The sequence below is a fragment of the Gossypium arboreum genome, chromosome 5 (genome assembly GCF_025698485.1).
Source record: "Gossypium arboreum isolate Shixiya-1 chromosome 5, ASM2569848v2, whole genome shotgun sequence".
Taxonomy (NCBI): Eukaryota; Viridiplantae; Streptophyta; class Magnoliopsida; order Malvales; family Malvaceae; genus Gossypium; species Gossypium arboreum.
Genome location: NC_069074.1, coordinates 81,405,658 through 81,477,746, shown reverse-complemented (window position 1 = coordinate 81,477,746; position 72,089 = coordinate 81,405,658).

Below are 72,089 nucleotides of genomic sequence, written 5' to 3'. Positions count from 1 at the left end.
TATGGATAAAAGATATATGAGTCTATTTTCAGGGAAAATTAACGACACTTGATTTGGAGTTTCGTAGCTCCATTTATAAATGATTTAGTGACTGTTGCTCAGGAAGACAGCTTGCAGTGAAATTATGATTATGTGGTAAACATTGACAAAAATTTGTTAATGAGTTGCTTATTAATTTCTTATAAGCTTACTATGATCTGTAGGTGTGGTTGGCTGAATATTGTAAGGGGTTAATACGTAGTTTGTATTTGAATAGTTAGATTAACGTGTTAGTAATCCAATTGTAGGCGGTTCGTGTGTGGATCTCGTCAGCATATCGTCGCAAAAGTGTGTAACTAACACCCTTTTTCTTAGTCTAGATCGGCAAAAGCCAAAAGCGAAATGCCGAAAACCGGTATTTTGTAGATTTATGAAAAGCGAATGCTCGTGAGGTAAATCGATTAATGTTTTGGTAAGCTGCAATGTTTGGACGCAAAGTGCATGATTTTTGTGCCCTCGATATTTTTAGGCTTAATGGGCCAAAATTGGAATGATGGGCCAATGGGCCCAATTCGTAAGAACCCTCGATGACGTGATTCGTTAGTACGTGAAAAGTAGGAATATGCATGAAAAACCCTAAAATAGATACATTCTGAAATACCTTTAAAAGTAGAAAATTTACGCTTTACCCCTAGGAGATAAATTACCGAAATACCCTAGGTTAAATTGACCTAAATGCATGTTTGATCGTTGTTATTTACTACATGCCATGTTGTTATTATCGATGCATGGGATGGGATATTGACGAAGGAAGTCTGAAAGTGGCTTGTCCACGTCTTGGAGGCTTTGCCTCAATTTATTGATAATCGAGCAAAGAAAGTCGCAATGTGGAGTGTTAAATTTGGGTGGGTTGAGCTATTCCCCACATGGAGTGTATGGCTGGTACGGGTGGAGTGTAGTGGTTGGTGGGTTGAGTAGTCTCCCCAAATGGGCTTGCATATGTTTATTGATGTTGCATGTATTTTGAAATGGGCCTATGGGCCATACTGTTATCTGAATAAGGGGCTAAGGCCCAGTTTATTGTAATCAAAAGGGCTCCGGTCCATTACCATGTTACTCGAATGGGCTTAGGCCCAATAGGCTTGAGTGACTTAGGCTTTGAATGGGTTTTCCTTACACACTGAGTTTCCCCAAACTCACCCCTTTTATTTTCATCCACGCAGGAAATCCCCAACCATAGTGGGCTTGGAGCTGTGAGGGAATTCGGAGTGGCCACCCGTTCTGAAAGTTTGATTTTCTTCTGGTGAACTGGATATCATTATATTTACGTTTGAGGTTTTGGGCTTTTAAATGTAATAAGGCCGCTTAATTATTTTTGATGGTTTTTATATGTTTTATTAAGATAGGTAACATTTAAATTTAACTGTTGAAATTGGATAGCTTTAGGGCGTGTTTTCAAAAACAGTAACTGATTTCAAATCAACACAAAAATCAACAAAGCTTCCGCAATGAAAGTAGTTTCCAAAATTAATCACTTTTCCTAAAATGACTTAATCAAATCGGTTTCTAGAAATATCCATGACGTTAAGGTGTGGCAATGGCGGTATGCATGTCAGGATTGGATCCAAAGGAGCTTGGTACTTAAGCAAATCCGATGGACTCACCACCTCTTTTTTAGGTTTCCTACCGGTGCATGACTTCCATTCACCTTAACCCTTAATGAATTAATCTTTTGAACATCAAGTACGATTTTCTGGACTTAGAATGGAAAATTTTTTTTAACGTTTTTAATGTGACATGCCGGATCCGGCCATAACTTTTGGGTCGGGTTTGGGGTGCTACATTTAGTGGTATCAAAGCCCAGTTACAATAACTAGGCTGTGGAATGGGTTTACAAATTTTAGATCTTCGAAAAAAAAATTTTATAAAGATTGCGAAAAACGCGGTTTTCAAAATTTAGATCTTTAGAAGGTGGCATTCCGAATCTCCGACTCAATTCTGTAAGTATTACTCTAAACTTTTCTGAATATTTTTCTGAATTATCTGTCTGTATTGAAACCCTACTAGGATACTCTAGATAGGATGATTTTGAAACCATAGGAAAATCTGATAAGAGACTGAAACTGTAGCTAGACTTCGATTCTACGAAAACAAACTTTGAATTACTGTCTGATTCATAAAACATCTGTAATAAACACTGGAATATTGAATTGATGCATAAAAATTCGTAATCAAGATAAATCGATATGAGTACGAGAGCTACTCAAGGAAGAGGCCGTGGTCGAGGCCGAGGTAGTACTCAAGCTAGATCTTCGTCTTCTGAACACATACCCACTGGAGTAGCACGACCACCACTGACGGATGAGAATGGGCCGTATGATAGGGCCGTCGAGGATGATGCCCTGTCACAGGCAATGCTTCGTGTTCTGGAAAGGGTTGTCGGGACAAGTTTGGGCAACGGAATTCGAGGACCGATTTCTAAACGACTCTGGCCAACGGAGCGGAGATCTTTAAGGGCGTGTCTGGTATATCCCCGAATGTGGCGGAATATTGGTTGGAGGCCACAGAACGGATTATGGACGACTTGGACTGCTCTGAGGAGATTGTGAGTGGGGTATCTGTACTAAGTCCCTTGGGTCACTCGGTTAGGGTAGACAAACTGTATAGGAATGTACCCTTAGAAACTCAAGGTAAGATTTTCCCTGGAGATCTGATGGAGTTACCATTCGGAGAGTTTGATCTCATTTTGGGAATGGACTGGCTTGTTAAGTATAAAGCGACTCTGGATTGTGCTGCTAAACGAATGGTGTTAAGGACCACAAAGGATGAGGAGGTTATGGTGATAGGTGAGCGAAGAGATTATTTGTCCAATGTGGTGTCGGCATTAAGAGCCGAAAAGTGGATTCAGAAAGGTTGTGAGGTCTATTTGCCATTTGTAAGTCAGTCGGAAGAGGAGGGACTGACAGTGGATAAGGTTAGGACCGTAAAGGAGTTCCAAGATGTTTTTCTGTAGGAGCTTCCAGGATTGCCTCCGAACCGAGAAGTTGAGTTTGGAATAGATTTGTTGCCTGGAATGGCGCCTGTGTCTATCGTGACAAGATAGGATGGCACCAAGGAGTTAGTAGAGTTAAATGCTCAAATTCAAGAGTTGTTGGATAGGGGCTTTATTAGGCCAAGCGTGTCTCCATGGGGAGCACCGGTGCTATTCGTGAAAAGAAGGATGGTACGATGCGGATGTGCATTGATTATCGCCATTGAACAAACCGACGATTAAGAATAAGTATCCACCGCCAAGGATTGACGATCTATTCGACCAGCTTAGAGGAGCTTCTGTATTTTCCAAGATCGACCTTCGATCTGGATATCATCAGTTAAGGGTCAAGGAGGCAGATATCCAAAAGACGACATTCAGGACTCGGTATAGTCATTACGACTTTCTGGTTATGCCATTTGGACTAACGAACGCTCCTGCAGCGTTTATGGATCTGATAAATCGTGTGTTCCAACCATTTTTGGATCAATTCGTAGTCATCTTTATTGACAATATCCTGGTATATTCTGAAACTGAAGCGAAACATGATAAGCATCTCCGTATAGTGCTGCGAGTGTTAAGGGAGAAGGAACTCTTTGCGAAGTTCAGCAAGTGTGAATTTTGGTTGAGGGAGGTAACCTTTTTAGGACATGTGGTCTTTGCCGAAGGGATTAAGGTGGACCCTCGAAAGATTGAAGCAATTTTGGAGTGGAAGCCACCTAGGACGGTGTCAGAAATTCGAAGTTTCCTAGGGTTGGCAGGATACTACAGAAGGTCTGTGGAAGGTTTTTCTGTGATGGCAGCACCTCTGACAAAACTCATAAGGAAAGAAGTACCGTTTGTATGGAATGAGAAGCAGCAGGAAGCTTTTGAGAAGTTGAAGAAAGTTCTGACTGAAGCACCTATGTCGATTCAGCCGGAGTTTGAGAAGGATTTTAGTGTGTACAGTGACGCATCACACGTGGGTTTGGGCTGTGTGTTAATGCAAGAGGGTAAGGTGGTTGCATATGTATCACGATAGCTTAAGCCTCATGAGGGGAACTATCAGACTCATGATTTAGAGTTGGCAGCAGTGATATTTGCACTTAAGAATTTAGAGGCATTACTTGTACGGAGAAAGGTATATTATATACACTGACCATAAGAGTCTTAAGTATTTGTTAACTCAGAAGGAGTTAAACCTTAGGCAACGAAGATGGGTAGAGTTGCTTAAGGATTACGACTGTTCGATTGAGTACCACCCAAGCAAGGCTAATGTGGTAGCCGATGCTCAAAGTCATAGAGCTGTATCTGATCTGAGAGCAATGTTTGCTCGTCTGAGTCTCAGATGATGATGGAAGTCTCATATCGAGTTGTAAGTGAGGCCAACCTGGTGGATCGATTAAGGAAAACAGTTGAACGATGAGTCTTTGGTCGCTCGTTTTCAACAAGTTAAGGAAGGGGAAACTTCTGAGTTTGGGAGCCAGAAGAAACAATGCAACAGCAGTACCCTCATCTGTTTGGATTAGGTAAATTTCGAGGACGAAATTTCTTTAAGAAGGGTAGAGTTGTAACGCCCCAATTTTCGCGAATTCTGTGAATGTTGGCATAGGTTTAATTATGTTAGTGGGCCTCTAGAAGGCCCAAGCTTAAGATAGAACCCACTAATTTTAGTTAATTTTTGTTCCATAAGAAAAAGGGAGTGAAATTATGAAATAAGACCTATGTGAAAATGTTTGAAAATGCTATAGGCTAATTTGTAGTGGCCAAATAAATAGTAGTGCAAAATAGGAGGATTTGCATGCCAAATTCCCCACTTTTAATGTAGTGGCTGGCCAAGGTGATGGATAGTTGATAATGTATGCATTTTACCATTTTAATAGTTAATGGATGATGGGCATTAGCATTTTAATAGTTAATGAATGATGGGCATTAGCATTTTAATAGTTAATGGATGATGGGCATGATAAGCATTATGGGCATATTTTTATTGGAATTATGGCATGAGTATGGCACAAATATTAGTATATCATTTATGTGTCATAAAATGTTGAGTGATAAGAATAACAAAAGGAAGTAAAGGAAGGTTGTTGTTCATTCTTTGTTCTTCATAGCTGAATTTGAGAGAGAGCAAATAGGGGAGGAAATCCTTGAATATTCGGTCACTAGGAGGAGGAAAAATTGAAGGTAAGTTCTTGGTACTTTGCTTCTATCTTGATGTTCATGAGTTCTTCTTGGTTCTACCCTAACTCATGAAGCATATTTTAGTTTTTGGTTGTTGTTTCATGTTCTTTTGATGAAAAATAGAAGATAGGTGAAGTTGAGCCAAACAAATGATCATGCATGTGCCTTAGATGCTAAAGGGAAAAATCGGCTAACATGTTGTGCTTTAAAATGATGAAATGGAGATTATACTTAAGTAAAAATCATAGATATGTGATGATTGATTGGTGATATACATGTTGAAATAACATGCATGCAAGATAGGTGTATGAAAGAGTGATTTGGTAATAACCGCTTGGGACAGAAGCGAGAACGTGACTTTGGAAAATCACCATAAATTGTGGGAGATGAATTAGAAGCTGAATAAATTATGTAATTAAAGCTTAATGAGTCTAGTTTCAAATGGAATAAACAAGAACATATTTTGAATTCTGTACAATGAGAAATTTGATTCGTAATGAAGAGTGGTCAGATTAGTCAAACAGTGAAACATGGGAAACTTTAAGAAAAAACTGGTATTGATTGGCCATACCAAAAATTCTGAAAATTTTATGGATAAAAGATATGTGAGCTATTTTCAGGGAAAATTAACGGCACTTGATTTGGAGTTTCGTAGCTCCATTTATAATTGATTTAGTGACTGTTGCTCAGGAAGACAGCTTGCAGTGAAATTATGATTATGTGGTAAACATTGACAAAAATTTGTTAATGAGTTGCTTATTAATTTCTTATAAGCTTACTATGATCTGTAGGTGTGGTTGGCTGAATATTGTAAGGGGTTAATACGTAGTTTGTATTTGAATAGTTAGATTAACGTGTTAGTAATCCAATTGTAGGCGGTTCGTGTGTGGATCTCATCAAGATATCGTAAGCAAATGTGTGTAACTAACACCCTTTTCTTAGTCTAGATCGGCAAAAGCGAAATGCCAAATGCCAAAAACCGGTATTTTGTAGATTTGCGAAAAGCGAATGCTCGTGAGGTAAATCGATTAATGTTTTTGGTAAGCTGCAATGTTTGGACTGCAAAGTGCATGATTTTTGTGCCCTCGATATTTTTAGGCTTAATGGGCCAAAATTGGAATGATGGGCCAATGGGCCCAATTCGGTAAGAACCCTCGGTACGTGATTCTGTTAGTACGTGAAAAGTAGGAATATGCATGAAAAACTCTAAAATAGATAAATTACTGAAATACCTTTAAAAGTAGAAAATTTACAATTTTACCCCTAGGAGATAAATTACCGAAATACCCCTAGGGTTAAATTGACCTAAATGCATGTTTGACTGTTGTTATTTACCACATGCCATGTTGTTATTATCTGATGCATGGGATGGGATATTGACGGAGGAAGTATTGAAAGTGGCTTGTCCACGCATCTTGGAGGCTTTGCCTCAATTTATTGATAATCGGCAAAGAAGTCAAGAATCGTGGAGTGTTAAATTTGGGTGGGTTGAGCTATTCCCACATGGAGTGTATGGTTGGTACGGGTGGAGTGTAGTGGTTGGTGGGTTGAGTAGTCTCCCAAATGGTCTTGCATATGTTTATTGATGTTGCATGTATTTTGAAATGGGCCTATGGGCCATATTGTTATCTGAATAACTGCTAAGGCCCGTTTATTGTAATCTGAAAAGGGCTCGATCCATTACCTGTTACTGAATGGGCTTAGGCCCAATAGGCTTGAGTGACTTGGGCTTTGAATGGGTTTTCCTTACACATCGAGTTTCCCCAAACTCACCCTTTTATTTTCATCCACGCAGAAATCCCCAACCATAGTGGGCTTGGAGCTGTGAGGGAATTCGGAGTATTTTGTAATTGTTCCATTATAGGTCGAGTATTTTCTAAGCTTGGCCTAGGAATATTATCATTAACCCTCTTCCTAAACCATCCATCATACTCAGGCATCACCATGGAACAGACAGCTAACCTCTTCATCCAGTGAGTTTGTTCCCAAGCATATGATAGCTCCTGAACTTTCTTCTTATAGTAGGCACCTTTAAAGGAGAATTCACACTCAGCAAGTCCGTAGGTCGTGGGTACAAACTGCCTCGATTTATATTACCTTAACGCAAGCAATGAAGTATATCCAGTAGTTCCCTAAATTCCTAATAATGGCACCCAATCAAAGTTCCCACATTGATACATGATCTCATTGGAAACCATCCAATAAGCTCTCCACTCTATATCCCCTTCCTTGAAGTTTTAGAGGATTTTCATCCATTTCTCCTTTGAGATATCCTCTATCCTTTGTATGGCCGCCTCCTCTTTTAACGGGGAATAATCTTCAGAAAAGACCCGATAAGAAACCCTTGTCTACCTTCCAAAAGTGCCCATGAAACCACACCATCAACAGTTGTGCACATCCAATAAACCGTCCCTCGCCTGTCTTCCGACACGTGCTCAAGGATCTGAACGTCTCATCCAATATTACCGGCACAGGTGTGATTCCCTTCTCAAGACGATCGAATAAGTCAATGACTACCTCGTCCACGTGCCTTACAGCTTTAGGAAAAATTACCAATCCATAGATGCTTAAGGCGAAGATATCAACCCTTTTTCTTTCATCTGGATGCGTTAAAACCAAATCTCGCAAATTCTCCCAAGGGATACATTTACTATCTCCTTTTTGTTGAATCCGAGCAATGAACCAAGGCTCGCTCATCCCTGAAATGTTCATCAATTTCTTCGCGAAAGTTTGACCATTAAAAACCTTGGCATAAGCTTTTCTAACTTGCACTTTTGGACACCTGAGCAAGGTGGTATATTCCTCCAGGGTAGGCACTAAATCTATTTCCCCAAAAGTGAAACTCTTGTAAGCAGAATTCCAAAATTGGACCATAATTTGGAACATGTGCTTGTTCACCTTAATATCCAGCAAGTAAGATATACCACCATAGCTTTGATAGAACAACTGTTTGGTTCCTTCATCCCAACGAGCCCAGATATCTCTCAATTCTTGCAACTCATTCTGTGCTACATTGACGCGAGTAAATTCCTGCAACTCGGATGTATGTCCTTCTGTCAAGCTATCCCCTTTTTTCGATTGTAACTTCTCTGACCATGCATAGACGGCCGCATTATCCTCAACTTTATTAAGAAATTCATTCTTCATGTCAAACTTTCTAACTTAGTAATCGAATACGAATCAACACCCCTTTTTGTATGCAATGTCATGCAAAACACAACCAAAACAAAACACAAGTTAGTATCAAAGATAAGTGATAAATCACAAGCACGACAAGGATAATCAAAACATATATATGGGCAACTACTAAAGTTTAACCTGGCTCCACCTAAAGGAGGCTCTTAGGGTTCACTATATGTGTTTTGGTTCTAGAGCAAGGGTACCTGAACCAGCAGATTCCTCGATCCTCACCCATTATAGGTTAATATGAATCGAGTTTGGTTCAGGGGAATACATTTCCCTATGACCATGCGGAGATGAAGATCTCACGAAATCATAGGTACGGATGTATTCCGAAAGCAATCCTCTAGCCCATGCGGAGGTGAAATCCTCACGAAAGCATAGTTTCTTACTCTCACTTAGAAGGTGTGACCGCATCGGTCATGCAATGCAATGCGATATTATTCTACAAGATCCGAACCATTACAATCAAACAATCGAAAGCAATAAAAAAAATCATGATTTTTCAAAACAAATTTCCAATTCTTTGACAAAAGGACAACAAATAATCAATTTTATGGCTTGACTCTCTTGACAGTCCCTAGTGGAGTCGCCAAGCTGTCGAAACCATTTTTTAAAAAAAAAACGAGGATCGACTTTGGTTTTGAAAAGAAAACAAAAATTGAAAATTGGGAGTCGCCACCAATATCTTTGTTTAGGTGTGATCGGATCACCTAGAAATTTAGTCATTTTAATAAAACATTTTGATTTACTAAAACAATGATTTTGGTCTATGAAATTTGAGAAAACGGGTTCGGGAGCCGGTTACGTACAAGGAAGGGTTAGCACCCTCATTACGCCCAAAATTGGTACCGAATTGATTAAATACTGCCCTTATGTCTAAGATTTAAAAATATTTAGAATCGGTTCTTTTTTTTTAAAACATTTGGTTCAAGTTAGTCGTCAAAATTCTTTCATTTCAAAGGCATATAGCATCATATCCAGCACGATAGGACACGATTCTTTATACCTTTAAAAGCACGATTGATTTTTGACTTCCAAAAGCTTATACATTGAAAATTACAACAGGATGCTCGATTATTTGGCACAACGAAAAACCAAAACCCAGCACGGTAGGGCACGATTCCTCGAACTTCCAAATATTGAACATGGCCTTATTTTAGAATTTAAAAAAAGAGTGAAATTCTAAAGGAAGGTCCGATTATTTTGAATAAACGGGAAATCGAAACCCAGCACGGTAGGGCACGATTCCCGAATTTCTAAACATCAAACGTTACCTTCGTTTTAAGGAATTTTTAAACGAGTAATTATAAAACCAGCTTGAAATATATTAATTCGACTTGAAATAGATATGGAATAATTAGTTTTAAAGAGTTGGGAAACATAAAATGATATTTGTAAACCCAAAAGGAAAAATAAAAACATGGGATAACATGCATGTATGAAATAATATGACGGATGAATGAAGATAATTCATTTAATCAACTAACAAAATAAACAATTAAATTCAACCGATCTAAGAAAAATGTTATTAATTTTCTACACATGAATAAAGAATGATCCATACAATAGAAATGCAAAACGGAAATAATACGCAACGATAACATACATAGCCTAATACAACGCAATTAAATGCCAAATATGCAAAACCAAATGAAAAAAAAAAGTATGAGACAAATTTAAAAGGATGAGCACATAAAATATTATAAATGAATTGTTGAATTTGAAACTATTTATAAAAGCAAACAAAAGATATATATGCATTCATTAAATCATGTATCATAGAATGACAACTTTTAAATCAAATAACATATGCATGTAAAAATGTTTATTAAAATACACTCAATAACGAAAAATTTAATAATATGTAGAATGTGAAAGTATAGCAAGAATACATAATAAGATATAACTTTAAGAAATATACATAATAGATTCACAAAACATGTAATTATATAAATAGATTTGGGAATTATTAGTCGTAAAATATTTGCATGAAATTAATAATGTATATAAGACTAAATTAATTTTTCCATTAGTCATATATGTAACACAAAAAACATAATGATATATGTAATAAGAAAACTATATGTATAAACAAGTGAATTTAATGTTGTATAAATCAAATACAAATACCAATATATATATATACAGACACGTATAATAATAATGTAAAAGAAACATAAGACATGTGAGATTTTTCTTTAAATAATATCAATACATACTATATAAATAAATTAAAAGGAATTGCATATACAAAATAAAATAAGATTAATAATATACATAGAATATAAAAGGAGAGTAAAAATATACAATAAGATATGAGATTAGGAAACACTTTTATATATATATATATATATATATATAATAGATTTAAAGTCACACATATACATAAATAAATTTAGAAAGAAATATATGCAAGAATAACATGGGATTAAATATGTATATAAGATTGAACTAATTTTACTATAAATTATACATGTACGAACATAAAAACTTTTGAATGAAATGTTACATAAAATGTTAATATAATATTAGAAAAACCTACAATGACGATTTTATAAAAAACGAAGTAAAGTTATCAAAATAGATCAACACATGTATGAAGATATTAAGAACTTTAAAATAATAAGTATTTTGAATGAAAAATTCAATTAAAATAGCATACATGTACAAATATATACAAGGTGTTTGAATGAGACACTATATAATATATTAAGATAATACAATATAAAGAATTTCAAAAAAAAAACAATAATTTTATAAGCACAAAGTTGGATTTTAAAACAACAATTTAGCCATTAACATGATATATGTACAAATATACACAAAATATTTAGATGAGACATTATACAAAATATTAAATAATATAATAAAAGGAACTTCACAATAATTATACAAATAAAATAAAGCAAAATTATCAAAATAAATTCACACATATAAAAATATCAAAAGGATTTTAAAATGGTAAATTACATCAAATAGAAAACTAAATTAAAATCGAATTAGAATAAAAGTTATAATTTACAAATAAAATAAACTACTGAAATTTTAAAAGGAGGACCAATGCGCAACGCATGCGAATTCACAGGGATCTAAGCTGGAAATTTTTCGGGTCCGAAAACGCTGCGTTAAAGCACGGACCCATTTACAAACATGCGCGAACTACAGAACCAAATTAAAAAAAAAAGAAACAAAACAGGCGGGACGCAATTGAACGGTCATACGAAAAAGGGGGACCCATCGTGAAATTATCCCCTCACCGTAGAAACACGCGGATCCTAGGGGCAAAGAACCGGATCGGGTCGGGTCACTGGGTTCCAAACGGCGTCGTTTTTATACCATGGGAGTTGGCTTATGCGGTGCCGTTTTTTGCTTCCACATAAAGGCCAAATCCGGCCTTTATTCAACCAAACAGACACCAAAGAACCCTAGCCTCTCCCTTTTATCCTTTCAGCCGAAACCCAACATCCCCCTAGGAGCCGATCGGCCACTATGAACGCGACCAAACCGTCCGAGCCTCAGATCCCTTTTTTTTTGCCTTAGACCCCTTCCATACTCCGATTTCAGCGAAGAAGAAGAAGTCTTGTGGCGTATTTACGAAGGTAAAGTTTCGTTTCCCTTCTTCTTTTCTATTTTTTTAATGCGAAGAATGAAAAGACCAAAAAAAATTGAAAAGAAAATCAAAAGCATGCAGGATTTTGAATCGGAGATCACTTCTTTCAATTAGTGCTCTGTAAAAAGGTTTCTTTTTTGTATTAATCCTCTGTAGAAGAGAGAAAAAATCCGTTCTTTTTATCAGCCTTTATAGCCGTCAATACAATCTATTTTATTTTCATTTAAGCCTCTGTTTTCCACTGTTTGTCTTCGCGTGTTGCCTTTTGCTGTGTTCTTGCTCGTTTCTGGATTGTTTTGCAGGGCTAAGGAAGGTCAACGGGCAAAAGCTCCCATGTTGGTGCAAGGCGACAGTCCTTGGGCGGTGGGAATGCTGATGGAGGCACGTGGGGTGTGGCGCTCGAGAAGCTAGGGTTAGGTTTGGCCGAATTCGGTACTGCTTGGGCCTATCGGGCCATCTGGGTTAGGGGTTAGCTGGGTTTAGGTATTTTGGGTTGTTTAGGCTTTGGGCCTTATGTAAATGGTGTCTTTTTGGTTTTTTGTTTTTAAATGGGCCCTGTTACAAATACGATAACATAAGTGACTAAAACGTAACATTTCAAACATAAGTAATTAAAATGTAACTTAAGGTAAACAAAAGTAACCATAAGTGTAATTTACTCATTAAGTATTTAAAACACATGTTTACGTCTAAAAGTAATATACAATAAACAAAAAAAAATTATTTGAAACGATTAATAATAACACGTAGGCAATATGGATGAAATGAAAGATGCAATGCATGGATAAAAATTTATGGATGAAATGAAAGATGCAATGCATGGATAAAAATTTTGTATGATAATATTAAAATGTAAAAATCAATATGAAAGATTGGTTCTAGTGATAAAATTGAGGTTTTATTAATGGATTTATTTATAATTTTATTAATTTTATTTAAAGTACGATAATTGAACACTTTAATTATAAAATTGTCACCCACATATTTGTAGGCATAGCACATGGTTAGGATGATCTTTCCTATTAATCTTAATTTGGTTAGGTGCTAGCTACTAAATACCTTGAAAGGTAAAAGTATCACAAAACTTTTTATGTTATATCTTGAATTGTATTTTAATTTTTTAATAAAATAAATAAATTAGTTTGAGTGAGTAAAACAATTCCTTTATTAAAATTGCACTTTTAAATATTTGTTTTAGTGTTATATATAAAATGTATAATAACAATTTTAGATCTAAACCTTTCTACCTTTATCGATTTGATCCTTATTTTTATTAAAAATAAATTAGAAAATTTTGAAACTAATAAAGTTAAAGGTCAAAAAGGCCTTAGTAACAATTTAAAAAAATAAACGAAGTCCTTTTGAAAACTTAAAATTATTAAAAAATCATAAGCAAAATTTTTATTAAAAAGTAACAATAATGACCCATTAAATTTGATTTTTTAAGGAAAATATTCGGATTAAATTTTGAAAATCTTATAAGTATTAGAGGAAAAAGGTCATTCAAAAACAAAATATTATGAGTTTCAATAATTTCTCCAACATATTCAGGTAACTCGATAAACCAAAATCAATTATGTTCTAAGACCCAATCTTCAATAATTGTCACATAAAACACATCGAAGACGAGTGATTGATTCTCATAAACTAAAATGAATTAAGTTACAAAATTTGCAGGTAAATTTTTTTGGTTTATAGAGTTACCTGCAAATGCTGGAGAAATTATTGAAGTTGATAAGATTTTATTTTGAATGATCTTTCTTTTTTTTCTCTAATGGTTATAAGATTTACGAAATCTAATTCTAGTTTTTTCTTAAAAGAAAATTCTCTGATATTGTTATTTATTTCTTAAAAAATTATAATTAAAATGTTTAGAACTTTTTTTATGAATTTTGTTTATAATTTATATGATTTTTAAATAATTTTAAATTTTGAAAAGGGCTTAATAGATTTTTTTTTTTAAATTTGTTACTAAGGCCTTCTTGAGCCTTTAGCCTTACTAGTTTTAAAAATTCTAATTATTTCAAATAAAAGAGTAGGGGTCAAATTGAATAAAGGTATAAAGATTAAGGACTAAATTTGTTATTATACCTTATATATAACACTAGAACAAGCATTTAACGGTGCAATTTTAATAAAAGGATTAGTTTGCTCACTCATCTAACATATAAAGACTAATTTATCTATTTTTTTAGTAGAAAGACTAAAATGCAATCTAGGGCATAGTATAGAGGGTTTTGTGGTACTTTTACCATCCTGAAAGTGAAAAGTTTAAACTTAGTGGTGGGTGCATATTCTGCAAATAATGTATTGGAACTGGAACTAAAATGGTTATTCAGCATATTTTAAGAGCATATGTGATATTGCAAAGCAGTATTGATGCATGCTAGGTCCATGAACCAGAAAACTAGAATGCTTCAAAATTTCTTGAGATGATGTTAAGGGATATATTAATTAGCTGAAATGGGGGTTAAGTTTTTTGTTAAATTTTGTTATTTTTGTTTTGTTTTCTTTATGCAACGCAACATTTAGGGTAAAGACCTTTAATGAAATAGATCGTTTTGATCGTTTTGATCGTTTCACCTTATAATCGTTTTTCTTTTTTCCTTGTTCTACGTGCCAATTTTTCTCTTTCCATACAACAGAAACAGGGGGAAAGGGACATACACGTATTGAGTAATCAATTAAAAAATTAGAAAAGATTCATGTTTCTCTCTCTCATATTTTTTAATTTATCCCCTACAAAAGGTATCAAAGCTTGACGATTCTCATGGCTGGGGAAGGGATTTTCACGCGTTTGCAAAAAGAGGTCACTCACCTGCAGCAAGAGTTCACCAAGTTGCATTATGAGTTTTCATAGTTGGACAATCGCATTGGGGACAGGTTCAAGGAACTGAAGGAGGAGTTTTGTGCTGAGTTGAGGTTTGAACTTCAAGGTCAATTGCATAGGGTATTCGAGCAGTATCTGGTAAAAATTTTAGCCTCTGGCAAGGGAAAAAGAGTGATGAACGGTTCCCCACCAAGATTCTCACTAAGAACCCCTGGTTGCCACCATAGAGGGGAGATAGTGGATCTCAACACTCAGGTAACGTAGAAGTCAATTCCAAACCTTCTGGATTGGAGTGCCCCTATTTCAATGGAACAAATTTTAAAGGCTGGTAGGCTAAATTGGAGTAGTATTTCTTGGCTGAAGAGACTTCTATGAATGCCTAAGTAAGGTCGGTTATGTTGAGCTTGGAAGGGAAGGCCCTAGATTGGAAATCATTTTTATGTTCAGAAGTAGGGTGGGTTTTATATGCTGAAATTGGAGTCCTATGCTCAAGGCTTCAATGACAGGTTTGATTCGTAAACTTTTCAAGACCCTATGATGGACCTACTAACTCTTAAGCATATAGGGTCAGTGGACCAGTACCATAACTCTTTCATTAGCTTGCTAAATCTAGTACACTTACTTAAACCGTATGCACTCAGCATATTTATTAGTAATTTACTTGTGGACGTGGGACAATATCTATAACTTTTAAAACCTACAACCTTGATGAAAGGTTTTCTTATTACCAGATGGGTAGAAGCCATTCTTAGTTTCTTTTCAAAACAAGGATTATTGGCAGGATGGGGTCCTTATGTTAGAATCACCACACCATCTACACTAAATATTACACCATGATCAGCCTTGAACTCTAATGCCCATAAAGTAGCAATTTCTTCACCTTCAGTGAGTGTAGGATCCATGCATTAGGGATCAGCTGCAACCTCAGGGTAGCCTCGTGGAGTACCTAGATCTCTATCTCCTATTGAAATAGAGGACTGAAAGAAGAAGAGACTTTGCTATTGGTGTAGAGCAAAATATGTTGTTTGCTATAGGTGCATGAAATCTAAGCTGTACCAGTTGTTGTTAAAACTTGCTACAGAAGGAGACAATGAAGAGTTTCAAGAATGTAGTGATCAGTTGGAAGATTTGAGCTTAGGGGAAGAACCTAACCTTGGTTCAGTGTTGTCCTTACATGCTATATAGGTGTCCTAAGGTATTCATACTATGAGGGTAGCAACCCATATAGGGAGCACCAGGGTTATCCTCTTAATCGACTCTGGTAGCACTCATAACTTCATAAGTGCTAAGTTGGTGAAGCAACTGTCTTTACCAGTGAGCCCCATCAACAAGTTGAAAGTAACAATGACTAATGGAGCTACCTTGATAATTAGGGAATTTGTAAGGCAGTTCATTAGAAGGTGCAATCTATTAAATTTTACATTGGTTTTTATGTCTTGTCCCTTATAAAATGTGATTTGGTCTTAAGAGTGTAATGGTTGTTGTCCATTGGGACTATTACTTGAGAGTTCAGTTCCTTAGTCACACAGTTCGTGTACAAGGTCCAAATCTGTGTTTTTCATGGCATTCAACCGGGAAATATCCACTTAATAAAGGGCACTCAAGGTTCAAAGTGTTTTTTCATGGCAGGTGGACCCTTAGGACTCTATACCATTATGGTGTTTGCTCCCACACATCCCTTCTTAGGGGCCATGGCAATGTCTATTCCTGACATTCTACAACCTTTATTAGAAGAATTCGAAGATATATTCCAAGATCCTAAGAGCTTACCATCTTCAAGGCTTCAAGATCACAAAATTACCTTGAAGGACGAGTCTACTGTGGTTAAGTTGAGGCCTTATAGGTACCCTGCCATACAAAAAAATAAAATGGAAAGGATGGTACATGAAATGTTACAAGCTGGACTCATCAAGGATAGCAACAATTCTTTTGCTTCTCCTATAATAATGGTGAAAAATAAAGATGGCACATGGTGAATGTGTATGGACTACAAATATTTGAATCAGCTGACCGTCAAAGAAAGATTTCCAATACCCTTTACTGAAGAACTGCTAGATAAACTGGGAAAGGCAGTGGTGTTCTCCAAGTTGGACCTTTGATCGGACTATGATCAGATCAGGATGTGGGAACCTGACATCCATAAAACTGCTTTTCGAACACATGAAGGGCACTATGAATTTTTAGTAATGCCCTTTGGTCTTACCAATGCCCCATCTACATTCCAAGCCCTTATGAATTCCATATTTAAACCCCTCTTGAGGAAGTTTTGTTAGTCTTTTTTGATGATATATTTGTCTACTCTGTTACATGGCAAGATCATTTAGTTCATCTAAAGAAGGTATTTGATATTCTGAGGGCTCATTAATTGTCTGCAAAGAAAAGTAAATGTCATTTTGGAGCTGAGCAGATTGATTATCTGGGGCACATGATTTCGAGTGGGAAAGTAGCTATGGATATATCAAATATAGAAAGGGTGATCGCTTGAAAGGTTCCTCAATCAGTCAAAGAATTGATAGGGTTCGTAGGATTGTCAAGGTATTACAAAAGGTTTATCAAAGGCTATGGATCTATAGCTAAACCCCTGACTAAATTGTTGAAGAAGGGAAGTTGGATTGGTTACCTCAAGTTGATCAAGCCTTCGTGTCACTCAAACTTGCCTTAAGCTCATCACCTATTCTTGCTTTGCCCGATTTTCAAGTGGATTTTTGCAGAGACATCAATGGTAATAATACTGGAGTAGGAGTAGTTTTACAGTGAAAGGGCCACCCCATTGCTTATTTCAGTAAAGCCCGTGGCATCAAACACTAATCCTTGTTGATATATGAAAAAAGAGATGCTATTAGTTTTGTTAGCTATTAAAAAATAGCATGCATATTTGGTGGAACATCATTTTTGCATAAGGACTGATAATCAAAGTCTAAAATTTCTTTCAGACCATCAAGTTATTACCCCTTCCAACAAATGTGGGTTGCCAAAATGTTGGGATATAACTTCCAGGTGATCTATAGAAAATGAAGCACCAACGTAATAGCTGATAGGTTATTTTGACAACATCTCACTGAAGGGTAGTGTTGGCCATTGAGAATTACCTCTGTAGTCTCGGATTTACTGAATAGGGTACAAAATTCATGGTAATAGGACCATAAACTTAAGAAACTTTGTGAAACACTGCAACATTAGCCTTCATCTCACCCAAAATACACTTGGGACGGTAAATTTTTAAAAAGAAAGGAAAAGCTAGTGGTGGGGTCAGATTTGGCACTAAGGAAAGAGCTATTCACCTATTTTTATAAAAGGGTTGCTTGTGGTCACTCAGGTGCCCGCACAACTAGGCACGAGATGGCCATGATGCTTTACTTGAATGGAATGAACATTGATATAAAAAGATAGGTCAAGGAATGCACGGTGTGTCAATGTTGCAAATACGATACTACTACTTAGCCTGGTCTTCTCCAACCCTTGCTTATTCCCTCAAGGACTTGGTCTGAAATCACCATGGATTTCATTGAGGGACTACCTTTCTCAAAAGGAAAAGACACGATATTGGTGGTCGTTGATCGCTTGACCAAGCACGGTCATTTGCTACAAGAGTTCACCCGTATACTGCTGCTTCTGTGGCAACAACATTCCTGGACAACATTTATAAGCTACATGGGTTGACTGATGCCATTGTCTCTGATAGAGATAGTGTAACACCACTCACCCGTATTCAATGTAGCACCCCAAACCCGACCCAGAAGTTATGGCCGGATTCGGCATGCCACATCAAAAACGTAAAAAAAAATTCCGTTCTAAGTCCAGAAAATCATACTTGATGTTCAAAAGATAATTTCATTATAGGTTAAAGTGAATGGAAGCTGTGCACCAGGTAGGAAACCGGAAAAGAGGTGGTGAGTCCATCGGACTCCTTAAGTACCAAGCTCCCTTCGGATCCAATCCTAGACATGCATACCGCCATTGCCACACCTTAACGTCATGGATATTTCTAGGAAACCAATTTGATTAAGTCATTTTTAGGAAAACTGATTAATCTTGGAAAATACTTTCATTGCGGAAGCTTTGCTTGTTGTCGTGTTATTTTGAAATCAATTGTTGTTTTTTGAAAACATGCTCTAAAGCTATCCAATTTCAACAGTTAAATATAAGTAATACCTATCTTAGTAATACATATTAAAAACCATCAAGAATAAATAAGCGGCCTTATTACATTTAAAAGCCCAAAACCTCAAACGTAATTAAAAGGATGTCCAGTTCACCAGAAGAAAATCAAACTTTCAGAACGGGTGGCCACTCCGAATTCCCTCATAGCTCCAAGCCCACTATGGTTGGGGATTTCCTGCGTGGATGAAAATAAAAGGGTGAGTTTGGGAAACTCGGTGTGTAGGAAAACCCATTCAAAGCCCAAGTCGGCTCAAGCCCAGTGGGTCTAAGCCCATTCAGTAATAATGATATTGGGCGAGCCCTTTTCAAATTACAATAAAGCGGGCCTTAGCCCTTATTCAGATAACGAAGATGGCTCAGAGGCCCATTTCAAAATACATGCAACATCAATAAACATATACAAGCCCATTTGGGAGACTACTCAACCCACCAACCACTACACTCCACCGTACCCACCATACACTCCATGTGGGGAATAGCTCAACCCACCCAATTTAACACTCCACGATTGCTTGCCTTTTCGCTCGATTAATAGTAAATTGAGGCAAAGCCTCCGAAGACGTGGACAAGCCACTTTCAGTACTTCCTCCGTCAATATCCCGGTCCATGCAGAGATAATAACAACATGGCATGCAATAAATAACAACAATCGGACATGCATTTAGGTCAATTTAACCCTAGGGGTATTTGGTAATTTATCTCCCGGAGGTAAAGCGTAAATTTTCCACTTTTAAAGGTATTTCAGTAATTTATCTATTTTAGGGTTTTTCATGCATATTCCTACCTTTCACGTACTACGTAATCACGCATCGAGGGTTCTTACGAATTGGGCCGTTGGCCCATCATTCCAATTTTGGCCCATTAAGCCCAAAAATATCGAGGGCACGTAAATCATGCACTTTGCGGTCAAATTTTGCAGTTTACAAAAATTAATCGATTTACCTCACGAGCATTCGCACACTAGCAAATCTATAAAATACGGTTTTTGGCATTTCGACTTTTCGACTTTTGCCGATCCAGACTAAGAAAGAGGGTGTTAGTTACACACTGCTTTGCGACGATATCTTGTGAGATCCACACACGAACCGCTTACAATTGGATTACTAACACGTTAATCTAACTATTCAAATACAAACTACGTATTAACCCCTTACGATATTCGACCAACCACACCTACAGATCATAGTAAGCTTATAAGAAATCAATAAGCAACTCATTAACAAATTTTTGTCAATGTTTACCACATAATCATAATTTCACTGAAAGCTGTCTTCCTGAGCAACAGTCACTAAATCATTTATAACTGGAGCTACGAAACTCCAAATCAAGTTCCGTTAATTTTCCCTGAAAATAGACTCATATATCTTCTATCCATAAAATTTTCAGTATTTTTGGTTTAGCCAATCAATACCAGATTTTTCTCAAAGTTTCCCATGTTTCACTATTTGACTAATCTGACCACTCTTCATTACGAATCAAATTTCTCATTGTACAGAATTCAAAATATGTTCTTGTTTATTTCATTAGAAACTAGACTCAATAAGATTTAATTAAATAATTTATTCAGCTTCTAATTCATCTCCCACAATTTATGGTGATTTTCCAAAGTCACGTTATTGCTGCTGTCCCAAGCAGATTTATTACCAAATCACTCTTTCACATCTAACTTGCATGCTTGTTATTTAAACATGTATATCACCAATCAATCATCACATATCTATGATTTTACTTAAGTATAATCTCCATTTCATCATTTTAAAGCACAACATGTTAGCCGATTTTTCCCTTTAGCATCTAAGGCACATGCATGATCATTTGTTTGGCTCAACTTCACCTATCTTCCATTTTTTATCAAAAGAACATGAAACAACAACCAAAAACTAAAATATGCTTCATGAGTTAGGGTAGAATTAAGAAGAACTCATGAACATCAAGATAGAAGCAAAGTACCAAGAACTTACCTTCAATTTTTCCCCCTCCTAGTGACCGAATATTCAAGGGTTTCCTCCCCTATTTGCTCTCTCTCTCAAATTCAGCTATGAAGAACAAAGAATGAACAACAACCTTCCTTTACTTCCTTTTGTTATTCTTATCACTCAACATTTTATGACACATAAATGATATACTAATATTTGTGCCATACTCATGCCATAATTCCAATAAAAATATGCCCATAATGCTTATCATGCCCATCATCCATTAACTATTAAAATGTTAATGCCCATCATTCATTAACTATTAAAATGCTAATGCCCATCATCCATTAACTATTAAAATGCTAAAATGCATACATTATCAACTATCCATCACCTTGGCTGGCCACTACACTAAAAGTGGGGAATTTGACATGCAAATCCTCCTATTTTGTACTACTATTTATTTGGCCACTACAAATTAGGCTATAGCATTTTCAAACATTTTCACATAGGTCCTATTTCATAATTTCACTCCCTTTTTCTTATGGAACAAAAATTAACTAAAATTAGCGGGTTCTATCTTAAGCTTGGGCCGTCTAGAGGCCCACTAACATAATTAAACCTATGCCAACATTCATAGAATTCGCGAAAATTGGGGCGTTACAACTCTACCCTCTTTAAAGAAATTTCGGCCTCGAAATTTACCTGATCCAAATAGTTGAGGGTATTGTTGACGTATAGTCTCTTCTGATTCTCAAACTCAGAAGTTTCCCCTTCCTTAACTTGTTGAAAACGAGCGACCAAAGACTCATCGTTTGACTGTTTTTCCTTAATCTGATCCACCTAGGTTGGCCTCACTTGCAACTCAGCCAATAGACTTCTATCATCATACAGACTCAGACGAGCAAACATTGCTCTCGGATCGATCTGACTCTACGACTTAGAGCATCGGCTACCACATTAGCCTTGCTTGGGTGATACTCGATCGAACAGTCATAATCCTTAAGCAACTCAATCCATCTCCTTTGCCTAAGGTTCAGCTCCTTCTAAGTCAACAAATACTTAAGACTCTAATGGTCAGTGTATATAATACACCTTTCTCCGTACAAGTAATGTCTCCAAATCTTAAGTGCAAATATCACTGCTGCCAACTCTAAATCATGAGTCAAATAGTTTCCCTCATGAGGCTTAAGCTATCGTGATGCATACGTAACCACCTTACCCTCTTGCATTAACACGCAGCCCAAACCCACGTGTGATGCGTCACTGTACACAATAAAATCCTTCCCAGACTCTGGCTGAATTAACACAAGTGCTTCAGTCAGAACTTTCTTCAACTTCTCAAAAGCTTCTTGCTGTTTCTTAGTCCATACAAATGGTACTCCTTTCCTTATGTGTTTTGTCAGAGGTGCTGCCATCACAGAAAAACCTTCCACAAATCTTCTGTAGTATCCTACCAGTCCTAGAAAACTCCGTATTTCTGACACTGACCTAGGCAGCTTCCACTTCAAAATCGTTTCAATTTTTCGAGGGTCCACCTTAATCCCCTCAGCAGAGACCAAATGTCCTAAGAAGGTTACCTCCCTCAACCAAAATTCACACTTGCTGAACTTCGCAAAGAGTTCCTTCTCCTTAATACTTACAAGACTATACGGAGATGCTAATCATGTTTCGTTTCGTTTGAATATACCAGATATCGTCAATAAAGACGACTACGAACTGATCTAAAATGGTTGGAACACACGATTCATCAGATCCATAAACGCTGCAGAGCGTTAAATCGATCTAAATGGCATAACCGAAACTCGTAATGACCATACCGAGTCCTGAATGTCGTCTTATGGATATCTGCCTCCTTGAATCTTAACTGATGATATCCAGATCGAATGTCGATCTTGGAAAATACAGAAGATCCTCTAAGCTGGTCGAACAGATCATCAATCCTTGGCAGTGGATACTTATTCTTAATCGTCAGTTTGTTCAACTGGCAATAATCAATGCACATCTGCATCGTACCATCCTTCTTTTTCACGAATAGCACCGGTGCTCCCCATGGAGACACGCTTGGCCTAATGAAGCCCCTATCCAACAACTCTTGAATTTGAGCCTTTAACTTCACTAACTCCTTCGTGCCATCCTATACGGTACGATGGACACGGGCGCCGTTCCAGGCAACAAATCTATTCCAAACTCAACTTCTCGGTTCGGAGGCAATCTTGGAAGCTCCTCCGGAAAAACATCTTGGAACTCCTTTACGGTCCTAACCTTATCCACTGTCAGTCCCTCCTTTTCTGACTGACTTACAAATGCCAAATAGGCCTCACAACCTTTCTGAATCCACTTTTCGGCTCTTAAAGCCGACACCATATTGGACAAATAATCCTTTCGCTCACCTATCACCATAACCTCCTCATCCTTTGTGGTCCTTAACACCATTCATTTAGCAGCACAATCCAGAGTCACCTTATGCTTAACAAGCCAGTCCATTCCCAAAATGAGATCAAACTCTCCAAATGGTAACTCCATCAGATCTCCAGGAAAAATCTTACCTTGAGTTTCTAAGGGTACATTCCTATACAGTTTGTCTACCCTAACCAAGTGACCCAAGGGACTTAGTACAGATACCTCACTCACAATCTCCTCAGAGCAGTCTAAGTCGTCCATAATCCGTTCTGTGGCCTCCAACCAATATTCCGCCACATTCGGGGCTATACCAGACACGCCCTTACAGATCTCCGTTCTGTTAGTCCCGAAGTCATTCAGAAATAGATCCCTGAATTTCGTTGCCCGAACTTGCTCCGGCAACCCTTTCCAGAACACGAAGCATTGCCTGTGACAGGGCATCATCCTCGACGGCTCTATCATAAGGCCCATTCTCATCCGTCGGTGGTGGTCGTGCTACACCAGTGGGTATGTGTTCAGAAGACGAAGATCCAGCTTGAGTACTACCTCGGCCTTAACCACGGCCTTTTCCCCGAGTAGCTCTCGTACTCATATCGATTTATCTTGATTACGAATTTTTATGCATCAATTCAATATTCCAGTGTTTATTACAGATGTTTTATGAATTAGACAGTAATTCAAAGTTTGTTTTCGCAGAATCGAAGTCTAGCTATAGTTTCAGTCTCTTATCAGATTTTCCTATGGTTTCAGAATCTTCCTATCTAGAGTATCCTAGTAGGGTTTCAGTACAGACAGATAATTCAGAAAAATATTCAGAAGAGTTTAGAGTAATACTTACAGACTTGAGCCGGAGATTCGGGTGCCACCTTCAAAAGATCTAAATTTTGAAAACAGAGTTTTTCGTAATCTTTATAAAATTTTCGTTTTTGAAAATCTTTGTTTTTGTAAACCCATTCCACAGCCGAGTTGTTGCAACCTAGGCTCTGATACCACTAAATGTAGCACCCCAAACCCGGCCCAGAAGTTATGGCTGGATTCGGCATGCCACATCAAAAACGTAAAAAAAATTTCCGTTCTAAGTCCAGAAAATCGTACTTGATGTTCAAAAGATAATTTCATTATAGGTTAAAGTGAATGGAAGCTGTGCACCAGGTAGGAAACCGGAAAAGAGGTGGTGAGTCCATCGGACTGCTTAAGTACCAAGCTTCCTTCGGATCCAATCCTAGACATGCATACCGCAATTGCCACACCTTAACGTCATGGATATTTCTTGGAAACCAATTTGATTAAGTCATTTTTAGGAAAAGTGATTAATCTTAGAAAATACTTTCATTGCGAAAGCTTTGCTTGTTGTCGTGTTATTTTGAAATCAATTGTTGTTTTTTGAAAATGCGCTCTAAAGCTATCCAATTTCAACAGTTAAATATAAGTAATACCTATCTTAGTAATACATATTAAAAACCATCAAGAATAAATAAGCGGCCTTATTACATTTAAAAGCCCAAAACCTCAAACGTAATTAAAAGGATGTCCAGTTCACGAAGAGAATCAAACTTTCGAGCGGGTGGCCACTCGAATTCCTCACGACTCCAAGCCCACTATGGTTGGGGATTTCTGCGTGGATGAAAATAAAAGGGTGAGTTTGGGGAAACTCGGTGTGTAGGAAAACCCATTCAAAGCCCAAGTCGGCTCAAGCCCATTGGGTATAAACCCATTCGTAATAACAGTGATCTTGGGCTAGAGCCCTTTCAGATTACAATAAAGCGGGCCTTAGCCCTTATTCAGATAATGATGGCCCATAGGCCCATTTCAAAATACATGCAACATCATAAACATATACAAGCCCATTTGGGAGACTACTCAACCCACCAACCACTACACTCCACCCGTACCGACCATACACTCCATGTGGGAATAGCTCAACCCACACACCTAACACTCCACGATTGTAGCCTTCTTGCTCGATTAACGATAGAATTGAGGCAAAGCCTTGAAGACGTGGACAAGCCACTTTCAAGTACTTCCTCCGTCAATATCCCGGTCCATGCATCGATAATAACAACATGGCATGCGATAAATAACAACAGATTAAACATGCATTTAGGTCAATTTAACCCTAGGAGTATTTGGTAATTTATCTCCTAGGGTAAAAGCTGTAAATTTTCCACTTTTAAAGGTATTTCATAATTTATCTATTTTAGGGTTTTTCATGCATATTCCTACCTTTCACGTACTACGTAATCACGCATCGAGGGTTCTTATCGAATTGGGCCGTTGGCCCATCATTCCAATTTTGGCCCATTAAGCCCAAAAATATCGAGGCACGTAAATCATGCACTTTGCGGTCCAAATTTTGCGTTTACCAAAAATTAATCGATTTACCTCACGAGCATTCGCACACTCGCAAATCTACAAAATACCGATTTTTGGCATTTCGGCTTTTCGACTTTTTCCGATCCAGACTAAGAAAGAGAATGTTAGTTACACATCTGTTTGCGACGATATGCTGACGAGATCCACACACGAACCGCCTACAATTGGATTACTAACACGTTAATCTAACTATTCAAATACAAACTACGTATTAACCCCTTACGATATTCGACAAACCACACCGACAGATCATAGTAAGCTTATAAGAAATCAATAAGCAACTCATTAACAAATTTTTGTCAATGTTTACCACATAATCATAATTTCACTGAAAGTTGTCTTCCTGAGCAACAGTCACTAAATCATTTATAACTGGAGCTACGAAACTCCAAATCAAGTTCCGTTAATTTTCCCTGAAAATAGACTCATATATCTTCTATCCATAAAATTTTCAGTATTTTTGGTTTAGCCAATCAATACCAGATTTTTCTCAAAGTTTCCCATGTTTCACTGTTTGACTAATCTGACCACTCTTCATTACGAATCAAATTTCTCATTGTACAGAATTCAAAATATGTTCTTGTTTATTTCATTAGAAACTAGACTCAATAAGATTTAATTAAATAATTTATTCAGCTTCTAATTCATCTCCCACAATTTATGGTGATTTTCCAAAGTCACGTTACTGCTGCTGTCTCAAGTAGATTTATTACCAAATCACTCTTTCACATCTAACTTGCATGCTTGTTATTTAAACATGTATATCACCAATCAATCATCACATATCTATGATTTTACTTAAGTATAATCTCCATTTCATCATTTTAAAGCACAACATGTTAGCCGATTTTTCCCTTTAGCATCTAAGGCACATGCATGATCATTTGTTTGGCTCAACTTCACCTATCTTCCATTTTTCATCAAAAGAACATGAAACAACAACCAAAAACTAAAATATGCTTCATGAGTTAGGGTAGAATCAAGAAGAACTCATGAACATCAAGATAGAAGCAAAGTACCAAGAACTTACCTTCAATTTTTCCCCCTCCTAGTGACCGAATATTCAAGGGTTTCCTCCCCTATTTGCTCTCTCTCTCAAATTCAGCTATGAAGAACAAAGAATGAACAACAACCTTCCTTTACTTCCTTTTGTTATTCTTATCACTCAACATTTTATGACACATAAATGATATACTAATATTTGTGCCATACTCATGCCATAATTCCAATAAAAATATGCCCATAATGCTTATCATGCCCATCATCCATTAACTATTAAAATGTTAATGCCCATCATTCGTTAACTATTAAAATGCTAATGCCCATCATCCATTAACTATTAAAATGCTAAAATGCATACATTATCAACTATCCATCACCTTGGCTGGCCACTACACTAAAAGTGGGAAATTTGACATGCAAATCCTCCTATTTTGCACTACTATTTATTTGGCCACTACAAATTAGGCTATAGCATTTTCAAACATTTTCACATAGGTCCTATTTCATAATTTCACTCCCTTTTTCTTATGGAACAAAAATTAACTAAAATTAGCGGGTTCTATCTTAAGCTTGGGCCGTCTAGAGGCCCACTAACATAATTAAACCTATGCCAACATTCACAGAATTCGCGAAAATTGGAGCGTTACATTCAACACTAGAATAGGGTTATAGAACATTACCGGACTTATATCTCAAAATAATTATACATTTCGAATCATAATTTCTCAACCAAATTAAAACCATTCAAACACATTCACATTATCCCTATTAAGAGCCTGCTAGGCCTTAAACATGCATTAGAAGTGGTTCGGAACTAAACGATAACTCAAGAATATTTCACGAAATTTAGAAAATTTTTCAAACTGCAGGGGTCACACGCCTGTGTGCCTCACACGGTCAATAAACACGTCTGTGTCTCAGACCGTGTGGACATTCGAAATGGAATCATATGGCCGTGTCCTAACCCGTGCTTCTATCTGTCACTTCTTCTCTCTCAAAAAATTTGGTCCATTCTTGGTTACGACCAAAGTTGGGGAGGTCGCCTACACCCTACAATTGCCGCCTGACACTAAAATCCACCCAACCTTCCACGTTTCTCAGCTCAAGTGCCACATTGGTCAACAACCTGCCTCTGCCATATTGCCTCCTATAAGGCCTGAAGGAATGCTACTGAAAGAACCATCTCGAATTTAGATTACCGCATTACCAAAATAGGTCATCAGGCTGTCACTAAGGTCTTAGTCGAATGGACAAATTCATTTCCTGAAAAATGCTTCTTGGGAGATTCTGTGAGTCCAACAGCAGTACCCAAACTTTGATACTTGAGGACAAGGATCCCTTGATGCGGGGGAGTATTGTTAAGGGATAGATTAATTAGCTGAAATAGGGTTGAGTTGTTGGTTAAATTCTGTTATTTTTGTTTTGTTTTCTTTATGCAACGCAACATTTAGGGTAAGGGCCTTTAATGAAACGAATCGTTTTGATCGTTTCACCTTGTAACCATTTTTCATTTTTCCTTGTTCCACGTGGCAATCTTTCTCTTCCATATAACAGAAGCAGGAGGAAAGGGGCACACACGTTTTAAGTCATCAATTAAAAAATAAAAAAAAGATTCCTCTCTCCCTCCCTCCCCCCCGTACCAGACGGATGGAATTAACATGTACAAGCATAGATTGATTATAGTAATAAAACCCAAATATCGCCACCAAATCATAAATACAATCAAACAAGGAAAAGAAACTGTTTTCCAATCATATATTCACTCCTGTTTTGGTATTTGAATTACCAGAAACACTCTCCCAAATCAGAAAAAAAAACTTAAAACCTAGTAATGAAATTAAAACCTAGTAATGAAATTTAGAAAACAAAATAAAACAACCCAAATAAAAAAAATTGAGATGGACGGTGGGAGATTAATAGAAGAGAGATTTGCATGTATGGATCTATAGGTTTTGATGGGCTTTTAGGACAAACTAACCAAAAAAATTGAAAGAGAAGGTGGAGATTAAGCTTTGGAGAGGAAGATATTTGAGAGAAAGAGATGACTAAAGAAAAAAGAAGAAAAAACTAGATAGAACTCTAGAGAAAAGAAAGAGATAAAGTTGATCGACGATGGGTAGAGGCTTCCGATTAAAGAAGCAAGGTTGAGGAAGGGGGAAGCAGAGATATCTGGAAAGCTCTGTTTGATGTTTAAAAATGAAACCAATGGTCGCTTTTTTTCCTTGATTTTGTTGTTTTCAAGTGTCAAACTGGAAAGTTCTTGTTTTTTCTAGCTTTGGGAGGCAATCTAGTCTTGGGCTGGGTTGGAGTTATTGCTTTATTTATGTTTTATGTGTTTTTCGGAGTACTTTGGGCAGCCCAAGGGTATGGTCTTGGGTACTAATTTTATCCAACTGATATTATTTAATAAAAACCTTTTATAGGTAGGTTTTAATAATATTTCTTAATATTTAAATATAATATAAATTTATTGTTAAATAATGTTTATTATTATTAAATATAAAATGTTAAATTATTTATTTTCAAATATTACTTTTTGACAGATTATTTAAGAAATAAATCATATTTTTATGAATAATATATTAATTATACCATTAGATATAGTTATAATATATGTTACCAAATGATTATATTTAATTATAATATTAAAATTTCTAGATATATTATTTTTATGAATCATATTAGTTAAATTAAATTTATATAAACATTTAAAATAATTGAATAATAAAAACACTGTTATTAAATTGTATTTAATAAAAATATTAAAATATGATTAAATTATTTATTATTAAATTATATTTAATAATAATCTTATTAAAATTTAATAACAATAACAATAATCATTTACATAAAAAGAATTACATTAAGAGTATCTTGATCATTTTAACTTTTCTCTTATACTATTACAACATCTATTCTATTTAACTAAATATAAGAATACTATTATAGTTCTATTCCATTCCATTAAACCAAATAATTTAAATGGTTGGTTCACATTTAATTTAGATATTTCTCAAGTTAGGCAATTAAAAATTGAATTAATTGACATTTTATGTAGATATTTCATAATTTTCTAAAGTCAATTTTAAAAATTTGCTTACTTCACATTTTATGATGATATTTTATTCAAATATTTTTAATGAATATGAAATGTGAGTTTTGCTATTAAATTTTGGATTGTGTTGATAGAAAATAAAAAAAATACGAAAATTAAAAATGATTAAATTAAAGAGTTTTAATAGCGATTTCTCTCTATGTTGAGATTTTAGCTCCAAATAATGTTGGCAAATATTGGATGAAATCATATGTGAGAGATTTAGACGAGTTGTGAATATATTCATAATAAAAAAACTGAAGGTGATATAATATTTGTAAATGAATGTGAATTTCATATAAAACACTTAACAATTGAGTGATTAATTATGTAATTTATCTTAATTATTGTTGACAAATATGAGGAATGAATTATTTTATTTAAGAAATTATACTCATCAAATTCAAATCACCGTTTAGTTTAAATTTTTAAAATATTTTTTAATAAAAGAAAAGAATTGCCAAATAGTTGTTTCTCTATACATAACTATCAAACTTTTTGGAAGCTTTTTTTTTTTAATAAATAATCATTTATTCATTATATAGATAAAAGGTTGGGAAGAGTGCAAGACTCAATAGTTCCAAACAAACCACAAACATCAACACCAAATGGAAGGAAGAAAAACACAAGTACAACATATATCTTAGACCATTTGACACGGTTAACTAATTGTAGTAATATGAACTTATGGAATTGGATACGAAGCTTTCTTGGCTATGCCACATAAGCCACCTTGCGTTTCACAATTCCTTTGAATCTTCATATACCCATTTTCACCCCATCTTTGTCCCCATGAATTCTTAATCAGCCAATAGTTTAAACCTTCTTTACTTGTCCCATATCCAACAATGGTGACTGCATGGGTGAGAGAATTTCCACAATCTCCTGTAAACACTCCACCATTGTAAAACTGAAAGTCTCGTCCATGGCCTTCAAGTGCAACCGAGACCGGTTGATTCGTGACGGCCTTAAGCAATGCTTCTTCGTCGTTTTTAGGCACCATTTGATAGCCACTGATGGTGGCAACTTCGTTTATCTGCGTCTCGCAAGTTTCTTGTATTTGTTTATATCGGTAGCTTTCTTCAGAGGCTATTCCTTGGTTTTGGCTAATGTAGTCGAAAGCATTCATCATCCATCCTCCATTGCAACCTCGGTTTCCTCCATTTCTGCTGCAATCCAACAGTTGTTGCTCAGATAATGAGATTAATTTACCAGTTTTGATTTTGATTAACCCTTCAACGGCTGCCACTGCTGAAAATGCCCAACAACATCCTGCAAAGTAAACCAACAAATAACCCTTTCCAAGTATCTTTTCCAAGTATTAGTGAATAAATAAATGCTTGGCTGAGCAATATATATAATTATTTTAAATTTTTAATTAATTTTAGTGTTACGAATTAACTGAAACCAAGTCAATTATGAAATTATTAAAATATTCTCGTAATACCAATTTAATTATATATATTATCGAGACTTGTCACATTGACCCTAATTCTTAATATGAGTAACGGTATTTTGGTCCCTCCAATCGAAGTTTTTCGGAGCGTTTGTATAGTTTTCATACATAAACGATGTTGATTCGAACAATGTGGGATTGTTCTGCATCTTGTATCCAGTGTGAGTTGCAATGAATTCATCCTGTGTCATGTCTGCACATTCATTAATACCTAACTTAAAACTCCTATTTCCGCCATTGTTGAAGCTCTCAATATATTCCAAGTTGTCTTTGAATATATTAAGACGCTTCTCCTTCTCTAATTTGCTCTCGTATTTTCGACTGAAATCAGCCATCCATTGCTCATGTTTGTCAACAATGGTGCTTTCAAGAATTGTTCGAGACATGGCAAGAGATACCAATGTCCCAAGAATTAAAAACAAAAACACATGGATTAAACTCATCATTTATTATTATTATTATTTTTGCAATACAAGCAGAGATACTACACTAATTTAAGGGCTTTTTTTCTTTGCTAATTGCTAAGTTGTGAAGAACTAGCACTCAATGAACGTATATTTATACTACAAAAAAAAAATATTGAGATAAATATTTTTTAATTAAGTCATCTTATGAAAATTCAACTAAAATGCCAATCAAGTCAATTTTTTTTTTTAAAAAGAAAAAGTATATATTTTTTGTTAGCAAAATCCAAATTTGACAAATAAAACTCTGCTCACAATATATATATATATATATATATATATATATATTGTTCTTTATAATATGAAAGAGAAAATTGAAATCTTCCTAATTGATGAACCCTACTCACAATATTTTCTATTTTTCATTCTCTTGAATTGAAAATGGATTTTAGGAAAACTCCCAAAGTTCACGTTATGTTCATTACTACTACATATTTTCATTTTTTGACCTTCTAATCTCTATTATTTTGTTAGAATTGTAACATTGTGAAATTATATACACGTTAATTATTTTAATAATCTAAATTTATTTTAGTAACATAGTTGGTAGTTATTTTAATAAGATTATGTTTCGTAATATAATTAAGGGAATGTAAGATTATGGGCGTACTATTATATTACCTTGTTAATTTGGTTCATCTTGATGGAATATAAGATTTAATTAATTGATTGACAGAATGTAAGATTATCTAGAAACACATTTTATTAAATTATCTTTGTTATAAAAATTTTTAACAAGTATAATTTCTTTAATAGTTTTTAATCTAAATTATAAATTATTATAATTTTTATTACAATTTATATACTAATAAATTTATAATATTTAAATAAATTTATAAAATATAATTATAATAATTTATGAAAAATGATTGCTAGCCTTAATTATAATTATAAATATTATTAATATAGTAATAAATAAATTATTAGAGTAAATATAGTAATTATAGTTTTAAAGTATTATAACTATTGTTTCACGATTAATAAATTTTTAAATTAGTACCAAATTTTATTTGAGAAAAAAACCCGTTAAATTTATTAAAAAAAGAATAAATATGTCCAAAATTCAAGATTAATATTATATCCATAATCTAAAATAATCTAACGGATGAACTATATTATTATTACTTCTTATATTACGACATCTTGATACTATTTGAGGATGTAAGATTAAGAGATAACTAGAATATTGAGAATCTAAATAAGATAATCTTATTCTAGAATGTAATATTACATGCAATAATGTAAGTTTTAGAAAAATTAAGACTACAATAATTAGATTTTATTTTCTATTACCATTTTATTGTTATTATATCACTACATTTACATTTAAATTGAGTGGTTTTTAGTCCATTTTATTTTTATAGATTAAAAAATTCTCTTAAGTTATTTTTTATTTATCTTAATTCTCTATAACAGTCACTCGTTATAATAATATTTTGTTATAATAGTTAAATTTCTAGCGGAATCGGTTTTTTATGTTTTATTTTAATCTTGTATAATATCTTTTCAAGTAATAATCATAGTTATGAAATACATTCCTTATTAAATTAGTTCTTTACAATAGTATATTGTCAAAATTTGACGCATAAATATAATTATTTCATATAAACAAGTCTACTAATTCTAACTTATTAAATAAAAATGATCTTAATTAAAATGTTATTTCAATAAAATGTTAAAATTTCACCTAAAAATCTATTAACCATATTTTATCAAATGAAAATAATCTTCAATGAGTGGAATTAAATATATCAATTCAATAAACTATTAAGTTCCCTAATTAAATATTTTACTATGAATTTGGAACATTATAAATTTATAAATTCATTACTTGAATTTCATAAATTATTATTAATTAATTAATTTGATTTGATTGAACTTATTAGATTTATAAACATCATAATTAGTCATGTGAAAGAATGTACAGTAAAAGATGCAAAAAGTAATAATGTGTGCATCAACTATCCGTTTTTTTTAAATTTTGTTGTTTGGATTTTTTTTCTGAACATAATTCTTAATTTTTTTATTTGATAGGAATACATAAAATAAATTTTATGATAAATTTAATATAATTCTCTTTTATAACAATATAAATGTATAACAATTACCTCTATACTAAATAAAATATTGAATAAAGTTATTATACAGAAGGTTTGACTATTTAATCAAAATCTAAATTAGTCTTTAGTGAAATCGTCTAGGCCTTCATATTCGTCTCTTACGCCCCATTACATAATTGGCGCGCCGATGAAGCAAATGAGAATATTGACAAGCAGGATTTGCGCTATTTTCTCTCTTAATTTCTTACGTTTGATAGTTGCTGCGTGGTATAGAAAGATAGACCAGATGCAAGTCAGGGTCAACTGCCCTTATTTGCAAGAGAGCCAGGGTGATTTTTTTTATTAATTTATTTTGAATATTTTTATTAAAATTATGCGTAAACGGACAAAACAAAATTTTATTGTAGATTAAGTTATTATAGTATTTTGAGTTTAAGGTTAATTAAGATACGAATAATTTCCTTTGGTTTGCAAAAGTTATTTCATCAATGGTAGTGGCACATTTAGACTCCACCATCATGAGTTGTAGAATAATGCATATTCGTATATTAAGAAAGAGGAATTAATAAAACAGAAGCAAACCGAGTGACTGTTTCCTTTGAAGGGAGGACTAGCAATCTAAGGGTAAGAAAAAGGTTAAAACTTCAAGTTCGCTCAAAGCGAACAAAAAGAAGTCTAAAAACTTGTTAAAATCTAAGTGTTTTTATCAACAAGTGTTGGTTATAATAGTAAGGTATATTGCATTCTAAGGGAAAACTTAAGTTCAAACCTTGCAGATGACATTGTTGAGAGGGACAATCATGAACCCGTAATATATACCATAAAACATACATGAATAACACCAAAAAAAAGTCCGTGTGTTTCTTTTGCAATAAGAAAGAGCACTACAAGGAAAACTGCAAAGAGTGTAAGGATTACTTAGCCTCTAAGGGTAAAGGTATGAAACTCTTGATTATTGAAACTTGTTTAGTGAAAGACTCAGGAGGCTACTAAGTCATTGATTATGGAGTCACTAGTCATGTTTGTATTTCTTTACAGGGGTTTAAGGAAATAAAAGATCTTCGGGATAAGAATCTACCATTGCGAACTGGAGATAGGAGCTATGTGGCTATAAAAGAAACCCGAGAAGTACATCTTTGTTTTGACAGTTTTAGGAAGATTGCTTTGGGAGAAGTTTTCTATGTACCAAACTTTAGAAGAAATGTAATTTATGTTGCACGATTATTTAAAGATGATTATACTGTGACTTTCTGTAATGGTATTGCAGTTCATAGAAATCAATCTCTTATTCTAATGGAGGGATGCAAAATAATATTTATTTTTTCAAATCAAATATGCACTTACTACTAGAAATTGAACTCGTAAATAAGAAACTTGAAACTTCTCTCTAACGAGGCATACCTATGGCATCTAAGACTTTATCATATTAATGAAGATAGAATCGCTAGACTTGTGAAATATGAGACTTTAAGTTCACTTAAAGAGATACATCTTTCATAATGTGAATCTTTCTTAGAATGTAAAATGATCAAGTGATCTTTTAATGCAAAAGATACACAGACTGTTCAACCCTTAGAACTTGTGCATGCTGATGTATGCGGTCTCATGAACGTTAGTGCTTGATATGGTTACAATTATCATGTAACTTTTATAGATAATTATTCCAAATATGATTTGGTGTACCTAAATGCACTGCAAGAGCAAAATCTTCAATAAATTCCAAGAGTTTTGTGCAAAAGTGAAGAAATTATTAGGTTTTCCTACCAAATATCTGCGAAATCTTTTGTGGCACTTCCTACCAACTTATCATAAAACGGTGCTTTCAAAGTGTTGATGAAGAGGACTATTATTTCAGTTTTAGTCAATGGGGGTTCTACTTGGGTCGAGATATCCCTCCATCTTTGCGCGTATTGCTTAAAAGTCTCCGTTGGCTTCTTTTCCATCATCTGCAGAGTTAGACGATCAGGCACCATGTCAGATACATGCTTGTATTGTTCACAAAATTTTGATGTGAAGTCTTTCCATGATCGGATCCTTTCTTTACTAAGTTGATTATACCATCGAAGGGCCGATCCGACCAAGCTATCTTGGAAACAGTGTATTAGCAATTTATCTTCATTCACGTAACCAGTCATCTTTCGGCAAAACATGACAAGGTGTGCCTTTGGACATTTTGTTCCATCATATTTTTCAAAATTGGGCACTTTAAATTTTGGAGGCAGAACCAGATCGGGCACCAAACTGAGCTCTTTGGCACTCAATGCAGAGAAGGCTTCAGTACCTTCTATCGCTTTGAGTCTTTCTTCTAAACTCCTATACTTATCCTGAACATCATGATAATCCATTTTCAACCTGGCTATCTCCATCGGGTCATCCAAATCTGGAACATTGGGATCAACAGGGTTAGCTCCTGGGTTTGATACGAATGTACTTTTCCCTAGATGAGTAGGTGGTATAATTCGTTGCTCGAGGCTTGTAGGTTCCCTTTGAGGATATTCTCTTTGCATTGCGTGTGCATGAGGTGGAGTGAATCCTGGGGGATAGAGCGGATCCTGATCATGATTAGTTCTTGGCTGAGGCTCTATGGTGTCAGGGTTCTGCATAGGTCTTTTTCCTTTGACCAAAGTTGTCATCATCTCTATCATTTTGGCCATCAGATCTCTTTGCTAGAGCGATTCCTCTCGAGATCTTAACATCAAATCTCTTGCTTCCTGTTGTGACTTGGTTAACTGCTCTTGCAATTTTCTTTGGACCCTTTCCATCCTTTCAATTCTTTTATTGAACTCGGCTTCCATAGTTCTAGCTTTTCGGCGCGTCCTATAAGAATGGCGTGATTCCAGACTTGTAGTGTCGCAAATGCGGATTATATGGTTTTAGCCTTAGTGAATGATTATGGTGATATGTACATGCAATGAATGAATGAATGAATGAATGACAAATGAATATTGAATAAATGATGAATGAATGTTAGTCATGAATAAATATGCGAGAATTTGGTGTTGATTTCAAGATAGCCCCATACTTAGGCATTTCATTTATCAAAAGAGTCTATTACAAAACGTTTCACCATTCTTTGATTCAACAGTTACACAAATTTCCTAACCACATTGCCTTGTTTCTTCACTCACTCTAAGAATTCTGACATGCTTGATCTTTGGCTCAGAGGGAATTGGCAACTGAGAGCTTCGGCTTCATCTGATAGTTGCACAACTTGCATAGCTGCTTTACGAATTTCATTGATCAAAAAGCTGAGTTGCATTTCTTTTTCTTGGAGAGCTCCTTCATAAGTGCGAGTGTCTCTGTCGTACTTATCATTCTTTTCTTCTAGAGCTTTTAGAAGAGTATCTAACTGTTGCTGACGAGATTGCAACATATTTTCTAGATCTCGTATTTTCCTTCTTAGCTCCTGACGTTCGGATTGACTAGTCACAAATTCTGCAGTCACCGTTTCATACTCAGCATTCTTCTTTCTTAATTCTATCATAGCACACGCAGCTTTTCCCTCTTCTTTCTTCACTTTCCCTTTCTAAAATTCCATCCCTCCTCTGATATTGTTTAATTCTTCCTTCCATTCTGCCGACGACTTGCCCAGCCCACTGTTCTTTATTGTGTCTCTTAACTTCTTATTTTCCAGATGGAGATCCCTTAAGTCATTTCTTATGACTTCAGCTTCTTTTTGTACTTTCTTGGTTCTGGATCTTTCAATCTGAACGTCGATCTTCAGCTGGTAGTTTTCCTCTTGAAGAGCACTAAGGTCCTGAGACATCTTGGCCTTTTCTCGTTCAAATTCTTGTCTTGCCATTTCTAGCTCAGACGACATTTCCTCCGAAAAAGGATTTTGGACGGTGTAGTTTGTCGATGAGATTTGCTGACTGTTCACCCGTTGCTTCCTCCACATGTCGTAATCTTGGGTGATAGTATCAGCATACAGAGCCAATTCCATCAGATGAATTTTCTTCCAAGACTTTGCAGTGTCTCGGACCCTTTTCATATAACCTTCACCCGCGAAAGGAAACTCGGACTGTGCTAATCCTCCGGTGACGTGTATGAATTGTCGTGAAGAAAATTGCCTTTGGACCATTAACGGAGCATAACCAAATCCTCCCCATAATCCAAGTAGTGGCACCCAATTGTGGTTTCCCACCTTGTATAACAGAACTGAAGGGCGGATCCGCAGTGTTCTCCAGGTTACATCTTCAGCTCGAAGGTTCTGAAAAACTGAAACCCAATGCTCTTCGGTGACATCCTTTGGCCATTCTCTCTCAAGATAGCTTCTAACGGGGCGAAGGTTTTTGAAAACATGTGGTACGGTGTGCGCTCTACTTTCCAGAAATGGCTCAAAATCCAAACATTAAGCAATTGCGCACATCCGATAAAGCGTTCTTCCCATTTCCTCCTATAACTGCTTAGGGATCTGAAGGTCTCGGCCAAAATAGTTGGGATAGGGTTGATTCCTTGTTTTAACTTTTCAAAGAAGTCTACTACTGCAACCTCTATATGTCCCAGAACTTTTAGGAAGACGACCAATCTGTAAATGGCCAAAGCGAACATATTCACTCTCTTCAAAATATCGGGATGATTTAGGACTAAATCCCGCAGGAAAAACCATGGAATACAGCTAATTTCATTCTTTTTCTTTATTTGTTTCTCAGCCCATGTGTCGGTCAAGCCAGTCAACTTTACCAGCTTTTTCTTGAAAGTTATTGGCTTGGGCTCCTTCACATAAATCTTGTAGAATTGCACATTATCAATATGAAGTAAAGCAGCGTACTCTTCGACGGTTGGGGTCATATCCTCTTGATTGAAAATGAAACACTGGTAAGCCGGATCCCAGAATCTGATCGTGGCCTGAATCAATCTTTCATCTATGTTGACGGCGATCAGGCTGGCTATATCCCCGTACCTTTCAGTGAAGATGCCTCTAGTGTTTGAATCCCACTGTCTCCAAATCCGAGTCAAGTCATCAAGGTTATTCTGACGAATGTTCACAGTTACGTGCTCGGGTAGGTTGGGAATACATCCTTCCATTAGACTGTCCCCTTTTTCTTTCTGGGTTCTTAGAGACCAATCTCGGACCACAGCATTTTTCTCGTTTGATTGTATAATCTACTCTTCCATTAGAAACCCGTTTTTGGCAACCGATCTTTAATCAACACCCTCCTAATTAAGATGCCTACGATGCATGATGAAAAATAAAAAATAAAAGACAAACAACCTTGGTTAGTACAACAAATATGAACAGAGAAAAATTACAGAAAATCCAAATAAAAAGTGTAAATGTCAAAGAAATAAAAGGAAAGAGGCGTTTCTCCCATTTACTTATTTTGGTGACTATTAACAGACAGAGGTTCGACATGGCTCTAGTTAGGTGGCTCGTACGGTTCACTATATGCGGTTTCGGTTCTAGACAGGTACTCAAATTGTTCGCACTATCGTCTACTAAGACTAGTACGAAGCCTCGGTCGTAGTCCATCACAGGCTCACGAGTTCAATTCAAGGGATTACATTTACTTATGCCTATGCGAAGGGACAAGTTAACTCACGAAAGTATAAGTCATATGTAACCCGAAAGTATTCACTAGCCTGTGCGGAGGGACGAGTTAACTCACGAAGGCATAGTGTTTACTTCCACTTAAGCGGACGGAGCCCGGGCAGAGAGCTCATGTTATGTAAAAATGCAAGTGCTCGGTGTGTGGGGAGGAACTCACAAACTTTTTCGTTTTTATTTAAAACTAAAAGAAGCTAAAACTATAAAGACTTAGAGTTGTAAAGCAAAAAGATAAAACAAGTTAGAAAAACATTTATGACACGATGCAAATGCATGATTTTTTGAAAACAAAATTTGAGGATCACGACTAAATATTAATTTGAACAAGGAAATTCGAAAATTTTGACAACACGCGTTTAATTCGACTCGACTCTCAAAAATAAGTCCCCAGTGGAGTCGCCAGCTGTAGCGACGAAATCGATTTTTTTGCTTTCTATCGCTAATTGAGGTGACTTATTGGAAATTTGAAAACCGACTTTTGATTTTATTAAAAAAGGGAGTCGCCACTGATCCTATTTCTTAGGCGAGATCGGACACCTAATAAATGTTCTTTCTTAAAAGAAAATTTATTTTTTTAACAAAAAGAAGGCCGAGTTTCGGTCTACGAAAAAAGCCAAAGGAAAATGGGGTTCGGGAGTCAGTTATGCACGAGGAAGGTATTAGCACCCTCGCGACGCCCAAAATCGGTATCTTGTTAAACATGTGTTGTCTTAATTTTCAAAAATGCAAGTTCAATGTAACAATTAATCGTGATTCGATCAAAAAAATGAGAATTTCTAGTTTTCGATTTAGAAGGGTGTTCCGTTTTAATACGAGCCAACGAATTTCACCCAACATAGTGATGAAATCAATGACTTAATGTTGAATCGGTGCATTGCCTTATTTATTGAAATTAAAAAATGAATAAAAATCTCCTATTTCTCCGATTTCGATTCTTATATTCTGATGTTCAATGCTTTGGTATTTAAATCTGTCTTTGATATTGAAATCTATTGCTCGGTATTGAATTAGCCGAATCTATTGTATTCATTTATCAAGAATCCCCCCCATTACACTGTCTTTTGATGGCTTTTATAGCCTTTTACAAATGCTTTCTCTTTTATTATTTTATATTTGCTGTCCTTTCCTTTTAATTCCTTGCAGGTGCAGAGGGCGGTGGACGTGATGGGGCGATGCTATAGTGGGCAGGTGGTGGCAGAGGGCAGGTGACCGAATGGGACAATGTGGCTAGGGTTTTTAGTTTCTGATAAAAGGTTGTGGGATAATTAGGTCTGTGATGGGTTTTTAATTGGGCCATTAGTTTGGGTTTGGGTATTTGGTTGAGTTTAATTAGGTTGGTTTGGGTATTTGGTTGAGTTTAATTGTTTAGGTTAGTTTAGGCATTAGTTGGGCTAATAAGGTGTTGGTTATTTGGGTTAAATTTTGGGGTATAGAAATGGGTTTAAACTCGGGCAAATTTTGGGCTATACACTCCTTTCTACCGAATGATCCTCTTCGCTATTCTCGAGCCCAAATTGATTTAAGTGGGGGCTCAAATAAATCGAACCAAGTGCATAGAACAAAATCTTTAACAAAATCTTTTATTAACTTTCAATGGGAAACTTTTAGAACAAGAAACTATGAGTTTCCCTAAAAAAAATTATTCTATAATATAAAATTTCACTATTTTCTAAAAAAGTAAAGACGTTCAGTAATGTGTATACTATTGTAAAAAATTTCCAGTTTAAAAATGATTTTCTTACATAATGGAAAATTAAAATTTTGAAAATCTACCCTATTTGTGATATTTATAGCAATAAGCCTTAACCGAATTTGCACCTGTGTTTTCAGCTTACTGAACGTTCGTTGTTCTCGACTTTCAACCAAATGATCTTCTTCATTATTTTTGTACCACGAACTTCTTTGAGTGTGGGCTCAAACCAATTGAATCGAAACACAGAACTATAAAAACTTTTCTCTTTTATTTGGGGTTAAAACAGAAATTCTCTCTTCTTTAATCGAAACCGGTAGAATTCTTATTTAGGAAAAATATGTTTACTACTTGAGAATAAATTCTATTTATTTTTCAGTAGAGTAACAATCTCTCAAAGTTGTGTATAATGTCCTACTAGTGTCATCCATTTATAAGAAGAGAAGGTAGAAAAACCATTATTTTGTTGTAGTGGTTTATTTCAAATAGAAAAATAATTTCCTAATTAGAGTGGTAGTGGGGTAGACGATACACCCTAGTATTCCTACTAGGATTGTCACTCCCTTGATGTTATATGAGGGGTTTTGGGCCTCTCTCACATTGGGTCCAATTACGAGTACTTTTTGAGCCTTTTGACTCAGTACTCTATAATGTGGTCCAACCAGATTCGATTTTTCTATTTTCCAAAATAAACTTTAATATTCTATATTAAATAATTTTCTCATCCCTATTTTACTCCCATTAAAATTTTGACAATTTTAACCTTTATAAAATTGACAATTTTACTCATGGTAAAAGTTCGAGAAAATATATTCAATATTTCATAACTAAACGTGTCCACTGTGACCAAATAGTTTATTTTCATTTTTGGGCTTCAAAATAGCTCAAAAATATAAATTTATTCTTCCGATCATTTTTAAGTAATCCATACAAAATTGCAAATGGATCATTTCCATTTCTATTTCCATTTCTTGAGACCTATATTGTAACGCCCCAATTTTCAGGAATTCTGTGGATGTTGGCATAGGTTTAATTATGTTTGTGGGCCTCTAGAAGGCCCAAGCTTAAGATAGAACCCGATAATTTTAGTTAATTTTTGTTCCATAAGAAAAAGGGAGTGAAATTATAAAATAGGACCTATGTGAAAATGTTTGGAAATGCTATAGGCTAATTTGTAGTGGCCAAATAAATAGGAGTGCAAAATAGGAGGATTTGCATGTCAAACCTCCCATTTTACATGTAGTGGCTGGTCATCATGTTGGTGGTAGACAATATGTGCACTTGATATTAATAATTTATGGTACAAATTGTTAAAAATTGATAATGGGTTAGGAAAATGTTCCATGATGGGCATGATAAGCATTATGGGCATTTTTATTGGAATTATGGCATGAGTATGGCACAAATATTAGTATATCATTAATGTGTCATAAAATGTTGAGTGATAAGAATAACAAAAGGAAGTAAAGGGAGGTTGTTGTTCATTCTTTTTTCTTCATAGCCGAATTTGAGAGAGAGCAAATAGGGGAGGAAAACCTTGAATATTCGGTCACTAGGAGGAGGAAAAATTGAGGGTAAGTTCTTGGTACTTTGCTTCTATTTTGATGTTCATGGGTTCTTCTTGATTCTACCTTAACTCTTGAAGCATATTTTGGTTTTTGGGTGTGTTGTGAGCATTCAGTCATGAATTAAAATGAAGGAAATGGTTGTTGTTTCATGTTCTTTTGATGAAAAATGGAAGATAGGTGAAGTTGAGCCAAACAAATGAGCATGCATGTGCCTTAGATGCTAAGGGGAAAATCGGCTAATATGTTGTGCTTTAAAATGATGAAATGGAGATTATACTTAAGTAAAATCATAGATATGTGATGATTGATTGGTGATATACATGTTTAAATAACATGCATGCAAGATAGGTGTGTGAAAGAGTGATTTGGTAATAAATCTGCTTGGGACAGCAGCAGTAATGTGACTTTGGAAAATCACCATAAATTGTGGGAGATGAATTAGAAGCTGAATAAATTATGTAATTAAAGCTTAATGAGTCTAGTTTCAAATTAAATAAACAAGAACATATTTTGAATTCTGTACAATGAGAAATTTGATTTGTAATGAAGAGTGGTCAGATTAGTCAAACAGTGAAACATGGGAAACTTTGAGAAAAATATGGTATTGATTGGCTAGACCAAAAATTCTGAAAATTTTATGGATACAAGATATATGAGTCTATTTTCAGGGAAAATTAACGGCACTTGATTTGGAGTTTCGTAGCTCCAGTTATAAATGATTTAGTGACTGTTGCTCAGGAAGACAGCTTGCAGTGAAATTATGATTATGTGGTAAACATTGACAAAAATTTGTTAATGAGTTGCTTTTTGATTTCTTATAAGCTTACTATGATCTGTAGGTGTGGTTGGCCGAATATCGTAAGGGGTTAATACGTAGTTTGTATTTGAATAGTTAGATTAACGTGTTAGTAATCCAATTGTAGGCGGTTCATGTGTGGATCTCGTCAGCATATCGTCGCAAACAGGTGTGTAACTAACACCCTCTTTCTTAGTCTAGATCGGCAAAAGTCGAAAAGTCGAAATGCCGAAAATCGGTATTTTGTAGATTTGCGAGTGTGCGAATGCTCATGAGGTAAATCGATTAATGTTTTTGGTAAGCCGCAATGTTTGGACTGCAAAGTGCATGATTTCTGTGCCCTCGATATTTTTAGGCTTAATGGGCCAAAATTGGAATGATGGGCCAACGGGCCCAATTCGGTAAGAACCCTCGGTAGTGATTCTATTAGTACGTGAAAAGTAGGAATATGCATGAAAAACCCTAAAATAGATAAATTACTGAAATACCTTTAAAAGTGGAAATTTTACAGTTTTACCTCTAGGAGATAAATTACTGAAATACCCCTAGGGTTAAATTGAACTAAATGCATGTTTGACTGTTGTTATTTACTGCATGCCATGTTGTTATTATCGATGCATGGACTGGGATATTGACGGAGGAAGTACAGAAAGTGGCTTGTCCACGTCTTGGAGGTTTTGCCTCAATTTATCGTTAATCGAGCAAAGAAGGCAGAATCGTGGAGTGTTAAATGGGTGGGTTGAGCTATTCCCACATGGAGTGTATGGTGGTCTTGGTGGAGTGTAGTGGTTGGTGGGTTGAGTAGTCTCCCAAATGGGCTTGCATATGTTTCTCGATGTTGCATGTATTTTGAAATGGGCCTAGGGGCCATCTTGTTATCTGAATAAGGGCTAAGGCCCGTTTATTGTAATCTGAAAAGGGCTCTGGCCTAGTACCACTGCTACCTGAATGGGCTTAGGCCCAATGGGCTTGAACTGACTTGGGCTTTGAATGGGTTTTCCTTACACACTGAGTTTCCCCAAACTCACCCTTCTTTAACCTTGCAGGTGAGCCTTGATGTGGGTGACTTGGAGCCGAGGGATTCAGAGTGGCCATGGTGAATACTTTTGGGTTTGAAAAAAGAGACCTGGTTTTCTTAAGTTATTTTTAATTACTATTTAATTTTTGGGTTGTAATAAGGCCATTTTAACTTTATTTTCTTATTTGATTTTTCTGGGATTATATTATTAAAAATAACTTTAAATTGATGGATACTAATTCAAATGGGCTAGACTTAGGGCGTGATTTGAAAACGATATTTTTTTTAAAATAACACGACGTCACGAATATTCGATTTACCAAAGAAATTTCAACTTGTTATAACCATGTGTGGCCATGGATGTGGACATGTCTAGGATTGGATCCAATCGGAGAGCTTGGTACTTAAGCAGCCTTCATGGCTCACCTCCTCTGTTATGGATACCTACCTGGTGCTTAGTTTCTATTCACTTGGTTAGTTTGACAAGAGTCGGCTTTTTAAAACACTAAAAAGGGAACACGGGTTTTTGACTTCAAAGTGGCACGTCGGATTCGGCCTTAACGTCTGGGCCGGGTTTGGGATGCTACATTTAGTGGTATCAGAGCCCAATTACAATAACTCGGCTGTGGATCGGGTCCAAAAAGGGTTTTCAAAACTTTATGCCAAAAAAAAGAGAGGGTATTTTTGGAAAAATTTGACTTTTGTAATTTCCTGTTTAAAGGAGATAATCTCTGAACTTGTTTTTTTTAACACAAATGTTTGGAAAATGGATTTCAAAAAGTCTAAATCTTTTGAGTTTATCTGAAAACTGATGAAGTGACACACTGAATCCCCGGCACCAAGGCTGTAAGTACTATTCATTTTATATCTTGAATCGCATCAGTAGTTAGTACTAAACCTTAGAGATAGTACTATAGATAATATAGCATAAAGGCTACGAAACTGAGACTGTAGGGTAAACTAAGCCCTAGGAAACTAAGACAGTAGCTAAACTGTGGTTACACGAGAACAACTCTGAAACCTTATCTGTTCATAAGATATTCTCAGATAAGCAATTGGAAACGATAAACTAACGCATAAAATTCGTAATCAGATAAATTGATATGAGTACGAGAGCTACTCGGGGAAGAGGCCGTAGTCGAGGCCGTGGTCGAGGCCGAGGTAGTAGTCAAGCTGGATCTTCATCTTCTGAACACATACCCGCTGGAGTAGCACGACCACCACCGGTGGATGAGAATGGGCCGTATGATCGGGCCGCGGGGGATGACGCTCTGTCCTAGGCCATGTTAAGAGTTTTGGAAAGAGTGGCCGAAGCTAATATTGGGCCCATGAATAGGGGGTCCATTTCTGAGCGACTCCGGGCCAACGGAGCAAAAGTTTTTAGGGGTGTATCTGGAGTAGCCCCAAATGTGGCTGAGTACTGGCTGGAAGCCACGAAGCGGATTATAGATGACTTGGACTGCTCAGTAGAGAAAAAGTTAAAAGGAGCAGTATCCTTACTACGGGATGAGGCGTATCAGTGGTGGATCACTGTGAGAGAGGGTACCCCAGCTGAGAGGGTAACCTGGGAGTTGTTTAAGTAGTCCTTCAAGGCGAAGTATGTCGGAGCTAGCTATGTGGATGCGCGAAGGAAGGAATTCCTGAACCTGACCCAGGGTGGTAAGACCGTTGCTAAATATGAGGCAGAGTTTCTGTGATTGAGCCGGTATGCTAATGGTATTGTCTTTACCGAATACGAGCGCAGTGTTCGCTTTGAGGATAGCCTCAGGGATGAGCTAAGGGTGCTCATAGCTCCGCAAAGAGAGCGTGATTTTGCTGCACTGGTAGAAAAGGCTAAGATAGCCGAAGAGGTGAAGCAAGCTGAACGAAGAAACCATGACAGGGATCGAAATCGATTCAGGAGAGATGCTGGACCAACTGGTGCTGCAAACCGGAATGTTAAGAGAGCTAGGATGGAAGAACCAGTTCGAGCGGTTCCGGTGAATACTGTTAGACCACAAGCTTATGGAGATTGTGGTAGAATGCATCTGAGGGAATGTTGGAAACGTTCTGGGGCTTGTCTTCGTTGTGGATCAAAGGAACATAAGATCAGAGATTGTCCTAAGAGGCTAGCTCAGGCTCAAGTGGTTGAACAAAGGGCTATGCAACTCGTGCAAACAGCGCGAGGTGGACCGTCGCCGTCGAAAGGTCATGGCCGAGGTCGCGGTGGCAATGGCCGTGGACATGGGGCACCTGACAAGGGTACTGTTAACACTGAGGCTCGTCAGCTAGCTTTGGTATATGCTGCTCGTCGCCGCGAGGAGGGTGACGCACCTGACATCATAACTGATACGTTTTTTATTTTTAGCATGCCGTATACTGCCTTGGTGGATGTTGGATCTACTCATTCCTATGTTGCATGTACCATATCTGGGTTGTTGGGTGTGCACTCTGAGGAGATTGTGAGTGGGGTATCTGTACTAAGTCTTTTCAATCACTCGGTTAGGGTAGACAAACTGTATAGGGATGTACCCTTAGAAACTCAAGGTAAGATTTTCCCTGGAGATCTGATGGAGTTACCGTTCAGAGAGTTTGATCTCATTTTGGGAATGGACTGGCTTGTTAAGCATAAAGTGACTCTGGATTGTGCTGCTAAACGAATGGTGTTAAGGGCCACAAAGGATGAGGAGGTTATGGTGATAGGTGAGCGAAGGGATTATTTGTCCAATGTGGTGTCGGCATTAAGAGCCAAAAAGTGGATTCGGAAAGGTTGTGAGGTCTATTTGGCATTTGTAAGTCAATCAGAAGAGGAGGGACTGACAGTGGATAAGGTTAAGACCGTAAAGGAGTTCCAAGATGTTTTTCTGGAGGAGCTTCCAAGATTGCCTCCGAACTGAGAAGTTGAGTTTGAAATAGACTTGTTGCCTGGAACAGCGCCCATGTCCATCGCACCGTATAGGATAGCACTGAAGGAGTTAGTGGAGTTAAAGGCACAAATTCAAGAGTTGTTAGATAGGGGCTTCATTAGGCCAAGCGTGTCTCCATGGGGAGCACCAGTGCTATTCGTGAAAAAGAAGGATGGTACGATGCTGATGTGCATTGATTATCGCCATTTGAACAAACTGACGATTAAAAATAAGTATCCACTGCCAAGGATTGTTGATTTGTTCGACCAACTTAGAGGAGCTTCTATATTTTCCAAGATCGACCTTCGATCTGGATACCATCAGTTAAGGGTAAAGGAAGTAGATATTCATAAGACAGCATTCAGGACTCGATATGGTCATTACGAGTTCCTGGTTATGCAGTTTGGGTTGACGAACGTACCTGCCGCTTTCATGGATCTGATTAATCGAGTGTTCCAACCTTACTTGGACTGATTCGAGGTAGTTTTCATCGATGATATTCTGGTATACTCGGAAACTGAGGAGAAACATAAGGAGCATCTACGTATTGTGCTGCAAGTGCTGAGAGAGAAGGAACTGTATGCAAAGTTTAGTAAGTGTGAATTTTGGTTGCGAGAAGTGGCTTTTCTAGGTCATGTGGTTTCTGCTGAAGGAGTTAGAGTGGATCCTCGAAAAGTTGAGGCAGTTCTGGGATGGAAGCCACCAAAATCAGTATCGGAAATTCAGAGTTTTCTGGGTTTGGCAGGCTATTACTGAAGGTTCGTAGAAGGATTTTCTCTGATTGCTGCACCTGACAAAACTCATAAGGAAAGGAGTACCGTTTGTATGGACTAAGAAGCAGTAGGAAGCTTTTGAGAAGTTAAAGAAAGTTCTGACTGAAGCACATGTGTTAATTCAACCGGAGTCTGGGAAGGATTTTAGTGTGTACAGTGACGCATCACACGTGGGTTTGGGCTGCGTGTTAATGCAAGAGGGTAAGGTGGTTGCATATGCATCACGACAGCTTAAGCCTCATGAGGGGAACTATCCGACTCATGATTTAGAGTTGGCAGCAGTGATCTTCGCGTTGAAAATCTGGAGACATTACTTATATGGAGAAAAGTGTATCATATACACGGACCATAAGAGCCTAAAGTATCTGTTAACTCAGAAGGAGTTAAACCTTAGGCAACGAAGATGGGTAGAGTTGCTTAAGGATTACGACTGTTTGATTGAGTACCACCTGTAAGGCTAACGTGGTGGCTGGCGCGTTGAGTCGAAGGGTTGTTTCGATTTGAGAGCCTTGTTTGCACGTTTGAGTCTGTTTGATGATGGAAGTCTATTAGCAGAATTGCAAGTGAGGCCTATTTGGACTGAGCAGATTAAAGAAAAAACAGTTGAAAGATAACTTGTTGGTTCTTCGATTTCAGCAAGTTGAGAAGGGTGAAATGAGGATTTTGGACTGAATACTGAAAGAGTTTTATGCTTCCGAGGAAGAATTTGTGTTCCGAAGGATTCTAACTTGAGACAGTCAATATTGAAGGAAGCTCATAGAGGACTTTGTGCCATGCATCTTGGAGGGCATAAGTTGTATCACGACTTGCGAGAACTGTACTGGTGGCCTGGGCTTAAACGAGAAGTAACGGAGTTCGTGGGGAAATGTCTGACATGCTAGCAAGTGAAAGCTGAACATCAATTTCCTTCTGGATTACTGCAACCAGTGAAAATTCCATTGTGGAAGTGGGAGAGAGTCATTATGGACTTTATGAATGGGCTACCTTTGACACCCACCAAGAAAGATTCTGTGTGGGTAGTGGTGGATAGGTTAACAAAATCTGCCCATTTCATATCAGTTCGTACTGATTACTCCCTGCAAAAGTTGGCTAGGTTGTATGTGGCAGAGATAGTGCGACTACATGGAGTGCCAGTATCAATTATTTCTGACCGAGACCCTAGGTTTACATCTCAGTTCTGGAAGAAGTTGCAGGAGGCATTGGGTACACATTTGGATTTCAGTACTACCTTTCACCCACAGACAGATGGACAGTCGAAGAGGGTTATTCAGATTTTGGAGGATATGTTAAGAGGTTGTATCATCGATTTTCGTGGGAGTTGGGAGGACTACTTGCCATTGGCGGAGTTTTCATACAATAACAGTTACCAAGCAAGTATTCAGATGGCTCCATATGAGGCTTTTTATGGGCGGAGATGTCGTACGCCTACGTGTTGGACAGAGTTGGGTGAACGACAAGTGCTTGGACCTGAGTTGGTGGCAGTTACTGAAAGTAAGGTTAAGTTGATAAGAGATCGATTAAAGGAGGCATCTGATAGATAGAAGTCGTATGCGGACCTAAAGCGCAAAGAGATAAAGTTCGCGGTTGGGGATATGGTTTTCTTAAAGGTTTCACCTTGGAAGAAGATCTTGAGATTCGGCAAGAAAGGCAAATTGAGTCCGCGGTTTATAGGGCCTTATCGAGTTCTTAAGCGGGTAGGGCCAGTAGCGTATCAGTTAGAGTTACCACCAGAGTTAGATAGAATCCATGAAGTTTTTAATGTGTCTATGTTAAGACGATATCGATCGAATCCCTCACATGTTGTGCCAGTGGAGGAGATTGAAGTAAGGACTGATTTGACCTTTAAGGAAGAACCCATTCAAATTTTAGATCGAGAGGTTAAAGTTCTAAGAAGGAAGTTGGTTCCGTTGGTAAAAGTACTGTGGTGTAATCATGGAAGGGAAGAAGCAACTTGGGAATCAGAAGAGACTATGCGTCAACAGCAATACCCTCATCTGTTTTGATCAGGTAAATTTCGAGGACGAAATTTCTTTAAGGAGGGTAGAGTTGTAACGCCCCAATTTTCAGGAATTCTGTGGATGTTGGCTTAGGTTTAATTATGTTTGTGGGCCTCTAGAAGGCCCAAGCTTAAGATAGAACCCGATAATTTTAGTTAATTTTTGTTCCATAAGAAAAAGGGAGTGAAATTATGAAATAGGACCTATGTGAAAATGTTTGAAAATGCTACAGGCTAATTTGTAGTGGCCAAATAAATAGGAGTGCAAAATAGGAGGATTTGCATGTCAAACCTCCCATTTTACATGAAGTGGCCAGCCATCATGTTGTTGTAGACAATATGAGCACTTGATATCCATAATTCATGGTACAAATTGATAATGGGTTAGGTAAATGTTCCATGATAATGGATTAGGTAAATATTCCATGATAATGGGTTAGGGTTAAATTGACCTAAATGCATGTTTGACTGTTGTTATTTACTGCATGCCATGTTGTTATTATCTGATGCATGGGACTGGGATATTGACGGAGGAAGTACAGAAAGTGGCTTATCCACGTACTGGAGGCTTTGCCTCAAATTACTGTTAACTGAGTAGCAAGGCTGCAACTGTGGAGTGTTGGACTGGGTGGGTTGAGCTATTCCCCACATGGAGTGTATGGCTGGTACTAGTAGAGTGTAGTGGTTGGTGGGTTGAGTAGTCTCCCCAAATGGGCTTGCATATATTTACTGATGTTGCATGTATTTTGAAATGGGCCTGTGGGCCATATTGTTATCTAAACAAGGGGCTAAGGCCCAGTTTATTGTAATCTGAAAAGGGCTCTGGCCCAGTACCACTGCTACGTGAATGGGCTTAGGCCCAATGGGCTTGAGCTGACTTGGGCTTTGAATGCGTTTTCCTTACACACTGAGTTTCCCCAAACTCACCCCTTCTTTAACCTTGCAGGTGAGTCTTGATGTGGGTGACTTGGAGCCGGAGGGGATTCAGAATGGCCATGGTGAATACTTTTGGGTTTGAAAAAAAAGAGACTGGTTTTCTTAAGTTATTTTTAATTACTATTTAATTTTTGGGTTGTAATAAGGCCATTTTAACTTTATTTTCTTATTTGATTTTTCTGGGATTATATTATTAAAAATAACTTTAAATTGATGGATACTAATTCAAATGGGCTAGACTTAGGGCGTGATTTCAAAATGATATTTTTTTTAAAATAACACGACGTCACCAATATTCGATTTACCAAAGAAATTTCAACTTGTTATAACCAAGTGTGGCAATGGATGTGGACATGTTTAGGATTGGATCCAATCGGAGAGCTTGGTACTTAAGCAGCCTTCATGGCTTACCTCCTCTGTTATGGATACCTATTTGGTGCTCAGCTTTTATTCACTTGGTTAGTTTGACAAGAGTCGGCTTTTTAAAACACTAAAAAGGGAACACGATTTTTTGACTTCAAAGTGGCACGTCGAATTCGGCCTTAACGTCTGGGCCGGGTTTGGGGTGCTACATATATTCATTTCAAACTGATTCCATTTTTTCATTTTGGAAAAACCATAATCATTCATGAATGTTTCCCATTTTTCTTTTCCTTTTCATTCTATTCATTTCTATTCAAACTTGCAATTCATTTCTGGTTTCAACGAGCTAGCAGAGGGACTGTTTGGTCATATGTAATTAGGGTTCAAATGATTTGTAATTAAGTTTTTGCTTACCGCTTATTAATTATAAACTCATTTTGTCACGAATTCATTCCACTATAGTATCGTGACTGAGCTCTACCTAAAGACATACCATTACTAAAGTAACTACTTCAGTGCTTGTCCAATGACAATTTCTTAAGTGTGTTACCCTCATAAGATATCTTTGATCTTTTTGGGATAATATCTGCTCTCCCAATATGACCATATTTTATCTCATGGTAACTATTACATCTTCCTTCATGAAAAATCAATCACTATCAAATAATGATAAAGTCATCCATCACAAAGATGAACGACCCATGGCCACATTTACTTTTCATCAACCATGTAATGCCTATGAGATGATATCATTTACCCATGTCTCGACCTATGAATTCCATTATTGTGAACGATGCTACATACTGAAGAAGTCGTACACCTAATGAACCAGTTTTTAGTTCCTTATCTATTTGAACTCAAGATTTTACTTACATTAAAGTGTACATAATAATCATAACCTTCTCTTGCACTAACACTCATGGGGCTACATAAGTCAGTTTGAACAAGTTATAGGGGTTTTCTGGCCTTTGTTCCTTTTGCATTAAAGGATCGCTTAGTTATCTTACCTTCCAAGAAAGATTCACATTATGTAATATCAACTTCTTTAAGCGAACTTAAGATGTCATATTTGACAAGTCTAGTGAGTTTTTCTCAGTTAATAAGACCAAGTATCAAATGCCAAAGGTATGCCTCATTAGAACGAGAAGTTTTAAGCCTTTTATTAGATATTTCAATCTCAAGTAGTCTGTACATCTTTTGTTTGATAAAAATAAAGATTATTGACATCCACCCATTCTAATTAAGATTCCGATTTCAAAATATTGCAATTCCATTAGAAGTCACGGTCAAGTCGTCTTTATATAAACATGCAACATAAATTAAGTTTCTTTTGACATTTGGTACATAGAAAATGTCTCTTAAAATAATCTTCCTAAAATTTTCAAAATAAAGATGTACATCTCCCACTACTTCATCTACCACACTTGTCCCATTCCCAAACCGCAACAATAAGCTCATATATCTAAGATTATTTCTTTCCTCGAACCCTCATAGATAAACACAAACATGATTAGAGGCTCTCAAAACAATGACCCAATGCTCTATTGAATCCTTTACTAAACAAGTTTGTAATACCCCTAACCCTCTGTAGCACCCCAAACCCGGCCCAGAAGTTATGGCCAGATCCGGCATGCCACATCAAAAACGTAAAAAAAAAATTCATTCTAAGTCCAAAAAATCGTACTTAATGTTCAAAAGATTAATTCATTAAGGGTTAAAGTGAATGGAAGCTGTGCACCAGGTAGGAAACCGAAAAGAGGTGGTGAGTCCATCGGATCGCTATACCAAGCTCCTTCGGATCCAATCCTAGACATGCATACCGCCATTGCCACACCTTAACGTCATGGATATTTCTAGGAAACCGATTTGATTAAGTCATTTTAGGAAAAGTGATTAATTTTGGAAAATACTTTCATTTCGGAAGCTTTGCTTGTTGTCGTGTTATTTTGAAATCAACTGTTGTTTTTGAAAACGCGCCTAAAGCTATCCAATTTCAACAGTTAAAATAAGTAACACCTATATTAGTAATACATATTAAAACCATCAAAAATAAATAAGCGGCCTTATTACATTTAAAAGCCCAAAACCTCAAACGTAATTAAAAGGATGTCCAGTTCACGGAAGAAAATCAAACTTTGAGCGGGTGGCCACTCAATTCCCTCACGACTCCAAGCCAACTATGGTTGGGGATTTCTGCGTGGATGAAAATAAAAGGGTGAGTTTGGGGAAACTCAGGTGTAAGGAAAACCCATTCAAAGCCCAAGTCACTCAAGCCTATTGGGCCTAAGCCCATTCAGTGCAGTGGTGCTGGGCGAGCCCTTTCAGATTACAATAAACTGGGCCTTAGCCCCTTATTCAGATAACAGTATGGCCCATAGGCCCATTTCAAAATACATGCAACATCAGTAAACATATGCAAGCCCATTTGGGTAACAGTGGTACTGGGCCAGAGCCCTTTTCAGATTACAATAAACTGGGCCTTAGCCCCTTATTCAGATAACAGTATGGCCCATAGGCCCATTTCAAAATACATGCAACATCAGTAAACATATGCAAGCCCATTTGGGGAGACTACTCAACCCACCAACCACTACACTCCACCCGTACCAGCCATACACTCCATGTGGGGAATAGCTCAACCCACCCAGCCCAACACTCCACGATTGTTGCCTTGCCGCTCAGCTATCGAAGAATTGAGGCAAAGCCTCCAAGATCGTGGACAAGCCACTTTCGATTACTTCCTCCGTCAATATCCCAGTCCCATGCATCGATAATAACAACATGGCATGCGGTGAATAACAACAATCAAACATGCATTTAGGTCAATTTAACCTAGGGGTATTTGGTAATTTATCTCCTAGGGGTAAAGCGTAAATTTTCCACTTTTAAAGGTATTTCAGTAATTTATCTATTTTAGGTTTTTCATGCATATTCCTACCTTTCACGTACTAATGTAATCACTACCGAGGGTTCTTACCGAATTAGGCTGTTGGCCCATCATTCCAATTTTGGCCCATTAAGCCCAAAAATATCGAGGCACGAAATCATGCACTTTGCAGTCCAAATTTTGCAGTTTACCAAAAATATTAACCGATTTACCTTACGAGCATTCGCACACTCGCAAATCTACAAAATACCAGTTTTCGGCATTTTGGCTTTTCGACTTTTGCCGGTCCAGACTAAGAAAGAGGGTGTTAGTTACAAACCTGTTTGCTACGATATGCTGACGAAATCCACACACGAACCGCCTACAATTGGATTACTAACACGTTAATCTAACTATTCAAATACGAACTACGTATTAATCCCTTACAATATTCGGACAACCACACCTACAGATCATAGTAAGCTTATAAGAAATCAATAAGCAACCCATTAACAAATTTTTGTCAATGTTTACCAAATTATCATAATTTAACTGCAAGCTGTCTTCCTGAGCAACAGTCACTAAATCATTTATAACTGGAGCTACGAAACTCCAAATCAAGTTCCGTTAATTTTCCCTGAAAATAGACTCATATATCTTCTATCCATAAAATTTTCAGAATTTTTGGTTTATCCAATCAATACCAGATTTTTCTCAAAGTTTCCCATGTTTCACTGTTTGACTAATCTGACCACTCTTCATTACGAATCAAATTTCTCATTGTACAGAATTCAAATATGTTCCTGTTTATTTCATTAGAAACTAGACTCAACAAGCTTTAATTACATAATTTATTCAGCTTCTAATTCATCTCCCACAATTTATGGTGATTTTCCAAAGTCACGTTACTGCTGCTGTCCCAAGCAGATTTATTACCAAATCACTCTTTCACACCTAACTTGCATGCATGTTATTTAAACATGTATATCACCAATCAATCATCACATATCTATGATTTTACTTAAGTATAATCTCCATTTCATCATTTTAAAGCACAACATGTTAGCCGATTTTTCCCTTTAGCATCTAAGGCACATGCATGTTCATTTGTTTGGCTCAACTTCACCTATCTTCCATTTTTCATCAAAAGAACATGAAACAACAACCATTTCCTTCATTTTAATTCATGACTAAATGCTCACAACACAACTAAAAATCAAAATATACTTCAAGAGTTAAGGTAGAATCAAGAAGAACTCATGAACCTCAAAATAGAAGCAAGGTACCAAGAACTTACCTTCAATTTTCCTCCTCCTAATGACCGAATACTCAAGAGCTTTCTCCTCTCCTTTCTCTTCTCTAACTTTCAGCTATGATGAACAAAGATGGACAAAACTTTGTTCTTTTCGCCTTTTCTTTTAATAAAACTTCATATTTCATCCATTTAATTCTTTAATACAAAAGACATGATATTCTTATCATGAAACATTTACCTAACCCATTATCATGAAACATTTACCTAACCCATTATCATGGAACATTTACCTAACCTATTATCATGAAACATTTACCTAACCCATTATCATGGAACATTTACCTAACCTATTATCAATTTGTATCAATTTGTACAATAAATTATGGATATCAAGTGTACATTTTGTCTACAACAACATGATGGTTGGCCACTTCATGTAAAGGGGGAGGTTTATCATGCAAATCCTCCTATTTTGCACTCCTATTTATTTGGCCACTTCAATTTAGCCTATAGCATTTTCAAACATTTTCACATAGGTCCTATTTCATAATTTCACTCACAAATGACAAAATCAAAGCATGAAATTTTGTCAACATTCACAGAATTCCCGAAAATTGGGGCGTTACACCCTCCTCCGTCGTCGGATTAGGGTCACAGGTATTACTAACACTTCATACAATTAATCAATCATAATTACATATATATATACTAGCCATTAACAATATAGTATACAGGGTCAGGTCACAAACAATCAAATCATATCATGAAAGAATATTATACAATCAAATAATGATTCATGCTATGCAATGCTAAACTTGGTCTTCCACTGTCTACACTCTTATCACTATTTATCCCTTCTAGATTGTCAGAATTTGGATACATACAAGGCTAATCCAGTCATTAGCATCAGAGTATTGGTCTAAACTTCGTCCACGATTATCTTTTTAATTTATCTTCGATAATTTTAGTAGAATGCACCTAATATAGGTTTGCTAATCCATTCTAATTCAGAGTAAAAGTTACTCTTACAACCCTTATTACGAGTCTACGAGAGCCTAAAAGTAGTTTAAAAATAGGCAGGGACTAATTTGAAACAATTTTGGAAGTTTAGAAAATGATTACAAAAATTTTAACTGTAGGGGTCACACGGCTGTGTGGCCAGGTTGTGTGATTGAAGTAGGGACACACGACCGTGTCCCAGCCCATGTCTATGCTCGTGTAACTCACTGACTTGGTCACACGGCCAAGCCACACACCCATGTGCCAAGCTGTGTACCCTTCGAAATGGCCTCACACACTTGTGTGCTAGCCGTGTGTCTTACATAGCCAAGTCACACGCCCGTGTGTCTAGTCGTGTGGACCTAAAATATGCCTTAAAACATAGGTTTACCATTTTCTGCTTACTTGAACATTAAGCAACTCAAAACCATTCGTTTAACCTATTCAAAACATGATCAAACACACTGCAAACATGCTAAAACAATCATCCTAGGTGCCTAACTAATGTACCTTCATTGGTACCACATTTATAACATCAAAACATATCATCAATGCATCATTCAAATCAAAATTATAAACATGCCAAAGTCTATCAATTTGGCCTAGCTCATATTTACTTAAAACATCAACTTTAATTCACATACACATAACAAACATTGATTCAATTCAACATACCATATTATGGCTTTAAACAAAAACACTTGTTTACATATATATATATATATATATATATATATATATACCAAACCAACATAACACTTATAACTTCATTTACAATTCATCCACAAATAACTATAAACTAGACATCTATGTACATGCCAGCACAAAAGATCAATAGCACCACATTGAGATTAGGATTGCTGTTGGATGCTGAGCCGGGGATCAAAAGAGAAGTACCTTGCAAATGAAAAACAAAATCGTATGTTGAGAAAAACTCAATGATATTTCTATAATCCGTAATGATACAAGAATTTATAATTTGAATTATACGAACATACTATTGTCTAAGCTTACAAATGTCATATACCATCATTTCAATTTCATGCATAATACCATATTATTTCATACCATATTCAATTTTCATTTACTATCATATTTGATTTGCTTAACAATTATCTCAATTCACATCACTTGCTATATAAATAGCTTTTCACAAATCAATCCACATTTCATTTAAACAATGGCATTATCCATTCCATAATCAATTCATGAGTACATAACTCATATATTCCATTTGTTCACAACATATTTCACATTTCATTTTCAATCCACTATCCATTTCCAATTCACATATTTTTCCATTTCAATATCGATCATAGAACTTAATTATTTAATTACCCCTATTAACAGGACTCGGACTCGGACTCGGACTCGGACGGATACACAGATCCAACCAACACACTAGTTTGGCACCTAGTGCCTCATCGGGTAAATCCGAAGTAATAATTGCGCCCAACGCTATATAAATTGACACCCAGTGTCTCATCGGTTAAACCAAAGTAAATTGGCACTCAGTGCCTCATCGATTCGAAGTCGAAGAAATCCCTGAACTTTTCCTATCCTATGGCATGCCATCTATATCCAACTCAACCTGATACAGTTAATAGGGTTTAATTTCACATTTCAAATACAACCAATATCCAATTCTCATATTTGCACATATATTCATTTCAATTCAAATAATCAATACATTCATAATTTATGTACCAATTCAATCGATTTCAATCAACTATCAAAATGTGAAATACTCACCTCAAAAACTTACCAAATGCATTAAATTGAATTACAACAATTAACAACTAGGTTCAGATTTATAGAAATACAAATTGTGGATTCTGAGCTATTCGACATTGATTTTATCCTTCCTCTTTTTAGTTGAAGATTCCAGTACGACGTTAGCTACGAAATTAATACAATTAAATCACATTAATATTACATATTTCAACTTTACATTAAATTTCAATTTTCACACTATATTTTGCTTATTCTTCCATTTAATCCCTAAACCGAGACTAATTTTAACCTTCACAGTTAACTTCATATTTTTATACTAATTTCACTCTAGACCACATTTAGCTTCCTCTTTTCCAATTCGACCCCATAATTGTGAATTTTTCTCAATTTAGTCTCTATTGTTCAAAATCAACAATTAATTCCACAATTAGTCTTTCTTTATTTCTAAGTTAAAAATCTAGCTATTTAATCCCTAATACTTAAACTATTCAACAATATCAACATTTAAAATCTTGAACATTACTAAAAATTACAACATGGGTCGGGTAGCCCTAAGTGCCGAGATTCCAAAAATATAAAAATTACAAGTGTAGGGACTAAGTTGCACTAACCAATTTGGATTTGAACTTCAAACCCCCAAGTGTCGTGAGCTTCTTCTTCTTTTCCTTTCTTTCTTTTTCTTTCTTTTCTTTTTCTTTCTTTTCTAATTTCCATGCATTTCATCTCTTTCTTTCCACTTTCTTTCTATTTCATTTAATTTGTTTTCATTTAATTATTATTATTATTATTATTATTATTATTATTATTATTATTATTATTATTAACTTTATAATATAACATATATAAAATATACATACATGCATTTGCACTTAACCATATTCAGCCCCCTACACACAACCATTTATTAAATGGTTTAATTGCTACTTTAACCCCTTTAGTTTATTTCAATCTATAATTTAACTTTTAACCTTTACGCGATTTAGTCATTGTACCTTAATAACTCCTAATTTCACAAAATTTACTATTCCAAAAATCAATTAGCTACTAAGCTAGCCTTGTAGATATTTAATAAAAATATTTACAAGTCCAGCTTATGAAAACGGAGTCCCAAAAATGTATTTTTCGACACCCTCGACTATCGGGTCGTTACAAAGTTTCTCTCATCAAGAGTTTCATGCCTTTAACTTTGGTGGTTAGGTATTCCTTTCACTATTTACATTTTTTCTTGAAGTGACATTTCTTGTTGCAGAAGAAACATTTAGACTTAGATAAGCCTTTAGGCTTCCTAGTTCTCTTCCTTTCCACATGTGGTGGCCTAGAGCCTTAGCCTTTCCTTTTTTAGCACGCTTTGTAACAACCCTTATCCATCTCTGTCATCTGATTAAGGTTACGTAATGCTACCATACAGAATAGAATAGAAACAAGCTATCATATTTCAAATTTTATTTTTTAAAAAATTATTCATTAAACATGTAATAAAAAACACGATATTCATACATAATCAGGGTTAAATTGAGCTTACAGAAGTTCTGAAACAATTCAGAACGAAGTAGGGAATAATTTGAAACATTTAAGAAAAATATGGCAAAAATACAAAAACAGGGGTCACACGGCTGTATGGCTAGGCCGTGTGACAGCCTGAGGATGTATGGTGCAAGGCCACACGCCAGTGTCCTCAAACCATGTAATAGTCTGATGTCGTGTGATAAAAGGTCACACGACCATGTCATCTAGCCGTGTAACAAACTATGGTCGTGTGAACCATCCTACACCTAAATTGAACAGACCACATGATTGTGTCCTGCACCTGTGTATGGCACACGACCATGTAGCAGATTGTGTCATAAGCTGTGTGTGCCTAAAATACCTTCAACAACAAGCCATAATTTACCAAAGATCCCTTAAGCTACAAGCCAATGCATTAAACCCTTGAACAACATGATACAAGACACCAAAATATACTAAACCCAACTTGATTCACTCAATCTAAGTGCCTAGCCAATTTGCCACGATTAGCACCACAATTCAATTATGAAACAACAACCATTCATTATCGTTCATGCCAAGATTTTTCACGTCTAAACACTCTTATACAATTATTATTTTTTTAACTAAGATATCAACAAGAAATGCTCAATAAGTGTCCTAAAACATGAGTACCTATTTTCACAATTTAAGCATACTTCATTCAACCATGCTTTTAAACATTTCATACCATTCAAGCTAATCATTCCAAACATCAACAATTGCCAACATTCATTATCAAGTCATGCTAATACCTAAACATACACATAATGCCATTCAAATCTTGGATAACATCATCAACTAACTAAATATTAAATAGGTACCAAACAATTAATACATCAAGGTTATTTATAATCTTATTCACAACCAAAGTACCAAAACATGATCATTAACTTGCAAAGTAAACATCCTATATACATGCCACAGGTAACCAACTTTCAAACTTCAAAAGTCTACTGAATCAAATGACGACAGGTGTGAGCTTCTCGCTGATCCGATCGACACATTCCAAATGTCCAAAATCTACAGAAATGTAGTAACACGAGTAAGTATATAAAATACTTAGTAAGCTCATACAATATAAAGCATACACTTACCTCAATTTCTATTCACATATAAATCATTATAAATACAAATATACATATTAAGATTCAAACCACAACATTAATATACAAAGCTTTGATTTCAATCACATGAATAACTAATCATCTTCATTTCCAATCAAGCCAATTTAGATCTCAAGACCAAACACAACTAGCCACATAGCCAATTTTAAATGACATATCTCTCATGCTTCAATCACAATTTTACCTGATGAAACCTCGTAAAAGATGTTAGTATACAGGTGAAAATAATAGTGTCTGGTTACCCATTAAGTTTAAACCCGTACGATAATTAGCCTAGACAGGGCTTAAATTCTTATATTCTCGAGTCCGCAACATAACAGTTTTTCATAATTAAAACCTGTCCGATAACTAATTTTCTACCCTTGAAAGTTGGGAATTTGATATTTTTTTTTACAATTATGTCGATTCAAATTAGGGTACTCGATTTAATATTAGAAAATTTTTTAAAAAAAATCTTTGCATATATGTGGATTTGAACCAAAATCAATTTATTCAAAATTAAATTAATATAAACAAAAATGACATATTTTTTAAATTAAATGGAGCCTAAAATTTTAAACTTAACCCTGATTTAAATCAATATAAACACAAAATATATTTTTATTTTAATATTTTTCAAATATTAAATCTTGCAATCTAGTTGGAATTCATATAAAATAATTATTTAATATGCCAATTAATTGGTGCCACGCGTAAATATTATTATTTCTTGTAGATAACTGTGATTTTATAAAGAAAATGATTGCCTCTTCAACTTGTATCAGAATTAACTATTACAAAATATTTTTGGATTGCAAATGGAAATAATATGTTGATCTAAACAATAATAAATTTTAACAAAGCTGAGATATAAAAAAATAAATTAAAATAAAATTTGGACAGAAAACTCATATATGATATTTATTTATAATGGGGTTTAAACTTTTTCATAAAATTTTAGGGTAAAAGTATCATGAAAGTCATTGTACTAGAAGTTTAATTGTATTTTGTTCGCTTTATTCAAAAAATGGGTAAATTAGCTCCTATATGTTAGATTAAAGAGTAAGGTGGCTCTCCTATTAAAAATTTCATCCATTTCTACTATTAAAAATTGATCTTTATACATTAGAATGAGATACACGTGACACGCCACTCTTTAATCTAATCTTTAATCTACTCCTAGTACATAGTCTCCATGATACTTTTAACAAAATTTTAATATCCTATTAAATATTTAAACAATTAAATTTCATAAAATAATTCAAAAATGAAATTCCTTTTCCCCAATAAAAACGACATTGTTATATTCAAAACCCAAGGTCTTTAGTGGAATTGTCTTGGCCTTCATTCTCGTCGCTTACACCCCCATTTACATAATTGGCGCACCGATGGAGCAATTGTTGACAAGCAGGATTTGCGCTAATTTTTTTTTGTCTTAATTTCCTTCGTTAGATAGTTGGATGAGAAAGATAGAGTAGATGCTAGTCTATTTATTTATTAATTTATTTTAGAGATTTTTATTTTTATTTTATATAATATTAAGAACTATCTTGTAACTCTTTTCTAACTAATAAATAGGAGGATAATGCGTTTCAACATACTCGAACTCACGTCTTCTTGCATTGACACTAACACTCACATCAATTGAACTAAAACTCAATCGGTATTTTAGAGATTTTATTAAAATTAAGCGTAAAATTTATTATGGTTTCAATTATTTCAAGTTTATAGTAATTTGAATTTAAGATTAATTAAGATACCAATATTAGTAAATGTTATAATATTAATATTTTAAAATGATTTCTTTTCTAAAATAAATTTATCTTATTTTGAGTATTAGTAAGGCAGGAATTACAATATCTTGTAATTATAAGAAATTTTATTTTTTAAAATGTGTTTGACTAATAAAATGTAATTATATTTTATTTTTAATTCTCAAGATTATGCTCAAGTACTATAAATTGTAATTACACTTTATAGTTTTAAATTATAAAACTATTAATTATTTTAAAATTATCAATAATACTCAAGAAAAATATTATAAACAAATAAAAAACCTAAAATCAAATCATCGTATATTGTTGTTGTTCAAGAAAGTATTCTTCAATATAATTATTAATACAACTAAAGAGAAAAATAAACATACTATGTAATTTTATCTAATTACTTCAGCATTTTATTATGTCGGTTGGTATAATCATTATTACTATACATTGGTTCTAGACCAAGTATATATAATTAACAATGAATACTAAGTAATGTAGTTAAATTTAATATAAATAATTTATAATAAATATTACGAGAGGATTCACTAACACCGATGTAAAATTTAAGTGATTTTAAACATTTCCTTAACTTTTATACAATTAATATTTTAATAATCTAACCGTTGAATTTACCAATATATTTTACTTGTCATGCTTGTAAAATTTTTAATCAATCTGATATCTCTATCATATTGATCTAAAATTTTCTATACTAATAAATATTTAACGGTTGAAAGCTTTTTTTTCATAAAACAAATATTTAAAAATTTTTAATTTATGTCAAACTTGATATACATGATCTACATTAATAGAATATGGAATATGATGGTTGTATTGTTAAAATATTAATTGTATAAAAAATTTGTGAAAGAGTGTACAACCACTTAAGTTTTACACCAATATAAGTTGATTGTTTCCTTAATCGCTATCTGATTTAGTTAATTATTTAGTAAGTTAAAATTTAATAGAAATCATCTCTCGTTAATAAAAAATTAGTTTATTTAAACGGGATTAGTAAAATAACATATAATCAATATTTTTATAATCGGATTGATGATTGAATTGATCAAACCACTAGTACTTAATTCGATTGGTTGGTCTAATTGTGATCTAACTGATTTGAAAAGAAATAATTCTAAACAATATGTAAATTAGGAAAAATAATTTTTTTTATAAATACAAATAAATAAAACCAATAATCCTAAGTTCTTACCCTTCTTTTCAGTTTTCACCCTTAACCTTAAGATTAACTTGTAAACATATTAACATTGTCAACCCATGAACCCCAAAACTAAACTAGGCAACCCTAAAAATTGAAGAGTGTAAATAATTACACTTAATTCAATACGACTAATTAATTAAAGTTGTTGCCAAATATATCACAAATGTATATTACAATCAATTATACGTAAGTCTAATTATTAGTTTACTTTTCAAATGCGCCATTAATGGAAGTGTCTTGCCTCTGATGCCCCATTTTCTACTAACTATAAGAGGGAGATGGTCTGATTCAGACAATATTGTTTAGCATTAGACAGTACAAAGTGTTCTAATACTGCATCCCGCACGATACTCAATTGGCAAATGTTGACAACTAGGAATCAGCTAATTTTTCCCCTTAATTTCTTTGTTTCATAGTTGGGTGAATGGGGTGATTTATTTATTTATTTTAGAGATTTCTATTAAAAAAAATAAATTTAGAGAGAGATTTCTATTAAAATTAAGATTTAGTAATTTGTATATGTTAGGATTTCGACCCGATTAAGCAGCGAACAAGTAAAATAGCGGAATAAATTGAGAAATTGAACACACAAATTTAACGTGGAAAAACCCTTCCAAAGAGGATAAAAAAATACAGGCAAAGATAATTTTACTATAATGGCAAAAGAATGAAGAGTACAAAAGATGGAGATTAAGACTAAACCCCGAAAACCCGAAAAACAAAGAACCCTCAAAACGTAAACACAAAATTCTCTAAATGTGTTATGAGTTCTAATCTCTAATGGGTGTATATTCTAAGGTTATAAAAGAGCCTATTTATAGGCTAAATTCATAGATCAAATAATAATAAAATAATCTAAACTAATCAGTGTTTGATTGAAACAAGTAAACAGAGTTTAACTGAAAGATTATTCTTCAAATTTGACTGAAAATAGGAGTCATATTTAACAAATCTCCACCTTGACTCATATTTCCACAACGCCATCTTTGCCAAAGCCCGCCACGAGCCTATCTTGAACTATGCAGAGAATTAACTGAGTCGAATTTGTGCTTAGAAACTGGAAGACTTCTAGCCTTCGACTTGTACACTGCCAAATCAAAACTAACCCGGGTCTGATTTTCACGAACACAGTGCCCTAACTTTTCAAAACCTGCATCCAAAAGAGAACCTCTCTTCAACGAAACAGTCATACCTTTTTCCCTCCTATGACCAAGTTGCCTCCGCTCCAAACAAGTTGACTTCAACTCCGTAACGGACGAGGGACGTCCGATTTCACCGGTCATTGTATAACCTTCCAGAATATAAAGACTGCCGGTTCTTTTACCTTTTAACAAAACGAGAGCTCCACGAGATACTTTAATACCGCTCGACTCGATGTTGATTTTGCATCCTTTCAAGTCTAAAATACTTAAGGAGATGAGATTCTTTCGTAAATCAGGTACATACCTGACATCTGAGAGTGTCCTAATCGTCCCATCGTGCATCTTAATTTTAACAGTACCAATACCAATTACCTTACTAGATGAATCGTTTCCCATGCGCACAACTCCACCTTCAATCGAATTGTATGTGGAGAACCATTCTCTATTGGGACACATGTGAAAAGAACATCCTGAATCTAGGATCCACTCGGACGTGAGCTAACTTTTTACAATAGCGACACCTTTTATCTTGTTTCTTTGATGCTACCAAAACGGAAGCTTTCCTATCTGTCTTGCTATCCAAATGAAGCTCATTGTCGAGTTTGTCTCCACTCAACAAATGATCCTTCACATCTTCGAACGAGAGTTTGTCTCTGCCATAAATTAGGGTCTCCCTGAAAGACTTGTATGAAGGGGGTAAAGAGCACAATAATAGCATAGCCTGATCTTCATCGTCAATATGAACCTCAACATTCTTTAAATCATTTAAAAGAGTAATAAATTGACTAATGTGATCTCTAAGAAGCTCACCTTCATTCATGCGAAACGTAAATAGACGTTGTTTCAACACTAAACGATTAGCCAGAGACTTAGTCGCATAAAGAGTTTCTAACCTTTTCCACAAGGCGGATGATCAGGTTTTCTCCATCAATACCTCCTGCAATACCGTATTCACGAGGCACAACTGGATTGCAGACAAAGCCTTTTCATCAAGCTCTTCCCATTCTGTTTTATTTAGATTCTCAGGCTTTTTCCTGGTAACAACCTTTTTCAAGCCTGATTGAACTAGAATTGCCATCATCCGAACTTGCCACAGATTGAAATTTGTCTCACCATCGAACTTCTCAATTTCAAACCTTGTTGTTGCCATCTCTGAACGGGCTGATCTATGAAAATTGAACTAGCTCTGATACCACTTGTTAGGATTTCGACCCGATTAAGCAGCGAACAAGTACAATAGCGGAATAAATTGAGAAATTGAACACACAAATTTAACGTGGAAAAACCCCTCCAAAGAGGATAAAAAACCACAGGAAAAGATAATTTTACTATAATGGCAAAAGAATGAAGAGTACAAAAGATGGAGATTAAGACTAAATCCCAAAAACCCGAAAAACAAAGAACCCTCAAAACGTAAACACAAAATTCTCTAAATGTGTTATGAGTTCTAATCTCTAATGGGTGTATATTCTAAGGTTATAAAAGAGCCTATTTATAGGCTAAATTCATAGATCAAATAATAATAAAATAATCTAAACTAATCAGTGTTTGATTGAAACAAGTAAATAGAGTTTAACTGAAAGATTATTTTTCAAATTTGACTGAAAATAGGAGTCATATTTAACAGTATATTTATATTATATTTGTGTAATTTTTTCTATCATAATTGTGTTTAAGGTATTCATATATTATATAATGTTTTATTAACTAATGATGTGTTTTCTATATTATAATAAAGTTGGTTGTTAAATTTGATATTACAAGTCACTCGACACTATCCCAATTTAAGGGATAAGTAAAACTAGATTCGATTCGAAAAAAATTATCTTTTTAAAATTTTCAGTCAATCGAATCTAGTTATTCAATTTTTTTCAAATCAACTTGAATAAGTAATTCGATTTCTTATGTTCGAGTTGAATAACTTGAATAACATATTGATGTAAATACTCATTGGGTCCCTGAAAAATTTGAAAATGTGCAACTTGCTCCTCTCAAAAATTCAAAAATATTTTTCAAAAATTCAAAAATATATAAAATTAAAAATTATATAAAAATCATTTTTAAAAACTGAAAAAATATATCTAAATGCTAAATTATTTTTACAAAAAATCCAAAATGAAAACTTTGAGCCCTAAACAAGTAAATTATCACATCAAGTTTAACATACTAATTATCTTGTTTTTCTCTTATTTTATTTTAAAAGAGTTTTAAGCATACATAATATTTATGTTCTTCAAGTTGAAAATTAGCCCATATTATCAATAAGATTTCAATATGGTGGCTTAATTTTTTTTAACTTCACTCACACAAATTTATTCAACCTAACTTGATTCGAAAAAAAATCAAAATAAGTTAGAATGATAAACTAGAACTCATTAATTTCACTAACTCAAAAATTTTACTCGATTTAATCAAGCGATCACCCTTAGATCCAACACCTATTCAATTAGAAAAATACATAAAAATATTTTTAATGAAGTAATAAATATTATTATAATGATATTTTTCCTTCTATTATTTTGAGGTAAATATTTAGTACTCAATTAGGGCAAAATTATAGTTCTATAAATATGGTTTAAATACTATCACATGTCCCCCCCTTTTTTTTTGAAAATTTATCATTTTATTTTTTTACTACACCCCAAAAGAGTATGTATGTAACACTCCACTCCCAACCCAATTGTCAGATCTGAGATGTCACATTCATTGCCAAAGCAACTATAATTGTAATACCTCAAACTTGACCTAAACATTATGACCAGATTTTGAGGGACTACATCTACTTGTTTAAAAACTTCTGTTTCATTCACACTCGGAGTGCATTTTGGAAACATAAAATTTGGAAAAACTTTCACAAATGTTTAGAAAACTTAAATCCAGAATCATTTATCTCAAACCTAGAATTCAAATTCACAATCGTGTTATGACAATAATAATTTTAGTAAATCATTTCCATCTCAAAAACAAACACTCGTTAAAACTATTTGTTTGTTTACAGATTTTGAAAACTGAATTTTCAAATTGTTAACCTGTGAGGTTTTGCAATTTCATATTAAAATACTCTAAAATAAATAAACAAAACAAAAGCAAAAAGCGAAGTCTAAACAAATTTACAATCCAAAATAACTAAAAACATAAATTATCTTATTTTATTAACTGAGAATCAGTCCGAGTTCCTGAATGTCGTTCGATCCTAAACTCAAAGTTTAGTTGAAAAATTAAAGAAAAAACAAAGGGGTGAGCTATAGAGCCCAGTGTATAACGAAACTCGAACATGGAACACACATATCACAATATACAGATCAGAGTATCACAAAGAAATTCATCACGAACAATTGAATAGAACTGAGAACGCATGATTAAGTCAATGCAATATTTTCAGAAATCATAATGCAAATTTTTCAGAAAACTTCCTACCTAACTCTGCTACATACCCAAAATAAAGTTCCCCAGAACTCATCCAACCCAATCACACCAATATATAATTGTGGACATTGGCACCAGTGATTGCAGTTAAAATTCCTAGATCAAAAATATATGTCGCCAAGCCACTATATTGTAGCAAAGCTACTAAAACAGATATGAGTGGACGAGCCACTATAATTGTAGACAAGCTGCCAGACAAAAATGTAGTTAAACCACCAGAATGTACAGATTATTAAACTGCTAGAAACTTCCCCTTTTCAACATTATCCCAAACATCATGCAACATGTCATGGCATGCATATACAGAATCTGAATGAAAAGCATGTAGGACATGCTGACATACAATAGCAGAAAATAAAAGGCATGAGAATCCATGCTTTACAGAACATATTTATTAAATCTCATTGAAAACACATCAATTTTTCCATTAAGTCACATGCATGGTTATATAACAGATTCAAATATATTCAAATTAACATATTCTGACATCACATGCTCACATCCAACACAGTAACACGAAAACATACCTTTAAAATTGACAAAACACAGATCATACATGTATAAATCACACACTTTAAGCATATCACATACAAAAGCCCATTAATAAATACCTCATTTTCAAGACTTATTTAAGCAATATGGACCCTACAGAGAGTCTAATTACGAAAGTTAGAGTCAAATTGGCCTAGGTGAAAATTTTCAGTAAATGGACCCACACGGGCTGACACATGGTCTCATACACGCCTGTGTGGCCCACATGACCTAAATGGCCTAGGTTGTGTGACTCACACGGTCTAGCACATGGCTTCTCACATGGTCGTGTGTCACACACGGCCTACCACATGGCTGTATGGCATCAACAGTCCCAATTTCAGCTTTTGCCTATCGCTGTTTTCTCATATTTTTGTTACAAACCTTACTAATTCTTTTGATGCAAACACTATGATAAAGGTTCCAGTACCTAAGATGACACCCTGAATAACCGATTAGAGACATAAACAAGAACTAATTAAAAAGAATCGAGCCTTACTTCTTAAAATTTAAGCCAAATCAATAAGGCACTTGCCCCTAAACACCAAAAATGGCCCCAATGTCATTCGATCACTTACCCTTAAAGAATTCGCAATTACTAACAGGAACCAAGTTTATGGAGGAACGATCGTCTCAAAAGTTTCACCTAAAACAAATTGTACAACAACTCATTATAAACTCCAAATTGATTCAAATGAAAAACCAATGTTCTCAAGATATGAGCACAAACACCAAGATTAAAGAAATAAAAGATGATTAACAACTTATCTTTCCCTTTACCACGATTGGCTAAACGACAAAATTTGGAAGAGCAAAGAAGTACAAAAAATCGGCAAGAGGAACAAATCAAGTGGTAACACTTCGGGAAATTTGGAAACATACATGTTAGAATTAAGTGACCCGAATCCTTATTTAAATAAAATACAATGGTAAAATAAAATAAAAGAAGAATCCATACAGAATTACACTTCTTTTATTTTATTTTAGAATAAGATTTTTTAAACCTTATTAAATTCCATCTATTTGATATTGATTAGAATAATGTGCTTCTTCTTTTCATCTATTAAAGTCAAAGGTAGAGTGGAAAAAGAATGGAAAAAGAAAAGAATAGGGAAAAAAAAAAAGAAAATCAATTAGAACGTGAGAGAGAGGAAAAATGGGACAGTTAGAAGGTGGAGTGAAAATATGAGATAATTTTGGGGAGGTTATTTCTCAAAAAGATATTAAAACAAAAATAAAATACAGTTTAAAACTAAAACTAAAATATTAGATTCTTGTTATCTTATCCATTTGAACAATATTCTATTATTTATTTGATATGACATGAATAGTTAAAGAGAATTCCCCGAAGAAAAAATGGATTATGGGAGTGTGTGACTTGAACTATTGATTGGGTTGTGCAGAAATATGCCTTTACCTGATACATTGGAATTCACAACCAAATATGTCTTTGTTTCAACCACCGTGTAAACCCCATACAAAGGATAGGTTGGTTCGCTTGAAGAGAATCTTTTCTATGATCAGACTTGACGATGTTGTGCATAAATAGGGCTCTGTAAGATCTAATAGAATAAGTGATTTGGCATAATCCAAATTAGATTTTAGTTTTTTTTTTTACTTTCTTATCTTAATAGTATGAAAATGCATTCATTTCTTCTGCATCGACCTGATTTAATTATACTATCGGAGTAAAACATAAATTAAATATTATATTCAATTTATTTATATATTATATCTATTTTATTTTATATATATTCTAAATATTTTATATATTTATATATATTTATATATTATTATTTCTATTTTTTGTATACATTATATACAATACAAAAAAGTAAAGTACGAATATTGATCCAATTCATCTCGTTAATATTTGTAGTACAATCCTTAAATCAGTTTTGTTTCATTTAGTTAAGTTTTAATTTTGGTTTATAAAATTTCAATAAAATTCAAATTAATAAGGAGTCCTTATGTCACATTATCGAGGGCCTTGTTTTAAAAAAGCACGCCGTCTAGGGGCTTTATCGGAACTAACTAGTAAAAGGCCTAGAGCCAGAAGCAAGAGTTGAACAATAGATTTTTCATGTTGTCAAAGAGTTAAATAATGAAAATAGGTGGCGAGTGCCCGATCGAATTGATAGGGTCATGTAGGAACAAGATTCAAGTCTATCGGTCTGTTAGGATGCCTCAGCTGCATACATCACTACACTTCCACTTGGCACTTATCGTAATGATAAACGGCTGTCTCGCCGTGACCTTCTCTTGAATTCTCAAAACTTCTAACACTTGATCCCCGCAGGGACAGAGAACCCCTTGCCATCTCAGTGGTGCTACTGGAGGCTCTGGGGAAGTCAGAATAGGAGAGCACTCATCTTGGGGTGGGCTTACTATTTAGATACTTTCAGTAGTTATCTACTCCACACTTGGCTACCCATCGTTTACCGTTCATAGTGTATCCAATGTTTCAATTTTATATACAGTTCACATAACATAGTTTTATACATATCAATTTACATCACACTCAAATCAATTCATATCATCATATGCGTATTATCACAATTCCACAAGTTACCAACTACTTCATACTTGCCTAGTCATAAGGCAAGTAAGTTCATTACCTTAATCATAACTAATTGCAACAAACCATAAATGCAATTTGAATTTAAATCATGAAAACACAAATCGAGATTGCTACTCATCTACAACCCTTGCCTTTTTTTATCTCGAGATGACTTGACCTTGTCTTTAACTACATACGATAACTAAATTATAGAAATAATATTAGTTTTCACATAATCACATAAAAAAATCAACTAAACATAGTTTACATTTTATTTTTTTTATTCCTTATATTTGAATTGCTCATATTTTTATATATTTAGCATCAAATCAAAATCAAATTTCATATTCTTCAATGAGGGATCTTGTAGTTTTAATTTATGGAGTAATTTCTTAATAGCTTTCAATTTATTCAATTTAGTTTCTAAATTCAAAATTAACTAAACCTTTAATTCTAAGCTAATTTCACTCTCTTCTAATACAATCTTAGCAAAATCTAAGTTTAACAACCAAACATCCATCAAATTCAAACCTAATTTCATCAACTTCCATCAATGGAAATTTGTTTAAACTTGACAAATTGAAAAATCTAAGATATGGGCTAGCTTAATCAAGCTCAATTGATCATGATTGTATAAAATTTTCAAAGAAAGTAGCTTAA